The sequence below is a fragment of the Populus alba genome, chromosome 5 (genome assembly GCF_005239225.2).
Source record: "Populus alba chromosome 5, ASM523922v2, whole genome shotgun sequence".
In the NCBI taxonomy this organism is placed as follows: Eukaryota; Viridiplantae; Streptophyta; class Magnoliopsida; order Malpighiales; family Salicaceae; genus Populus; species Populus alba.
The window spans coordinates 19,902,929-19,963,876 of NC_133288.1; the positions used below are offsets into that span (position 1 = coordinate 19,902,929).

The 60,948-nt window shown below is 32.4% G+C and overlaps 5 protein-coding genes and 3 long non-coding RNA genes across 10 annotated transcripts; 4 read left to right on the plus strand and 4 right to left on the minus strand.

Annotated features, from left to right (window-relative positions):
- The first annotated feature begins 5,047 nt into the window (after positions 1-5,047).
- LOC118061685 (uncharacterized) lies at positions 5,048-6,069 on the plus strand. Its single transcript, XR_004689610.2, has 2 exons — positions 5,048-5,400; positions 5,619-6,069. It is a non-coding gene; the product is annotated as an uncharacterized lncRNA (long non-coding RNA).
- A 3,189-nt stretch (positions 6,070-9,258) lies between these two features.
- LOC118061684 (uncharacterized) lies at positions 9,259-10,016 on the minus strand. The gene is made up of 2 exons (XR_004689609.2): positions 9,638-10,016; positions 9,259-9,548 (listed from the first exon to the last, which is right to left on the minus strand). It is a non-coding gene; the product is annotated as an uncharacterized lncRNA (long non-coding RNA).
- A 2,565-nt stretch (positions 10,017-12,581) lies between these two features.
- LOC118061683 (uncharacterized) lies at positions 12,582-21,675 on the plus strand. 3 transcript variants are annotated; one of them, XM_035075209.2, is made up of 9 exons: positions 12,582-12,715; positions 12,868-15,678; positions 16,197-16,338; positions 16,460-16,542; positions 17,428-17,666; positions 18,498-18,584; positions 19,457-19,556; positions 19,722-19,938; positions 20,037-21,675. In XM_035075209.2, the coding sequence occupies exons 2-9, from the start codon at positions 13,030-13,032 to the stop codon at positions 21,269-21,271; spliced, it is 4,752 nt and encodes a 1,583-aa protein (XP_034931100.1). In that variant the 5' UTR covers positions 12,582-12,715; positions 12,868-13,029; the 3' UTR covers positions 21,272-21,675. The 3 variants fall into 3 exon arrangements, with proteins under 3 accessions (XP_034931100.1, XP_034931104.1, XP_034931101.1); XM_035075213.2 differs by having other exon boundaries at positions 16,200-16,338; XM_035075210.2 differs by having other exon boundaries at positions 12,608-12,715; positions 12,904-15,678.
- A 2,379-nt stretch (positions 21,676-24,054) lies between these two features.
- LOC118061682 (small ribosomal subunit protein uS13z/uS13y/uS13x) lies at positions 24,055-25,549 on the plus strand. The gene is made up of 4 exons (XM_035075208.2): positions 24,055-24,214; positions 24,342-24,502; positions 24,944-25,132; positions 25,247-25,549. The coding sequence occupies exons 1-4, from the start codon at positions 24,212-24,214 to the stop codon at positions 25,350-25,352; spliced, it is 459 nt and encodes a 152-aa protein (XP_034931099.1). The 5' UTR covers positions 24,055-24,211; the 3' UTR covers positions 25,353-25,549.
- A 2,444-nt stretch (positions 25,550-27,993) lies between these two features.
- Positions 27,994-29,635, minus strand: LOC140955561 (uncharacterized). Its single transcript, XR_012169793.1, has 2 exons — positions 29,348-29,635; positions 27,994-28,799 (listed from the first exon to the last, which is right to left on the minus strand). It is a non-coding gene; the product is annotated as an uncharacterized lncRNA (long non-coding RNA).
- Positions 29,636-29,639: 4 nt separating this feature from the next.
- Positions 29,640-30,377, minus strand: LOC118061681 (transcription repressor OFP16). The gene has a single exon (XM_035075207.2). The coding sequence runs from the start codon at positions 30,375-30,377 to the stop codon at positions 29,640-29,642; it is 738 nt and encodes a 245-aa protein (XP_034931098.1).
- Positions 30,378-40,294: 9,917 nt separating this feature from the next.
- Positions 40,295-43,087, plus strand: LOC118061680 (uncharacterized). Its single transcript, XM_035075206.2, has 3 exons — positions 40,295-40,577; positions 40,692-42,685; positions 42,768-43,087. The coding sequence occupies exon 2, from the start codon at positions 40,963-40,965 to the stop codon at positions 41,620-41,622; it is 660 nt and encodes a 219-aa protein (XP_034931097.1). The 5' UTR covers positions 40,295-40,577; positions 40,692-40,962; the 3' UTR covers positions 41,623-42,685; positions 42,768-43,087.
- Positions 43,088-46,995: 3,908 nt separating this feature from the next.
- On the minus strand, positions 46,996-49,393 carry LOC118061679 (FCS-Like Zinc finger 8). The gene is made up of 3 exons (XM_035075205.2): positions 48,517-49,393; positions 47,573-48,412; positions 46,996-47,408 (listed from the first exon to the last, which is right to left on the minus strand). Exons 2-3 carry the CDS (start codon positions 48,370-48,372, stop codon positions 47,339-47,341), a joined length of 870 nt encoding a protein of 289 aa, XP_034931096.1. The 5' UTR covers positions 48,373-48,412; positions 48,517-49,393; the 3' UTR covers positions 46,996-47,338.
- Between the last annotated feature and the right edge of the window lie 11,555 nt (positions 49,394-60,948).

Here is a 60,948-nt window from a genome sequence, read left to right on the forward strand (position 1 = left end):
CCACATGTTTACTTTGATTTATGGTAATTTTTCCAAGTTTTTTTTCCCTAGTTTTTACATGCTTTTGTTTTTGTGCAAGCAAGAAAAAATATAAATTAAAAAATCTAATAATAATAATAATAAATATGTTATAATGGGAGAAAATTAAAAGAATTGATGATAAAAGAGGTGTAATTGGTCAAAAATAACAAAATAAGAATCCATATACTAAATTAAAAGAGGGGGAGGAATGAGAGGGTCGTGAAAATGAGCAAACATGGACTAAATTGAAAGCAATTATTAGGAAAATGAGCAAGTATAGACTAAATTGAAAGCAATGATGAGAAGAATGTGTAATTAGTAAAAATAAATAAAAAATCAAGGACTAACTTAAAAAAGAAGCTTCCCCCATTTAAACTGAAATGACGTCCATTTTTATTTATTTTTACTAATTACACATTTTTCTCCAATAATTTTATCCATGGAAGAAAAGGAAAAAAAATAAAGAGAAATAAGAGAAAAGACGAAACATTAATAACAAGATAGAAGAATAAATAAGCTTATTGAAACGAGAAATTGAGTTTTCTATTAACTTTAAAAGCGTTTTTGAAAAAAAAATATTTTTTTATTAACTTTAAATTAATATGTTTTTAGTGTTTTCAAATTATTTTGATGTGCTGGTGTCAAAAATAAGTTTTTAAAAATAAAAAAACATCATTAACATGTATTTTAGCATGAAAAATTATTTTAAAAACAATCACAACCACACTATCAAATAAGCTCAAGCCTAGAAAAAAAAAAGGAAATTAGTAAAAGAAAAGATAAAATCACCCAGAACCCTTTCACCGCCATCACCACCACCGTCTCCGCCACCAACAACAATTACACCAGCCTTTCTAGCCTTATTTCTCTCTTTTTTTTTCTTTTTCTCATTCTTCTATGCAACTTGAAAGTTTATGATTGAAAATGTTAAAAAAATACATATTTTATTATTCATCAATGTCCTTTTATTTTATTTTTATCGACTTTGCATTCATGACAATTTCATTTTATAAAACATCGCTTTCACCTTTTTACATCCACAAATGCATGTCAATATTCATTTTCAAAAGCATGTTACTATTTAAAATGCAAAATACTATTCATTGCACTATTCATGCATGGTTACTGTTCATTTATTGTTATTTTTATAGACTTCACATTCACATTAGCTTCATCTTGTAAAAATAAAATAAAATTGGTTTCTCCTTTTTATGTATGTATATACGTGTAAAAAAATAGTTTCAAATAAAAAAGATTAAAACAACATTGACGAGTTTTTGTCAAGTTAGCGTCATGTCTTGGGTTTTAATGACTAGGTCAACATGTCTTTAAATTTTTAGGGACCCACGTAGGCTTGCGTGATTTGTTTTAACATCAAAACAAGTTTAAAATTGAGTCAATGAGTTTTTGTCAAGTTAGTGTCATGTTTTAATTGAACTTGGATTTCAAAAACACCATCCATTGCACTATTCATACATGGTTACTGTTCATTTATTTTTATTTTTATAGACTTCACATTCACACTAGCTTCATTTTGTAAAAAAAAAAAAGGTCTCTCCTTTTTATGTATGTATACACGAGTAAAAAAATATTTTCAAATAAAAAAAATTAAAACAACATTGACGAGTCTTTGTCAAGTTAGCTTCATGTCTTGGGTTTTAATAGCTAGGTCAACATGTTTTTAAATTTTTAGGGACCCACGTAAGCCTGCGTGATTTGTTTTAACCTCAAAACGAGTTTAAAATTAAGTTGATGAGTTTTTGTCAAATCAGTGTCATGTTTTAATTGAACTTGGATTTTAACAATTTGGTTAGCTTGTCTCATTGTAGTGACCAACATAGGCCCTGCTTGATATTTTTTAACTTTGAAATGAATTTAACAACGAGCCGATGAGTTTTTATTAAACCATAGACCAACATGGTTTTTACACGGTATTAATCTCATCTCGCTTTATGAGAATTTTATTGAGTTGCAAGACTCATGTTCTAAGGTCCGACACTAACTCCATGATCATCCATTAATAATAAATATCTTGCAAATAAGCTTACAAAATGATAGGTCAATTAATAACATGCATGAAATAATTTAAAAAACACATGACTAAGATAACCTTTTATTTAAAATGATGTGGAAATAATGATTTTTTTTCTTCTCTCAAGCATAACAACCTCTTACTCAAATTTATAAAACCAATGCATGCTTTATGATTATTAGTCTTCTTTAAAAATTAGGTGGAAACTCTGATTTTTTTTTCCTAAATTCTCTCGATAACCATTTTAGAGCCCCACTCGTGTTATGTATAACAACAAATATTATGAATGGCTACACAAAAAAAGTATTCGTTCACAATACATGTTGTAACCTCTTTAAAAACCAAGCAAGAATTGATAAATATTTTATTAAATAATATCTCAGATATATTTTTAATTAATTAAAAAAATTTTATTTAAAAAAATTCATTAAAATTAAGTTTAATTTACAAAACTAAACATCAATCTAATGAATGAACTTTTTTTTTCTTTCATCTTGATAAACCCCTACAAAACAAATCATTAAATCCTAATATTAATTTTAAACAAAAATAAAATTTTTAAATTTTTAAAATTACAGATTAAATTGCATTCTCAAACTATCATAGCGGATGGATTATTATGTGGATCTATATGGCCTAACAGGAAACCGATCTGATTGCACATCAAAAATCCAAAAGTACAAACCGCCCAATTTAGCAAGGGGTTCAACCTCTGCAAAGCTCTCTCTCTCTCTCTCTCTCTCTCTCTCTCTCTCTCTCTCTCTCTCTCTCTCTCTCTCTCTCTCTCTCTCTCATACACACACACACACACACACACACACACACACAAAATTAGATGAAACATATATTTCAAATAGAACCGTCTTTGAAGCATATTGTCATTAAGAAACTCAACCGCACAACACTCAACCATTTTCACATTTCACAATTCACAACTCATCTATCCAACCACCATGACATTTTACCTCACAGCTTAATATTGTGTTTAGCCATCTGCTGCAGAATCTGATGCCACGTCCCTCTCTCCCTTCATCCGATCGAATGCTTCCTGAGCCAAAGACTTTCTTGCCATGGACGGTCCATACCATTTAGCAGCATGGCTCCATATAATCACCTTTATATGTCTAAGTTTGTTTGACGGTATAATTGTAATTGTTTTTTCAAATAATTTTTGTGTCAGAATATATGATAATAATATTTTTTTATTTTTTAAAAATTATTTTTGATATTAACACATTAAAATGATTTGAAAACACTAAAAATATATTAATTTTAAATTAATAAAAAAAATTTAAATTTTTTTAAAAATATTTTTAAAACACAAAATCAAACATGTATTACCCATACAAAAGAAAGCTGGATAGCAGTAATCTTGCTTCCCGCGCTTTATTACACTTCAATGTTATTTGTTTTTATATTTTTAAAATATTAAATAAAAAATTTTTTTATATTTTAAATTAATATTCTTTGATATTTTTATATTTTTTAATGTTCTAAAATTAAAAATAAATCTTAAAAAATAATAAAAAAATTAATTTAATTTATTTTTAAATAAAAAAATATTTAAAAAAAATCAGGTAAAACATTACAATAAAGGCTGGTGGTGCCTTTTTCAAATTCAATCGGCTTTGCCCCAATATCCATCGATTTCATATTTTCACACTCAAATTGCGCATCTCCACTTTACATCTGATCTTTCATATCAATCATTTCAAGAAACCCAGTACGGCATTTTAATCAATTAATTAGGACTTGTCCCCCTAATTTTTTGAAACTTAATCACGATATCTTGAAGATTAAGGATCAAATTATCTTGGAAGTATTCTCGTACACTCCTCCCGCTTTCCAATGATTTCTCTGTAATTGACAGGAACTTCTAAAAGCTACAGGTCCGGTAAGGATCACTTTGCTACCATGTAGCATACATGCATTAAATTTCTTCGTCATTCAATTTGCTAAGCTCAATTGCTTGCACTCGAATTTTACTTTGTACTATTTTGCTTTCGATTAACAAAATTATTTAGCTTTTTTTTAGAAATAAAAATGTTTTTTTCATGGGAATCATTAGTTATTATAAAAATAAATAAAGTTAAATATTATTTTTTCATGTTTATTTTGCAATGTAATTATTTTATTATTATTAAAATATAAAAAACATTAAATTTTAACAAGAAACTTTTAATTTTAAAGCAGTTAAACTATTTTATTTATCTTAGATGCAAATTTTTGCCTTTATCTCGAGAGCTCTTTTGTTTTTTATATTTAATCATTTGATAGTTTGTTTGTATTATTAAAGGCAACAAGATAATTTGGCAAATAAGTAAATTAAATAGTTGGCAAAAATTCTTATGTTTTTATTACTCTTTTAAATTATTGATATCTCATGAATATTATTTTTTTTTATGTTGGTAAAAAATTAATTCGGCCCATAACATGAGTAGTCTTTCTAGTTACATTTAAACGTATGTGAAAGTGTGATAGTGATTTTTTAAAGTATTTTTCGCTCGGAAATGTATTAAAATAATATTTTTTAATTTTTTGAAAAATTACTTTTAATATTAACTCATCAAAATATCTGAAAATACAAAAAAAATTAATTTAAAAGAAAAAAAAAAATAATTAATATTTTTAAAAATAATTTTGAAATAAGCTACGAGAGTAAAGACTAGAATCTGCGAGGGACCGTCATGCTGAAGCTAATTAGCCATCTTGGCGTGCAGGACAACTTTCTTACCAAAAGGAGCAAAGAAATATGTAAAAATAACAAAACTTGTAAAGACCAACATTTTTGGGAAAGCCTGCAGCTAGTTCATTCGACACCCAAGAGGTGGACTTCAGAGGGGAAGGAAGATATCGCACAAGTGGTTTGGACGTTAAGTGATAAAATGGTAAATAAAAATATGAACTTTGGCTTGAGAAACAAGTTAAATAAGCTCTTGATCAGGACAAGATATTGGCATTAGGCACTAAACTTCTTCAGTATTTGTAATTTAGTTAGTGTGAAAACAGGATTATGTAAAAGCTAATTAGGATAATTCTGCACCTTTGGGGTTAAGCTCCTTCCACAAGAGATAAAAGGAGTGACAGAGACACAGCACCAAGGAGGACATGTTTTATTGCAGCCTTGTCATGAAAGGGAATTTTAATAAAAAAACCAAAACAACAGTGATATACAAACCCCCTCTGTCTAAGCAAACCCCTGCGTTTTTTAACCCCTCTCTATTTCTTTCCAACCTTTTACCTACCATTAACAAAACCCAACTTCTTCCTCCAAATGGGGTGGCTTCGGTCCTTCGTCTCCCCATTGAAGAAGTTCTGGGATCGTCTTCACTCCAGCCACAGAAAGCGTAATTCCCTGTGCCATATATACGATTATCTTTTCATTAATGTGTCGTTTACCATCTCCGCAGCTTGGTTCTGAGATTCCAAATCTTTCTCTCTTTGCTAGCTAACCTTTTGTTTCTGATTGCACAAACGTAGTCGCATTGAAGGCTTTTACGTCTTCTACTTTATATATCGGGGGACCAAATCGCTGACGGCAGATTATTGACCTTTTTATTTACAGGTACAGGGATATACATTCTGTACAAGGATGTGAAGTCTTGCCCGTGTGAAGACGTGCATGTCCTATGGTCAATACTGGTCGAATCACATCCAGCCGCTGCTTCTTTGCAATCAAAATAATTACGAAGACTTTTCTTTTCTGTAGAGTGTAGAAGGATGTTTGCTGCAATATGAATCCAACTAGCTCAGTCTGGCTAGATGCGATGCTCAGGAATGTGAATTAAGTACAAGAAGATGGACCTGCCGGCTGCCGCTTCTCACGGTGGATATACAGGCCGAGGCAGTATTTATAGCTGTTCTGCTACCAGCATACGAAGTCCTCTGGTTTGCCGATATATATGTTGTATATAGTTTGATCATAATGTGCTTTGTGTACATACTTATGCACTACATTATGCTCATATATTCTATGTTTTTCCTTCTTGTATAAAGCACACCAGTTTCGTTTTCCCGCTCTATATCCAGAATACAATCAAAGGAAACCACCTCTCTGGTTTTCCCAGAAATCATGGCTGGGTATCTCTGAATCATCTATCTTGTAAGAAAAGAAGGAAAAGGAATTGGGCATCTATGATATACTTTCTCTTTTTTAAACTAGTCTAATCCATGCTTCCTTTCGGATCAACCCCTTTAACCACCGGAGCTTTTTGCTTGCTGCTGTCAGCATCGCAGCGGAGCAGGCCACACGTTCTTTTATACAAGATTTAAAACAATCTGCTTTCATGTCCAGATCGTGTATTATATGTATAATTTAGTATTCTATGTAACTACCAGCTTAGAATTCAACTAACCTCCAATTATAAATAATTTAGAGTTGGCCATCAAAATTGAGCCTTCGACTAGTGGATTTTAAGATTTTCAATTATTTGAATGAGTGCGTGGATCAATGCTCATCCGGCGAAAGGAGGGTAAATATTATGTTTTAAAGTATTTTTTATTTAAAAATATATTAAAATATTTTATTTATTTTTTATATTTTATTTTTAATATTAAGACATTAAAATTTTAAACAAATACTGAAAAAACACTATTTAAAGAGAAGGTGCATAGAAGGCCTATGGGAGCCTATCCAGTACTTAATTCTTTATTTTTTATTTGTTTCATTTAGGGTGTGTTTGGTATTGCGGTTGCTGTTGTGGTTGTGGTTTTAAAAAAGTAGTTTTATAAAAAGTATTTTAGTTGAGGTTGGGTTGAAAAAATAGGTGTTTGGTTAAAACTGTGGTTTGAAATTGAGGTTGAACAAAAAGTAGTTTAATGTGTTTGGTTAAAAAAATGCTTTTCAAATTGAGTTATAAAATAATTAATATATATATATACTAATATTAATGATTTTAATTTAAATATTGTAGATTTAACTACTGTTATTATATCATGAAATAAATAATATTAATATCAAATATTTTTTATTATTTCATTAAACTATATGTAATGTCATTACATACGAAATTTATCAAATAAGGACTATATTTTTCATGGTTTCTTAAGCGCGCAACAACAAAAACTGATTTTTTAATTTATATAGTGTTATTAAATAATAAAAATTGTGATATATTTATTATTGGAATTGCGATCAAATTCCATAAATACTATGTCATCATGCGATATATTTCTAATTTATGTAGTGTTATTAAATAATATTAAATACTAGTTTTTCGAGTAAAACATATTTTTTTAAAAAAAATTACAATTTCATTACGTACAAAAGTTATGCGACAACTACAGTTTCCATGATTTTTTGAGCGTGCAATAAAATTAGGTAAAATATTATCATAAATAAAATTGAGATTATAGTACGAATAAATTTAATTCATTTTAAACTAATTTTTTTAAAAAAACAAAAAAAATATATTGTTTACGATTAACTGAACTGGTTTTTTGGAGGAAAAAATAAACTTTGCTCACTGATTTTTTAAAAATAAATAAATAAATAAATTTTTTATACTGATTTAAAAAAAAAAAAAATGGTGACAGTGGAGCCATGCTCCACTGTTAGAAGAAAACGTCTTCTAACAGGGAGCCATGCTCCACTGTTCAGAAGAAAATGGATGAACAGTATGCTCTACTGTTCATCCATTTTTCCATTTCAAGAAGCAGCCGAGAGCTGCTTCTTGAGACCTGTGGTTGCACCACAGTTAATGGTGGGGTCCACTATTAAAAAACTGTGGTGCAAAGGTTACCAAACAGAAAAAATTGTGGCTGCGGGTGAACCTCACCCGCAGCCACAATACCAAACACCCACTTAAATTCAAACTTGCGGTAGCAATTATCATGTGGCTAACTGATGCTTCTGTAGAATAGGTGCGGTAGCAATTATAGTTTATCTAATGAGTTTTATATTGTACAAAATTGAATTGTTTTTTCATAATTTTTTTTTGTTTGTTTTTGTATTTTGAAAGTGCTTTTAAAAAAAATTAATTTTTTTTACTTTAAATTAATTTTTTTTTATTTTTTTAAATTATTTTGATATAAGAATGTTAAATTAATTTTAAAAAATTAAAAAATATTATTTTAATATAAAAATATTTTAAAAAATCTCTAAATTCCAACGTAACTGTGGTGGCGAGCCTAGAACTACAAACCCTAACTTAGGGGGTTCATGTTTGATGGGCTTGAGAGTTATGGGACCCATGGTCATAAGCTTGATAACGAAAGTGATAAGAGACCATCACGGCTTGTAGCCAAGGGTCTTTTTATGACGAGCTCGAAAGGAGGCTACTTGTCCAAATTCAAGGGACTCGGCTCGCCTTCTTGGAATTTAACTAAGCCCGATAAGTTGGGCTTAGGATTTATATGCTCGGGTCCAGCACACCATATTTTTCTTTTTCTTCCCAAGTTGCTTGGTTCCAAGCAACTTAAATATTTTTCTGTCCTTCGTTTTTTTTTTCTTTTCAGTTTTGGATTTTTTACTAATTTAAATATATTTTTTACTAGCAACCTAGAGAATATATCTCCTGGCCAACCCTAGCAACCTTTCTTGCACTGGACATCCAACTCTAACACGCGTCGGACGAGAATGATCACCCTGGCAATATGAAGCCAATTCTATCAGAAACACCCTGACTAGCCACCGTATGGTTCTTCACGTGTCATAAGTATTCAATGGGTGTTAATTATCCATGCATCGGTTCGTGGTTTCCATGTTCTTGACAACTTCCTTTATCTTTTTTTTTTTTTTTTTTAATTTATTTAGCCTTTAAACTCAGAACGTTGTAGAAAAAACTAAAGATAGCTCTCGACCAAGTCATTACTTCTACATCATAAAAAAAAAAAAAAAAACCTATATTTTACTAATTTCACGCCCATATGCACCTCACTTCCTTCACCAGAAGTTGATTGAAATATATTAAAGCCTACAAGAATGACGACATACCTTTAAAGCATGGCCAGTACTCTTGCGTAAAATTTATTTACCAACACCAGAGTTCACATCTAACAGTACTATCTTTTTCCTGTTAGAAATCTTCTTGCAAATGGCACATTGAGACCTCGTGATATAATAATTTTTGAGACCAAGTCACTTTGATTGGGAAAGCTGGCCCTCCTTCAATATCCAAATTGAAGAACTCTTGTCTAACCCAAAAAAGAATAAGACTAGCAAAGCTAGAATTCCCTGAGAAACTAGAGGAAAAGCAGTAACAACAAGATGCAAATCTTACACTTCTTGTTTCTCCATTAGTAAAAATATTAGCCAACCAGTTTACAAGCTCTAGTTCCCGTTTTTAACATCCATTTTAATTTCAATTCTTTGTTTACATAGTAAAGAAAAAAAAAAGCATTGAAATTTAAATAGCGAATTAGCCCTCGATTTCCACTTTCAGAGCTTCAACTTTGATAAAAACTACTACTCTTTTTTAAAATATCACACGCAGAACTTCGAATCACTTCACTTTCCTTTCCTTCCTCTAGTGGTTTCTTGAGAACCAAACAAATTCTTTCAATTTCATGCAAGAAGATTAACAGATTGATAAACCTAAAAAGAAATTAAGCGAAGAAAAAAAACAAGAAGGGGTGATTAATTACCTCCAACGTCAAGAGGTCGACGTACCAATTAAGACCAACATCCAACCACCGCCGAAGCTTTCATAACAAACCCTTTGCCTCTTCATCACTGTTATCGCGCAGTTGTTATAATACTTCATCTCTTTTTTCTGTCTGCTTTGATGTCTTCAGTTTTTGCAAGGTTTAAAGCAGCTGGGGGTTTCTCTTTCCTTCTCTCTGCGAGCAAACCCCGTGCCAAGCCTTCTCTCGCGCCACCAGCCTGGCGGCTAATTGAGAAATGTTGCAGTACTCGCTGTATATAGCGAGTACTTTTCATTTTGCTAGAATAGTTAGCTAGCTGAAGAACAACAATAGTGTGCTTTTTAATCACTTCCATCAACTATTATAGCTAAGGACTTGGTTTAGCTTGAATGGTTGTGGATGCTCGAGCAACTGTATTATGTTAAGTCTTTTCATGAGTTAATATGAGGCCATAATTGTCTTTTAGCAGAACTTTAAACCTCCAGCAATACAAATGTGACCGTTGCTTGGTGGGCACAAATACGAGGGTTTATTTTATAATTACACTATTTTTTTTAATCTCGAGTCCTGACAAAATTTGTTTTCGTATTTTAAAATATTTTAAAAAAAAAATTAATCCTTTTATCCAATTTTTTATTTTTTTTAAAATATTAATATTAAAAATAAATTTAAAAAATATTATTTCAATTTATCTTGTATCGATTCCTTTGCACAATAGATTTTTATAGCTTCCAAAATTAAAAGATTAAAATATATTTTTTTTATACGAGGATGAGAATTATAAAGTCTTTATTAATAATTGGAGCAGGATTTTAATGCAATCAAAAATTAATTTACGTACGTCCACAAAATTCTTGACCACGATATTTATTTTTATATATGAACATACTGGTTTAAACTATAATTTACCTGTTTAAAATTTAATTTTAGTATTTTAAAGTCTGGACTAAAAATGTCCTGACTATTTATATTCAACAAAAGACTAAAAAATAATATTCTCAAATTATTTTTCGATTGTCACCTCGCGATTTGCAACTTGGATAAGAAGCTACTATTGACCTTTATTTTTTAATTTTACATGACACATTTCAATTTTATTAAGTATAGAATAGTATAGAATAAATTGCTATTTCCAAAACTAAGTGGCTGTGAAAATTAGATTAAACAACACATGCAACAAGCAATAATGGTGAAATAAAAATCTTAGGGGTAATTTAAATAATCAGATTTTAAATTTGATTTTTAATAATAACGAGTTCGATTCCTTTTAATTTCACTGAAGTTTTATATAGTTGTTAATTTTAGAGTTCGTAAAATTAATCAAGATATGCACAAACTAGTCTAAACACTCGTATTAATAAAAAAAAATAATGGTGAAATAATGTCTTTTATGCCACTTAAAAACATTAAATTAGACTTTAAGATCTTTCATGAACAGGGTTATTTTTAAAGGTCATGCAGATAAAAAAGAAGAAGTCCAAGGTTACCATAAAATCAGCCATATTTTATTCATGAAAGATTTCATTTCTCTATAACCATTAGATAATATAAATGTTCAACAAATCACAATACATAATTACCAGTCCCTTGTTTAATTAATGACAGATAGAACAGTAAATTCGATAATAAAATAAATAAGAAGGGTGCTCGTCAAATATAAAACCATATGTATTGGATATGATTTTATTAAATGAAAATAAAAAAAGGAACAAAAAGTAAGAAGAGAGATAAATATACATGGTTGATCTTCATTGATAGCACTGTTAGGATTTTTCTTTCTAGAAAGACGAAATTAGGAAAATATCAGCATTCATGTAGAAGAGTTAAATATCTATTAAATCTTGAAAACATGATAAGAGAGGTAAAAACACTCTCATCTGCTAGAAAATCATCATAGGATTGTTAGAATTCTTTCTTTTTTAGAAAAATAAATCTAGAAAAATCTCAAGATTCAAGTAAAATGGAGGAAAAAGTAAGAAGAGAGATAAAAACATTTTAATATCTGTTTGATTTTTTTTCTCTATAGAAAGACAAAGCTGAAAAGAGTTACAGGTGTTTGATATTGTGGTATAAAATATTTTTAAAATAATTTTTATTTTAATATATAATAAAATATTTTTTATATTAATACATTAAAAAAATTATTTTAATGATTTTTTTTAAATGAGGCACGCTGTTGCATTGTACTCAATAGTATAAATTTTAGATTAAGTTAATTTTTTTATGAGTGATAGATTTTATTTTTTCTCCACCACTTGTATTTATCTATTTTTTTTAGAGTAAATTTTAGACAATAACTAATATAATATCAATGCTTACTCCTATTTACTATAAAGTGTTTGTTTAGGTATGTGATTCAATATGTTTTTATGAAATTTTAATTCTTTTTAAAATAAATTTTTTATATATTTTTTTTTATTTTGATATGCTAATGTTAAAAATAAATTTTAAAATAAAAAAATTTTATTTTAATTTATTTTCAAACAAAATATAATTTTAAAAATAATCAATCATACATTCTTAAACACCGTAAAATTTTATATTTTCCATGCATACAAAAAAGTCCTAGATCATCATAAATTAACATAGAGATTGATCATCAAACTCTATCGATAAAAGATTTCATATCCTTATTAATTCTAGATAAATCCAGTCTAAATCTTCTAAATCTTAAGATATAAATGCTCGGGTGGATTTAAAAAAAAAAAAAATGCAAAGCAAGAGAGAAGTTGAGTAGACGAAGTTAATGTCGTCAAACCATTTATGAATGCGTCACCTTCAAAAATTGGTTGGAATTATTTCTTTTCAAGGGCGCATATGTTTGATGGAGGGAAAATGAAAACCATAGTCCATACAAAATGACTATCCTGCCCATGCCTTAATGTTTTATGGGACGGCGAAACCATGCTCGATGTTATGTTAATTAACGTAAAACCCCCCAAAACTCAAAAGGACCCGATAATAAAATGGCCGAGTGACCGATCCTTCTCTCTTAAAACCCCCTGGCTTTCTCTTTTCTCTATCTAAACCCAATCCCGGCACAACAACCTCCGACTCGCGAAGTCCTTGCCTGGTCAGGTCCGTGCTCTCACACGACTCCGTGGCATCCTATAATCTTGTCTCGTTTACCGCATTATTAAGTTTTTTTTTTTTGTTCTCTCCCTCACCACTCTCTTTTTTTTTTTGGCAGATTATTCGTACATATTTTAATTTATTTTCTTGAATGTCAGGTTTTGATCAAAGGTTTTTTTAAAAATCTTTCGTAGATCCAGCTCGCGGTTCTTTGAGCATCGAATTACTTTAATAGCTGAGTAAGATCAATGGAGGTTATTTACTTGTGAGTTTTATTGAGGAAAAAAGGTGAATTTTTAGGGATCTTTTTTTGACAGAGGATGAGAGAAGGGTTGAGATCTAGTGTCAATTTATTGGCGAAAATGGAGAAAAATGAGGTTTCTCCGAGCAAGGAAATGGTTACTGAGAAAGTTGGTGGTTTGAAACAAGGAGATTGTGAATTCACTGACGAGGAGAACCCGAAATTGAATCAAGAAGAGGCGTTAAAAGAAGAAATGGAAGTGGATCAGAGAGATAGGCTTAAAATCGAAGAATGTGAAGGAGGGAATGATTTGAGGGAGTGTAATGCTGCTGAGGGTTGTACGAATAGAAGGAAAAGAAGTATGGTTGATGGTGAGGGAGAGATTGAGGATGGTGGTGTTGAAAAGAAGAAGGTAAAGGAGGGTGAGGATGGTGAAAAGGTGGTTGTCGTCAGGGTTCTGCGGTCAAGGTCTGTGACAAAAACTAATAGTAGGAAGGAGGTTGATAGAGGGCAGCAGACCGGAGGGAGTGATGGCTCTGAGAAGAAAAGGGTTGAGGTAAAAATAGAAGAGAGGGATCATTCTGATGGCGAAGACAGTGGGAAATTAGATAATGAGGCCAGGGATAAATCAAAGCAAAATCATGGTAGCTCGCCCAAGGACCAGAAGAGTGACAGGACTGAGAAGAGATTGGCTGAGGTGAAAAAGAAAGATAGTGATCATTCTGATGGTGAAGACCCTGACCAGTCAGATAACGAGGCAGGGAGAATGTCAAAGCACAAGCGTGGGAGGCCCCCCAAGGCTCAGAAGAGTGATGGGCCTGAGAAGAAAAGGACTGAGGTGGTAAATGAAGAAAGTCATCAATCTGCTGGTACAGAGATTGAACAGGCAGATAATGAGGCAAGGGAAAAGTTAAAGCCCAGGTGCGGGTCACCCCCCAAGGTTCAGAAGAATGATCTATCTGAGAAGAAAAGGGTTGAGGTGAAAAGGGAAGAGAGTGATCAATCTGTTGGCGAAGAGAGTGATCGAGCACATAGTGGGGCAAGGAAAAGATTAAAGCATAAACATGGAATGTGCCACAAGGGGCAGAAGAGTGATGGATCCGAGAAGAAAAGAGTCAAGGTGGGTAAAGAAGGCAGCCATCAATCTGCTGGTGAAGTGAGTGAATTGTCAGGTAATGAGATGAGTGAAAAATTAAAGCCTAAGCGTGGGAGACCCCCCAAGGCTAAGGAGAGTGATGAGTCTGGGAAGAAAAGTATTGAGGTGGTTGATGGTGACCGTGCAGAATCTTCTGGTCAAGAGGGTGATGAATCATATGGTAAAGTGGGGAAGAAGCGGAAGCCTAAGCGTGGGAGACCCCCCAAGGCTAAGGAGAGCAATGAGTCTGGGAAGAAAAGTATTGAGGTGGTTGATGGTGACCCTGCAGAATCTTCTGGTCCAGAGAGTGATGAATCATATGGTAAAGTGGGGAAGAAGCGGAAGCCTAAGCGTGGGAGACCCAGCAAGTTGAACAAGGGTGTAAAGGTGGGTGGGCTGAGGAAAAGACAGGGGGGGGAAATGACAAGACATAATAAGAACCACAATGTGGGAGCTAGAATTGCATTATCTGGAAAGAAACTTGGGAAAAAATCTAATGCAACAAAGTTAACCACAGCTAGGCAGAACAAATGCAGCAATGATGAAAAGGAAGAGGGGAGAAGTAAACAGAAGGCAGTAGTGAGAGAAAAAATTATAGAACTTCTTTTGGGTGCAGGCTGGACAATTGAGCGTAGGCCTAGGAATGGTAGAGAGTACTGTGATGCTGTGTATGTTAATCCTGAAGGAAGGACTCATTGGTCTGTTACCTTGGCTTACCGGGTGCTTAAGCAGCATTATGAAGGTGATGGTGGTGATTCAAATACTTGTAAGCCTGGTTTCAAGTTTACTCCTCTACCAGATGAAGAACTCAGCATACTAGCAAAAGTAATCGGCAAGGAAAGGAGTGATAAAAATAAAAAGAAAAGGAAATGGAAGCAAGTGAAGGATGGGAAAACAGGTGAAGGAGTTGCAAAACAGAAAAATAAGAAAGGAAAACTGCACAAGAGAAAACAGGATGCTGTGGCAATTCCTGGACGTAAGAAGTTGAAGGACGGTACAAAACGGAAATCTTCTCTCTGCGAACAGGATGACTGTGCGGGTATGTCAGATGACGGAACAACAGTCAGGGATCATAAGCAACTCAAAACACATAATAGAAAGCGGTGTGCTCTAATGATTCGCAACTCCAAGGAGAGTGCAGGTTCAGATGGTGGTGGCTATGTGCTTTATAATGGGAAGCGAACTGTACTCACCTGGATGATTGACATGGGCACTGTTCCACTGGATGGAAAGGTGCAGTACTTGAAACGCAGGAAGACACGAACAGTCCTGAAGGGTAAAATCACAACAGATGGTATTCAGTGTGATTGTTGTGGTGAAACTTTTGCAATCTCGGACTTCGAGGCTCATGCAGGCAGCAAATCCTGCCAGCCACTCAAAAACATATGCTTAGAGAATGGACCTTCACTCTTGCACTGCCAGCTAGAGTCATGGCATAGACAAGATGAATCTGATCGTAAAGGGTTCCATTTTGTTGATATTGATGGTCAAGATCCAAATGATGATACATGTGGGATCTGTGGAGATGGTGGAAACCTTATTTGCTGTGATAGTTGCCCATCAACATTTCATCAAAGCTGCCTCGAGATAAAGGTACGCATTTACTTTTGCATTCCTATTATTGTCGCTGTATTTAGAAGTTCACATTCTGCCCATGCACGTGTCATTATGCTATTCTTGGGTCAGTCCTGAAATCTTGCCTTCAAGGTTCTCCAGATTACTTGTAGCAAAAAATTTCTCCGGGCTATGGAATACCTCAAGGAAATAAAATCTCAAAATAGAGTTTTGTTATTAGATATTAAGAAATGAATGGTGGAAAAATTTCTGGTGAAGCTGCCTTTCCATAGTAACTTATTTGTGTAAAGCTTAAGATCATCCTTTCTGCTGCTGCTTGTAGAATTGAGCTTCATTCACTGTAAATGCTATCATATTATAGATTGTTTTCTTGCAGCAGAATTTGCCTTCTGGAATCTGGTATTGCACATATTGCCCATAGCATCTTTTTTATGAAATAAGATCAGCTTTTCTGCTGTTTCTCATAGAATTGAGTTTGGTTTTCTTTAAATGCCATCATGTCATTAATATATTGTTGTTGTTTTTTCTTGCGGCAGAAGCTCCCTTCAGGGGTCTGGAATTGCACATATTGTTCATGCAAATTTTGTGGGATGGCTGGTGGGGATGCATGTCAGATGAATGAGAATGATGCTGCTGCCCGACCTGCATTACTGACATGTTGTTTGTGTGAGGAGAAATGTATTGACTCAATCTTCTCAGTGGTTTAATGTATTTTTGTTCTTTCCTTTTCCACCATGCTAAATTGTCTGCTATTTATTGTTATTTAATTGATGTACATTTAATAGATCTTGTGCTGCAGATCACCACTCCTGTATTCCTGCTGAGGACACTATAAATGATTATCACAGCAGTCTATCCTTCTGCGGGAAGAAATGCCAAGAGGTATTATTTTAGTTACCATTGTATTGTTATAAACTATCATCTTGGATGTTCTGTTTGACTTGCAAATCAAAATTGTGTCGTTATTGGCACTACTTTGCTTTATATCTTACTCCATATTTTCAAGTGACAAGAAACCTTGGCAGCTTGTAGCATATTGCTTGATTTTATAAAACAAATTCACTGATACTCAAAACCTTTTGTGTGAACTTCATGGAAACTTGATTGCCAATGTGTGTTCTATGTCACAACTGAGTTTGAAGTTGAAGAGTTGCCTACTTTTGGAAGTTATTAAGTTATACTACAATCTCATCTCAGTTAGATCTGAGCGTGGTTGTAATTTAGTCCTAATAAGACATGAAACCATTTTTGTTTTTGCCGCAAATTTTCAGGTGTTCTGTTGGCTTGTAAACCCTGGGTTTTAAAAACCCACTTTTGATTGATGATGCAAAACTAATTGCTACCTGCAAATTCAATGTGTGAGTGGTTAGACTTTAGAGAAACACGGACATCACTCTGGGGTAATGTTAAGACCTTGATTCATGGATCACTGCTATTTTGTGTCATCCATTCTACACAATTCTATCAGTCCCTAAAATCTGCTATGGGTCAAGTCCTATGTGAAGTGGGATTTGGCAACAGGAGCCTGGAATATAAATAATTGATTTTTTGACGTAGTTGTGACCCTTGATATTTTCTATACTAGGAGATTATTAATGTACTTTATAAATACTCTGATATCAGTAGCAGTGGTTTGTTTCTCCTGAGTCCTCAATAAAGTGGAGTGCTTCTATTTAATTGGTTTAATTTAAACAGGTTTTAAGACAACTTGAAAATGAACTCTATTATGTGCATCAGAATTCACTTAAATGGTTTTGTTTCTGTCAGTTACATGATAAACTACAGGCTCTTCTTGGGGTTAAACATGAAATGGAAGAGGGCTTTGCATGGACTCTTGTTCGCCGATTTGATGTTGGCTCTGATATTACTCTCAGTGGAATGCATCGGAAAGTTGAATGCAATTCCAAGGTAGCTGTTGCGTTGCACATAATGGATGAGTGCTTTTTGCCCATGCCTGACCATAGAAGTGGGGTTAACCTGATTCGTAATATTGTATATAATTTTGGGTAAGCTCAAGTATATTCATAAGTAAGTTTGAAATTGTCATCATTAAGCTGAAAAAAACAACATTGCTGATCTTTCTTTTATTTTTCATTATCTTTTTGGTGTGTGTGTGTTGGGGGGGGGGGGGGGTTAGTTCTTTGTGGATACATCACATTTGTTGGTGTGTTCCAACTTTGGGATAGGCGTTTTATTTTGATGTTGATATTTTTAGTGGTGGAATGACAACTCACAAGCCTAGGCAAGAGGTGCCCTTTCTGTTTTTCCCGATTGATTACCACCTTTAAAGTATATTATGGAACTGGTTGAGGAATAACAGATCATAAAATGATGGGAATTGTCACTGCATGCAACTTTCTTTAATTTCCCTAGGCAAGAGGTGCCCTTTCTGTTTTTCCCGATTGATTACCACCTTTAAAGTATATTATGGAACTGGTTGAGGAATAACAGATCATAAAATGATGGGAATTGTCACTGCATGCAACTTTCTTTAATTTCCCTACCATTCTACCATGTAGTATGCAATAATTCTAATGGTGGAGAGCCTGAAAAGTAGTATCCTGTTGTGTTGTACTATGTCTATTGTGGATGTATGTGGTATTTTCTTTCATATCTTTGGCCTCTTAATACTTAGTTTACAGTTAACTTGATAGTATTTTACTTGAAAGTGTGCTTTTGAATATGAAAAGGCTGTGTTACTCTCTTTTACTTATTGTCCTCACCTTTCTTGTTATATGCTGACAAGGATTATCTACTTCACTGTAATTGCTTTTATGTCGTTGTCAAAAAATTGTTAGCAATTTGTTTTCTTAATGAGTTGCAATATTCCTTTTCAGGTCAAACTTCAATCGACTGAACTACTGTGGTTTTCTGACTGCAATTCTAGAGCGAGGGGATGAAGTAATCTCTGCTGCATCCATTAGGTATATCTCAGCCTAAATTCACCCAGTGATTGCACTGCTTTGTGATTTTTTTATCAATGGTTAGTTCTGCCAGTATGCATAACAAAATAATTGGAAATTATAATTGGAAAAGAATGCGTATGGACACAGAATCATTTCTGTTATGAATGTTTTCTGGGATTATGTACTGGAAGTTTTCTACCTGACTATTCCTTTTCCTAAGCACTGCCAATACACATGATTGGATGTGTTGTAATTTAAGACATTAGTAACCATTGAATCATTTTTTACCTTTTTCTATCATTTTGTGATTGATCAACATCTTTGTTTTGGCAGTAACATCCACTTTGGAGTCTTTTATATTGTTTCTGAGAACAAAAAAATAAAATAAAATTGGATTCTATAGAAAACACAGCAAAACTAAATTCATGTGAACTTGCCTCGTTTCTTATTTTCTACTTCTGAAGTTCCACCAGCTGCAATCATTTATTTTTTTGTCGCTTTAGTACTTGCCACCATATAGCAAGTGGATCTGGTGCCAATACAGCTGAATAGGAATAGAGTTTGCGACTCATTTTTGAACTATTGGAGTACAAATGTAGTCAGATTGTTGCTCTTAATGACTTCAGCACTTGTGCTCGTGTACCTTTTTTCCATTTTCCACAGTACTTGCATTGGTATCTTCTTGAAATGTATGTATTCCTGTTGCATCTACATTCCCATTTGTTCTCTTCCACTTTAAATTGGAATAATGCCAGTTGTGCTGAATGTTGATGCTAAATTTCTGTCTTCCTTTACTTTCTTCTAATCAACATGTCCATGCATGTGCAAGTAGCAGTTTATGACAATGTAAAAAGTCACAATCACACATTAATCAATACTTGGTGAAATAGGATCCATGGGAACCAGTTAGCAGAGATGCCATTCATTGGGACCCGCCACATGTACAGGCGCCAAGGAATGTGCCGCCGGCTTCTAAGTGCAATTGAAATTGTATGTTTGGTATCAGTTACCTTTCCTCCTTTTCTGAATTCATGTCTTAATGTCTCTTACATTTATTTTCACTAGCTTTTTGGAATTTCATTTATATAACACAATCTGTAGTCTCCCTTTTTACTGATTTTACTTTTTGTTTGTCTTTTCTGAAACTGTCTTTAGGCTCTCTGCTCTCTAAATGTCGAGAAATTGGTCATACCTGCAATCTCTGAGCTAAGGGAAACCTGGACTTCTGTTTTTGGTTTTAAACAACTTGAAGGATTGAGCAAGCAAAAAATGAGGTACATGAAAATGGTGGCATTCCCTGGCGTTGATATGTTACAAAAACCTTTGTTGAAGGATCATCAGTTTGCTGAAGCAAATACAGTTCCCACTGAAGGTATCTGCCATTTTAAATCTTTAATTGATATTAACATATGCAACTTTTTGGGTTTCTCATCTTGCAGATAAATTTTTTTAAACCACATATACATGCAGGTTTGACATCCTTGGAACTCAAGGAACGATTTACCATAGATGAGATATCATGTAATTCTGATGAGAAATGTTCGTCAGTGAGATTTGATTTAAAAGGTTCTAGTGAAATTAGTATACCTCATACTGGCAACATAAATGATCAAGCTGCTGCTGTTGAATCTGGTTCCCTTCCTGATTGCCTGAATGATATTTCCGACGTTAAAAGTGAAAACACTAATCTACCTGTTTGTCCCAAGGACGAAACTGTTGATCAATTGAGTATGGTTTCTATTTCTTTGTGTGATGCTAATGAACAAACTAGAGAGGTGGTTGAACATCAGAGTGCTGTTTCTGGTTCCATTGCCACCTCTGATTGTGAGAGGAAGCTGAAAGGGGATACACATATGGGCCAGAATGATGTTTCCAAGATCGAAAGCAAGCTGTTTGGCGTATCTTTTATTGGGTCTGAAGCGGCTGACTCTCAAGGGAAGTGTCAGCGTGCTTCCAGGGAGGTTACTGAGACTGTTCCTTGTGAAGTGAAAGGCGAAGATAGCAGCGATAGACAGAACCTCGATTCGCATGATGATGATTCTATTCCCACTTCAAAAATCATAGCAAGTCAACTCCAGTTCTTTGCTTTTGGGCACGAACTTAAAGTTTCAGATATCAATGCTGTTCACTACGAGTCCACTACCTGCAATATTTCCAGTGATATAGTTCAATCAACAACCACAACAGTTCCCCAGAAAGTACAAGATGCTGTTTATGGTCATTGTGGGGCATTGCCTGTCGACCAAAATATTAGCTCTTCTTGTCAGGGCAAGGGGCCTAATGCGAAGGAAATGGTTGTCCTGGCTACTGCTGATTCCAATTCTGTAGATTCTGATGTCACTGCAAAAGCAGATCTGCAATCTTGCAGAAGTAATGGATCTTGTATTGCCACAGAGCTCAAAGTGAGCCCTTGTGGAGTTGATGCGGATGGCATCCATGACCTTGAAGAAGTGTCTGACACAGTTCAAAGTGATGTGCTTTCTCCTGATGGAGGTTTAATTTCTGATGGGCCTCGGATTAAAACCAAATCTTCAGAGCACCCCAATTCTATTTCTGAGGTCGAGCCTGCTAATTTGACACAGAGCGCCTCTGAACCTTTATGCAATTCAAGCTCTGCTCCTGGTGTTGGCCTGCACTGTGCCTCTGGTGATGGTAATTCATGCGGTGCACCGGAGGTGATAATGTTGTCAAATCAGGCTAGTTGATACCGATTGGCATACTCTTTTTGGCGATAGAAAGATGGCATTTTGTGGATGGCAGCCATGGATAAATGTGATGGAGTTTTCTTGCAGAACTTGGATGTTCTCTTCACAGACCGTGTTATGCGATTTTGTCATTGATTAGGATGCCGATATAGCATTCGGATGCCTCATTTTGATGGTGATGATTGATGACAGCTTTGGCAGGTGTTCACAGACAAGGGTTGTCGTCTTAATCATATGCCCATCTAACATTATAGAGGACATCTTTTTGTACAGTTAGAGCAGTCCAAGTCTTCAGTACTTTCCAAGTCACATGTTAGATTGTATATGCAATTGAGGGTTGTGCATCTTGACCTCTCCTATGCCTAACGTAAATGAAAAAAAATCCATTGCTGAAGCTTATGAAAGAGCCTTGCTTGCTGTGATTCATGCTTAACACCCCTCCCCCACTGCGCTCTGTTGTTTTCAGGTGTTGATAAAATGGCCATGCTTAATACGCAGTCACCTGCTTGCCTTTTTCCCTGTCGAGAATGGAATTGGTTTTTCGTGGTTAAAAATAAGAGAGAGAAGAGATTTCCCCAAATATGTAAAATTATTGAATTCTATGTGAAAAGTGTCATCAGAGAAGGCATTTTTCTTCTTTAACTAAGGCAAGTTGCATCTACACGTTAACATTATTTTATAAATTTATTACTATTCCCAATGTATTTTTCTTAGATAAATCACAGCTAAACTTTTGAGAAATTTGATTAGTAAGTTATTATTATCATCAAACTTTTTGAAATAACATAAATAAACTAAATATGTTTTTTATTATTTCAAAGATTGACTTGTTATTGTGAAAATAATAATTAACAAAACTCTACGAGTTGTGATGAAATCACTACTTCTATTCATTGCTACAATAAATATATATATATATATAGGGTGTCTTGATACAACAAATTTCGATTGCTTATCAGTAATAAAGAATTGTTAGGGGTATATGCATTTTAACTTATTAGAATAATAAAATGACTGTTTTTATCTTTTATTTTTTAAAACACAGTAAAAGGATATTTTTGCCATTCGAATCATAAACAAATATGGCATGAGTATAGGGGTTCTCTTGGTTATTTTCATATTAATGCAGGGCATTTTAGTTTTTTAACACTTGATTATTGATTTCTTGATTAAAAACGTTGCTAGAGCGTGGGAGGCGCCCGCATCTTTTTAACAGCAAGTGTAGTGCCTCCTCATGGCCATCCATGGCTTTTTTCATGTTGTTGGAAGTGTTGTTACATCTTTTTTCTTTTAATGCAATGTGTACTGACAAAGAATGAATGATTAGCTGTAAGTGGTCATTTTATTTTATTTTATTTTTCTCTCTCCTTCTAAAAAGTACATCTATGATATTGCAATTTTCATTGTTATTCTCTCCTCCCCTAAAAAATAAATAAATGTGTCCTCTTTGTTTTTTATATTTCAATTTTCATTTTTATTATTTTTATTTTTAATTTTTATTCTTAGTCTTTTTATTAAAAAAAATTCATTTATTTTCAATTTAGTTATTTGATTACAATTTGTCATGTATTATGTTTTTCATTTTGTTCCTTATTCTTTTGATTTTTAATGTTTTTTCTTGGTTTTTTTTTATTAAAGTCTCATTAATTTTCAATTTCATTCAATCAAAGTTTATGATATATTTTTTTTCAATTTTTTTATTCTTCCCCTTTTGCTAAAATTGTTTTTCTTTTTAATTTAACTCTCCAATAAAAAATTCTATATTACCCTCAAATTTAATTTTTATTTCGATTTCCACCCTCGTTCTTTTAATTATAAATTTTTGTTTTAGATTCTTTTGTGTTACTGGTTTTTTTTCCTAGTTTCATCCTTTAGCATTTGATTTGGTAAGGATTGGACTTTGATTTTTTCATTTGCAATGCTTCTAATCTATGACTCGATTCATAAATTTAAAAATTTAATATAGACTAACGTCATCTTGTTTTTGCTTATTTTATTTTTTGATTTTATCGTTTGATATTTTTTTAAAAAGATTGGCTTCTTGATTTTTTATAATTTTTTTTATTATGTTATCTTGGTCTTATGACTAGAGTTACAGGTTTTGTAAGTTAATCCAGGTTAGCTGACATCTAATTATCCAAGTTACATGTTTATCATGCTAACTCAAGTTAATTTAGACAGTTTTTTTTTTAATCTATTTTATACCATTTGCATGCTCCAATGTTTTTTTCTAACTTGTCATGATTTTTTTTGATAAATTTATTTTTTATTTATTATCATTGTTTTTTTTATTGTGTAATTAAAATAGAATCAATTTATTAAACCTGATCGAGCTTGTATTTTTTTTTCTTATTTCTTTTAAACATGATTGAATAAAAAGTTAATTTTAATAAATAAATTCAGTAAATATAATTGGATAAATATTTCATGATGCGAGATCAAATAACTTGATCTATATATTTATCTTTTGATTTTTCAGTTTTATTTTAAGTTATCATTAGTGATTTTATTTATTTATTTACACGGATAATTATCTATTTATTTAATTAAATATTTATATAAAACTTCTTAATTTACACTTAATTTTTTTCTATGTAAAAAAAGCATAAATAAAATCTGCATATCTAAATATTTTTTATATAAAAAATATATAACACACAGGGAATCGCAGGTGAAATGGCTAGTTTACAAGTAAATTATGTTTACATTTAATTGACAGTTAATTACAGAATGAATGGTTGATGAATAAACGAGGGGCAGATCAGTCCATACACATTTTTCGCACGGCAAAATTCCTCTCTCGAAGCTAACTATATATAACGGCACGCTGTCTCTGTATCTAGGGTTTTGGGACTTCTTCACTTGCCTTCTTCACACTCTTAAGAGCAGGCGCCGCTTAGCCAAAGACCAACCCTTGCTCCGAAACCCTAGCCCAAAGCCATGGTAAGCATCGAAACCTCTCTCTTTTCTTTTCTTTTCTTTCATTGCCTTCTTCTCCTTATGCATATGTGTGTTAGATCTATGTACTTAAATAGTTAGTTTGACATGATTGAATTATTTTGATCGATAGTCGCTGGTAGCAAATGAGGAATTCCAACATATTCTTCGTGTTTTGAACACCAACGTTGATGGCAAACAGAAGATTATGTTTGCTCTTACATCCATTAAAGGTATTGGTCGTCGTTTCGCTAACATTGTCTGCAAGAAGGCCGATGTAGACATGAACAAGAGGTGCTTACCTTTTACCTTTTCCCGTCTTTTTAATATATTAATCTGTTAGAAATTTCACTCTCGCCTTTTTTTTGGAATAGAAGTTTCTCCCTTTGATTATTCAATCACGGTTTTTGTATTATAGTGATAGTTTGTTACAAGCTCGGTGGCTTGCTTTCTTACTGTAAAACAAATGGAAAATTTATTTAGAGGATTTTTATAGATTCCCTTTTTACTAAGTTTGAGGATGGTTTATTAATTTATAATTGTCTTCAATTTTTTTTGAGCAACTGTTGGAGGGAGGTTAGAAATTTGATGAATGAGCGTTAGAGAAGAGCTGGCTGGTTTTACAACTTTTGCTTTCTTCTAGTCCTTGTAGCTGCATGATTTTTTGGGTTTATTCATAGCTGTCTGTGGATGGATGTTTGTCAATTTTTGACATTTGGGTGGCTGTGTTTGCAGAGCTGGTGAGCTGTCAGCTGAGGAGCTTGACAAGCTTATGACAATTGTTGCTAATCCTCGTCAGTTCAAGATTCCAGACTGGTTCCTTAACAGGCAGAAGGACTACAAAGATGGAAAGTACTCCCAGGTTGTTTCCAATGCATTGGACATGAAGCTGAGAGATGATCTTGAGCGTTTGAAGAAGATCAGGTTTGCTATGATTCTCTTTAGACATGATATTTTGGGGAGAAAACAAGATACTTTTTTCTTTTGTTCTGTTAGTTTTTCTGGTTTACTGTAGCTGGTGTGATTCTTTTGCTGCAGAAATCACCGTGGTCTCCGTCACTACTGGGGTCTCCGAGTGCGTGGGCAGCACACCAAGACCACTGGCCGTAGGGGAAAGACTGTTGGTGTCTCCAAGAAGCGATGATCTGGTTACACAGATTGTGTTCTCTTGCTACAATGCAGTATTTTTCGGGTTCTCAGTCATTTCTTTTTCAAGCAAAAAACTTTAGTATAACTTAGATTGTTTGCTTGAGCTCTGTTTTGTTTTTGCTGGTTGGATATTTCTCTATGCGTTGTCTCTGAGAAGATCATATTTTTGCTTAAATATTTTTCCTTGAGATATCTTTTTGTATGTGTACTTATATTCTGGTTTCTGATTTTGGATGGAGTTATAGGCAAGAACAAGCAACATAAGTGTTTCCTACTGGGTTACCAAACTAACATGTGTCTTCAATGAGATAGAAGCAGTTGCATGATTAGGGGAGAGTCTGTAATTGCCAAGAAAACGTATTTCTTAATCTTAATACCCGTTGGATGGTGCCAGTCTTGGGTGTTGTAGTTGGAAACATCTGCTATCCTACCTTCCCACACCGCTTTGATACAGTAACAATCACATATATAATAGTATGGCTGCAAGGGAATCAGATTTGTAAACCCTATATCTATACTAGGCTTGAAATAAATTTATCGGATGCAATGAACTTGGAGTGTATTTTTTATGAAGGAATTAAAATATAATTTAACTGTGATGTAAGAGATGTTATCAAGGGTTAGTAGGTTGTGGTGAGCATGATAGTGACATAGAAGTGGACTTCCACCTGAAATTGAATTTTTGTAGAATCAGTATGATTTCCACATCGTAGAAGCCTTCCCAATTACACAGCATGCCACTATTTTACAAACAACCAAATGCTATGTCATAGCTTTTCTAGGGAAACTTGTCTCTCAGGAATAGGTGCTTTAGGATGTCAAAATTTATGGATGATATCTTGCAAATGGTGAAGGTTGTTAGACCTGTAGTTGGGTTTACTATCGTCTTTATGTTGATACATTTTTCAATAATACATAGGCGAGACATTTCATGTCTTTTATAACTTTATTCCTTTCTATTTATAGAGAATATAGATCATAGATATTTGTAACCAATCATTAATCAATTTGGGGAGTAAGAATAGTATTTGATTGCTACAAATATGGATTATTGAAAAGAGTAAGACATTTATTTAGATATTTTCCTTACAATGTCATATATCACTTAGCTTAGATCTGTATGAATAGATTAGGTACTGTATGAGCAGGCTTGGCAAAAACCTTGTATAGCTTCTTCCATTTCTTGAATATGACCAATAGTGGTTTCAATTTATACAGAAAGAATTTACACACTCAAACACTTTACAATTAGACAGTGTTCATAAATCTCATGATAGGTACCTAAAGATGATCTAGTTGCCATTGAAGCCGGAAAGGGCTCTCAAAATTGATTCTTTTCCAGCCATAAGCTCTCATTGCATCATCATAGGAATTATAGGTCGGTCTATAGTCTGTAATGTAAATAATTTGTGCCACGTCACATATTTGTTAATTGAATGATTTAAATAATATATTAAGCACTGTATGCTACAACATATAATTGTTAACTAAGCAATTAAAATAATTTATTAACCCGTTTTACTGTTTATATGAACAGTAAACCCTTCTCCATTAGAAACAAATAAACGTAAAATAGCAAGCTGAAAAGATCCTAGTGGACTCGAGCAACTCATAACTCAAGTTTGAGGGTTAATTGTTATCATGTGTTTATGGTCATGATAGTTATAACACTTAGCCAGCCTTGCTGGCTAAGGCTAGGTTTTACCTTGAAACTAATTTTTTTTATTTAAATAATATCATTTCAAGTTTTTTTTTTATTAAAAAAATCATATCTTAGGTTAATGTGCCTACTCACAGATCAGCTTGTCCAAGACCTTGAGTGAGTTGATCCTTGAGTTGGGTCTTGTGACTACGATTTTGGGAGAAATTGTTCCGTGAACCCACGCTGCCACGGTGGTGAGTCGGCTCATGGTGTACTGGACTCTCGTTAAAATTTCTTCTTGTGTTGGACTTGGCCTGGAGCTGAATTTGAGCTGACAGAAAATATTGTGCAGCTGTTTTCAACGAGCTTGTTTGGGCTTGATCCACCCATTTTGATGTAGTATGAACCCACCAAAAAATACTCTCGGCTATTTTAATAAATACTGGAGAATGAAGTGTCTTCTTATGGGCTAGAGTCCCCATGTAGTAAAACAGATATTATGCAGGCCTCTAGGATCACATCATGCCCCAGCCATGAAAAAATAAATAAATAAACATAATCTAAGCGTTTATAATTATTATTTCTAACAAATTGCTCGAGAAAAACTATCACTGTCAAGACGAGAAGCAGTTAGTTATGGACCACTACGACATCAGAGTTTAAATTCGTTCTTTCTGTGGTGCTCAGGCTATGCTTCCTTTGCCTCATGCTATGTTTGCAAGCCTAGGCTCTGTTTATTTTTGTGTTCCTAATTGTCCTCGTCCTCGTGTATGTTTTTAACTATGTTTTGAAAAAAAAAATATTTGTTTTTTTAGTGTTTTTCAATAATTTTAATGTGTTTATATTAAAAAATTTTAAAAAATCTAAATAAAAATTATTCTAATATATTTTTAAATAAAAAATACCTTTTAAAATATATCATACAACTAATGCGCATTATTTTTCCTAGGATCTCAATCTGTGAACGCATTAATTTAGATTTGGTACGCGAAAATTAGCTGAAAGGTTACTCTTGCTGTTCAAAACTAAGAGGAAATATACAAGTAATCCTCAAAACAATCACACTGGCTAGCCCAAGCCAGCTGTCTTGCCCATCCATAATCTCTGTTTTCTGGGTTCTCCATGATGCCTCCACTGCTAAAATTACTCTGCTCTATAGTTTTGGTGCAGCTATTTATTACGGGATTGAAAACCCTGAAGCTGAACTAACCACACCTAGAATACTTAAAGAAGATAGATAAATATTAGGCTCGAGATCTGGTTTCATTGATGAGCGGGTGCTAGGTAAGAGACCTCGTGAGGGACAAAACCACATGTACAGTATGCAGATACCTGTTTGCCATCGCTGTATTCCCAGGAATTACAAGTTGAACCATAGTATAATCATATTTATGGAGAAACAAGCCATCACCGGTGGCATCTGTAACTTTCACTGAATCTTCTGTGGCCCATCCTCGTCCTTGAAAACATCATATTAATTGCGAGGGAAACGGAGGACAAAAATCAAGATTCCCTTGTGCTGTCTGTGTAAAACAGTTTTTACTTTTTTAATCGACACAAATTTGGCCACTTGTTAATCCACTAGTTGTCTTGATGCGAAGATTCTTCCAGATTAAAGAAATATGAGAAACAGGAGTCCTGTGCTTGCTTACAAGACGGATCTGCCTTCGTCTTACTCCTCCTGTAAAAGACAACGGTTTTCTTGTTCTTCACCGGCCGATAAATTAGTTTATATTTTAACATTTGACAGGATTTGACCCGTTCCCAACCTAACAGTCGCCTTGTCTTGATTCATTACCTCTACAAAACAATGAGTGGACATAATATTAATTGTCTGTGCAAGAACGTGGTTTATTAGAGTTAAGTTGGAAGATTCAAGCAAGTTCTAGCTGAAAAAGAAAGTGGGATAAGCATGCACGAAAGGTTTAACAAAACTAATTTCAATCTTGCACATGAAGTCTTCAAAATTAATCCAAAGGTTACAGCTTTTCTTCCAAATTGCAGCTAACTTTTTTGTTTCAGTAGAGAAGAAAGTACGGAAAAGGAAATGAAGAAAAGGGGTCTAATGAAATTCTTAGAATTTATGTAACAGGTGATGGATTTGTTTCAATTCGCCATCCAACAAGAACAAAGCTTCACTATAGAGTGAAAAACGTAATCTCATTAAATTTACATTTGATAGAACAAGCCCTCCAAGTCCCTCAGCTTAATTGAAAGCTTCTATCCCCAACCAACTATCAAAGAGTGAATTATAGACATCTAGTTCACGAGCACTTGCAAATACTATTAAAAAAAAAAATGAAAGAGAGAGAGAGAGATGGAGTAAAAAGAAAAGGTAGGACAAGTACCTCGCCTTTACTTGTAATCATGCACTGCCTGCATTCCAAAAAAAACCCAATTTCGGGGGCAAAAAAAAAACAAATTTTCTAATCTAGAACCCGAAAACAATACTAACAAATCGAAAAAAAAAAGTTTCCAGCTTAATAAATACAAGAACCAAAAGCAAGATGGTGGTGAGGGGATAAGGTGTTATAATAGAAGACAAAGGGAGGCTCAATTTTGTTCCCTCCCACGCATATATATTGCTAAATTAAAGGTAACAAGATTAGACAATCATTTTCCGACACACCACACACTACATTACATGCACTGCCGCGAAATCCCACAGCTACTGGAGGAAAAATCCTCTCCCCGGCGGCCAGCATCTTCTGGCATTTGCGATGACAAAAGACTAACAAGAAGATCAGCAAAAGCTCCAACAATGAACTTGTGGCTACTCTTAGGATTAAGATCAAGATAACACGATAGTAGCTCGTGCAAATACTCCCAATTAGCGTTGACGTCCACCAAGTCACGTGCCTCCACCATCTCTTGCATGGATCGCCGGAAGTCCATGTACGGGTCCGGTGAGTAGGTGGGGACAGCAACACTGTCTTTAACGGTAGGGGATTTTAACAACTGGGGATGGCTACTATCATTACAACTATCAACCAACAAAGACTTGTCATTGGAGGGATTCGTTGTCAGACCATTGCTGTCAGATTGCGGGGCTACTAGATTGTCTGATGAGTCTGAGGAAGTGACGATGGACGGTGTGGATTCAATAATGGAGTTGGAGCGGCCAGGGTAGGAGAAGAAGAAGCGCTGAGAGGCGTAGACGGTAGCGAAGTCAGGTTCAGAGGAGGAGGAGCTGGAAGAAGTGGTGGTGGAGGCGGAATCAATGGTGGGGTCATAGAGGGAATTATAGTTTTTTATGAGAAATGTATGGCTGTGATCATCTGGGGTTAGTAGGGTAGTGGGGGATTGATCATGAGGTGGTAGTGGACGTCTGATCTTAGTGAAACAAAGATTGAGGTTTCTTCCTATTGTGCCTGCCATTATTTTGTTTCTGTGATTGTGCAGGAAAGAAAGAGAGGAGTGTGAAGGTGAATCAAAGGAAAAGAAACGATAACAAAATGGGGAGTTGTGCAGTCTTTTAATTGGTGATGGGGAGGAGGGTCCATCATGGTTAATGCCTTGATGGCGCATGTTGTAATTAGTCTTTCGTATTTTTAGTTCAACGGCGACCAGACAGAAGTAAAAGACCGTAAATGTGGACCTTTTATATAGCATGAGTTTTGGAGTCCTTAAAGCGTTGTTTTATTTCTTGAATTTAATGGCGCTCCTATTTTGTTCGCCCACAACAGCGTAAGAGTAGTTCATATTACCATTATTATTTTTAATATAAATATTAATATTAAACAAACAAAATTAAAATAAAAATAGTGTTTTTATTTTATATAATCTCACAAAATACTATTCATTGCAATAATATATTTTTATTCTTCTAATTTTATCTTTTAACATTTAATTTATTAAATATTGAATTTTATAATTTGTTGTGGTTTATTTTTTATATGGTTATTCTAATCTTATGTCGGTATTGGATTTAACTGATTACCCTGGTTGAATTTAGTTTTTCTTTTCTTTTTTAATTAATATATTTTTAAAAAAATTTCATCCTTTAATATTATGAAAATTAGAAATTAGATTTTTTCATGATCTGTTCAGTTTTCTTTCTACAAGATTACCTCAATATCATGACCCGAGTCACTAATTAACCCAATTAGACTTTGGTCACTTTATTTTGTCTCGTTTTAAGATTTTTTTTTTTAATTTCATCCTTCAATAATGAGTTTATTGATAATTAGATTTTATAATTTTATTTTTATTTTTTTATTGGGTTATCTAGCCTCATGACTCAAGTTATGAGTTTGGTATGTTAATCTCAGTTAACTCGGGTTGTTTTTTTTTTTTTTTTTTATGAGGTTATCTCGATCTTATATCATAAGTCATGGGTTTTGTAAAAAGAACTCTGGTTGACTTGGGTAATTTTTTTGTGCTCTACTATTGATTGCAATAATATTTTTTTTCTTTGTTTTTTTTTAAAAAAATTATATTTTATTTCTTTAGTTTCATCCTTCAATATTTGTTTTATTCAAGACTGGGCTTCATGATTTGTTGTAGTTTGCTTTTTATGTGGTTATTATAGTTTCATGGCTCATGTTGTAGGTTTAATAGATTAATCCAATGGACTCGAGTTTTTTTTTTCAATTTTATCCTTCAATATTAAGTTGATTAGGAATTAAATTTTAAGATCTGTTTCAGTTAATTTGATGTCCACGAAGTCATCTTAGTATCATGACTCGGGTTATAGGTTTTGCAGGTTAATCTGGTATACTCGATTTGTTTTATTGTGTCATGTTTTTAGATTAACAGTTTTTCAATTTTATTCTTCAATAATAAATTTATTAGAAATAAAAAATTAAACAATTGTGTGAGCTGAACCAAGTTATATAATTATACTCGTAAGAGTAGACTTGTAATAGCAAGCTTGCATTTTCTATTCTAAACAACAAACAACAATTATTCTACAGTTCAATCAAATTCATAGAATTTTTAAAATATATTTATCAAGTATTCATATAATTGTAAGATGATAACAGTAGACTTGTAACAGTAAATTTGTAATTCAATATGCTTGTAATTTTCATTTTAATCAATAGGTTTGTAGTTTTCATTAAAAAAAAATAAAAATAAACATGTTCTCTTATATTAAGAACATCTCCATGATTAAATCAAAGTCATTGTAATTGAGATAGATAAAAAAAAAAAAAACCAAAATATACACTTATTATTATTTATAAATAATAAACTAGCTGTTCCTATACTCGGTTCTAAGTCTTGAACAAGCATATGATGTAAAGAGTAATTCGGATAATCAATTAACTGCCGAGCTCGCAAAGTTACTTGGAAGGAATTATGCGTCGATGATCACATTCTAACTAAAAAACAATATCAGAAGATGATAGTAAAATTACTATTTATGTGAAAGAAAAAAGGAGAGAAGATAGACTTACGTGTGATCATATATCATGCTAAAAATTTGAATACGTCTCAAACGCGTAGTCATTATGTAACAAACCCCAAAAGTTCTTAAAGCATAGGGTTACATGCAAATAAGTTTTATATATAATGGATTTTTGAGAAAATTATGCAGACATAGTGGCATATTTGCCTTACAAATGATGTTGGTGAAGAATCATGTCCTTGTAATTAACAACTTGTCATTTTTGTCACCATTAAAAGGAGGGGAGGTTACTTGGGTGGCCAAGCAATCGCCATCCAGCTGCCTCAATAAATGCAGGATGTGATGTTGATTTCTCCGATGACATGGGGGCGTGAGAGTTAAGGATTTCTTGTGGAAGTGAGCGATTTTGCAGGTCTTGGTGTGTTGCAAGGAAGCTGCACATGCAAGCACACCGGCATAGGTGGAGTTCAAAGTCTTCCTTTTGTTTTATTTCTTGGTTCTCTGCACCGTAAATAAACAGATTAATTCAACTCTGGGAGCTGGACGATTGATTTTTACCATTTTTATTATCATGAAGTGACGAATGGTCACAATCAGTCCACTGATTATCACATAAGAAAACGATGTACGGCTATGATCACTTCATAAGATTACACAATCAGGCCCCGTCCCGGAGGCTGTGCTCTTGGGTCCCATGATTACCCTGCTTGTTTCAGTGTCTATCATGTCGTAATAATTTGACTTTTGGAGTCAAATCCGATCACTGGATTCCCATTCACAAGTAAATTTCCTCTCAATGTAACTTCACTGGACAAGCTAATTAGCTACTCTCAGTTTCATCAGCGAGGAGGATTAGGTATTGCAGTTGAAAGAGTGTTCCTCTCATCCTCGACCTTGAGTTTAAAGCATGGTTTTAAGATCCGGTTTAGATTTTAACTGGATTACCGGTTTCGATCAAATTATTGGGTTGACCGGGTTAAATTTTTTTTTTTAAAATCAAAACAACATTATTTTAATAAAAAAATAAAAATCAACGAGTTTGCAGCTGGATCTTGTCGAGTCAATAAGGTCACACCGGGTTTTTTCTTTCTCCGTCTTTTTTCAACCCGCCCCGTTTCTAACCACTGGTCGGCTAGGTCCTAGATCAACCCACGGGCCAGGCCAAGTTTCAAAACTATGGTTTAAAGAACCCCTTATACATTGACAGAGATATATGTGTGAAGCCGTGTAGATATCTCCAATCGTTCGAGGCATTAGATTATGATAATTTTAATAGGTATAGTTCAACTTATCAAACTTTAAATTTGCTTTTCAGATATTACTGGTTTGAGTACTAGAAATCTCAGGGTTATTAGAGGTTTATATGATCGTTAATTTCAGGATATTAAAGGACTAGTTGAAATACATATAAACTAACTCCAACATCCATTATTAAAATTTAAAAAAAAAGGGGAAAAAAAAAAGCACTAGATAGTCATTTATGCATTATGTCAATCCTACCAATTACCTTTAGCCGACTAGTCTATTTTGTGATCCCCACGTTTAGTACCAAAAGGTAGTTTCCAAGCTATCACATCTGGAAAAATTTCAATCTAGCACAGTCACGAATGTATTGCATGCATAACCTATTGATACACGCATATACCCGTGTATCACATGGTGGCCTATAGATACATGCATATACTACATTCGTAATTGCCTGAATTGAAAAATAAATTTATGAAAAATATTTTTTAATTAAAGAAAAACACAAGGCTCTAAGAGGGGGGAGTGTTTTTCTCTTTTAAACTCGGGAAAACACTTTCTATTTTGCACGTTATAATTAAATGTTATCATTATTATTTATGTTTATATATTTGCTATTTTAGTATATTATTTTGGAATTTACTGTACATCATCAATCTTTGTATAGTAAAAATGCTCTGTGAAGGCTTGCTAACGGTGAGTCCCCGCACTATGACCCCGTGTTTGCCGATGTAGAGGTACCGAGCAACGACTTTGAGCAAATCCCTGACTTTGCTTCCTAGTCCTCGACTTATGAAGCGGTGACACAATGCACCATAAAGCCGTGTTGTTGTTTCTTTTTATGTTTTAAATTTTTTTAAAATTTTTTTATTTTTTTAATTTTAAATTAATATAATTTTGGTATTTTTTAAATTATTTTGATGTGATGGTATCAAAAATAATTTTTTAAAAATTAAAAAATATATTATTTTAATATATTTTTAAATAAAAAATATTTTAAAAAAATAACATATATCCATATTTTCATAATTGAAATGTTGTTCAGTGCCAGCTAATGATTGAATTCACTTTTCAATAAACAAATAAAGTCTAAAAGAAGCCATGTTTTAAAGCCAAAACAATACTAAACAGGTATTAAATTGTGCTAAAAAGACTAACATTTAAATTAATTATTAATTTTAAAACCAGATATAAATTAAAGCGGCTGAGATTGATTTTAGTTTTTTTTTTTTCATATATTTTTTTATGATAAAAGTATTCAACTAGCTTGTAAGTGAACTGAAACTAAGTTTTTCTTAAGAAGTCAGGGCTTGTTTAGGATTGTGGTTGCGATTGTAATTTAAAGTATTTTTCACTTAGAATATTAAAATAGTATTTTTTAATTTTTAAAAAATTATTTTTAAGATTAATAAATCAAAACAATCTGAAAATATTTTAAAAAATAATTTTTAATAAAAACAAATTTTATAACAAACGTGTTCCTAAATAGTTTCTTAAAATAGCATTCCCTTACGTCAACTTATTGCATTTAAATCAATTTACCTCAAAGTTTGAACATGAAAAGTTAAGGAAACTTTCTTTAACTACTGGGCTAATCATTTTAAGTTCTTTTAGTCAAATATAAGCTATCGAATTAAAAACCAATGCATGGTGAGATTTGAAATATAACCGATCAAAAGAAAATCTATATATCTTATTGAACACGCCAAACTTGACATTTAATAAATTATAAGAAGATAAATAGCTCAGCATTAATTAATTAGTCCACTTTTTTGAGAAATTAGACTTATTTTCACCTGCTTCATCCAATTCTTGAATTAGAAGTTTGGGATTCTCTTCATTTTGGGCAACAAATCTTGCAGCTTCATCAAAAAGAGGGGATTGGCCATTACTTTCTTTCTAGATTCCCTTATGAGGATAAACTTTTACACCAAGTCAGGATCTTGAGAGAGAAACATCCATTGCTAGGTTAAACTAAATTCCACAGTCAGGTAAGCTAAAAGGATGGTCCAGCTGACTCTACAACGACAGCTACACCAAGCACATGCGTGGTTTCAGAGCGTTATATGCACGGGCGACCTGTCCAAGTCCAACTTACACTTTTCTTGGCTACGTTCCATGCCTCCTCTGCCCGGCCCCCATTCGAGTAAACTTGTGCATCAATCGTATCACAGATCGATGAGGGTAAACGTAGTATTCCCTCTAAATCCTTGAAGCAACCACCACACTCGAAACGTTTTACAGTGATGTTTTTGCTGTCTCGAATGATTCTCTTTTAGCAGCATCGATCTTTGACGTTGATAAAAAACACTTCCCATTCAAACTCTTTACTTCTTGCACTGTCTTCTTCAGATTTTTAATTTCACGATCTGTTTCTGGTGTAAAATCAGACAATTTAATGGGACTAGATAGATTCCTACCAGATAAGTAAAACATTAATTAGCTTGTGTACAACGGTTGCGTATATATGCACGAGCGGACTTGCTTGCTGCCCTTCTTCATTTTTTTTCTAGAATTTTCATAGTAGCCCTCGTTGGTTTTAGTAGTTTAACTTTTTCCTACTTTCAGGACATTTGCCTCCTATATTTCTGGAAACTTGTTCATCTATATGTTCTTGGCATATATCTAAATATTTTTGGCAGATTACGCCATGCAAATGCGGTATTTTTGTTACAAATAACTCGTTTTTTCGACCTGCTAATTAACACAAGAGTAGTTGTATGTATCATGTGTGAGAACTGAGACGTGCCGGGCGAAGATTCCAGCAGGAAAACTCACTTTCTTGGAGCAGCAAAGGGAGAGCTGGTAACCACAAACATTTTATAATCAGAAGTTGCTCCCTTGAAAGAATGGTTGCTTTATATCCACGAGAAGGACCGGCAAGCCAATATTTAACCACTGCCAGAAAACAGAAGTCTTTTGTGAAAAATCAACATCGTCTCTCTGATCAATAGCTGTAAGAAATCCGATAATTTTTTGTCGTCGAATAACAGCCTGTACACAAGACTTTATTCGTGCTTTCCTTTTCTAAAATTTTCTTCATTTACCCAAAACCAGCTTCAAAATCGGTGGTCCCCCTATGAATAGACATTTCCTGCTATCTTTTGCATGGAGGATACTTCAGTTTATTACAAAACTCCCAGCCAAGACGGAAAAGATGGACGTATGATATATATATTCTTACATGATTTGCTAAGATGAATAAAAAAATATTTTCTCCATTAATTTGCATCGTGCAAGCTGATACTTGAGTTCACCCAGTATCAAGCTGATACTTGAATATAAATATAAAATTATTTTAAAATAGTTTTAAATAAACAAAACTTTAAAAAACAACTTTTACTGAAATTTATAAAAAAAATAAGAGATTACTGACAGATTAAGTTGGGTAGCAGCATAATGCATGTGGTGGCAAAAAAATAGGTACACCCAGAACAGATAATGGCATTACTATTATATTAATATGGTGATTAAGTAGCTAGTGTTGTTGATTTGATCAGAGATTAAGAGGATTAATCAAAACTCGTGCCTGCAGGGGTTTCTGTTCGTCTGATCTAATTTCTTAATACAGTTGCTAGAACCACTGTACAGTAGAGAGGACACTATCATTGACCTCTTGTTTAATTATAAAGAAAGTTAGTTCGCATGATCACAGCTCTCAAACGTGTCTGTGTTGTGTAAAAGAAAGAGACAAGAAGATCGTATGACACGCTGCCACTTCAGAGCATCTTCAGCCGCAGATCTTACAAGTGAGCTGTATGCACAGGAATTGTATCTTTGGATGGATACTCTGCCCGTATAAGCCACCCGTAGCTCTACAGTACTCCAAGTTACCGAAACTTCCTCCGACCTCTGCTGTACAGCCAATCAAGCACCAATGATTTCCTTTGATAGAGATCCTTCCACTGTCAAAATCCCATAAAAATACAGAATTTTTTTTTTTTTGCAGGATTACACGAGCAAATTTGTGTGAGCCCAAAGTCTACAATCATTATCTCGCAACAAAATAATTATTCTGGCTTTTCCAGATTTATTAAACATTAATTTGACTCTTTCAAGTTGCTGCAAAGACATCTGTTGAAATCGGTTTTAATTTATCTTATACATGATGTTAATATATCTAAGAAAGTAATTAATTATATATCCAGTGTAGGAAATAGTTGCAATTAATTGCCTTCCTTACAATGTGTTTGTAAGTGCTTCTGCAAATAGTTTTTGGTTCTCTTGTTTATTGTTTATCTGTTTTTATGTATTAAAAATTATTTTTTTTCTTCAAATTAATATTTTTTTAGTATTTTAATATTATTTTGATGCATTGATTTCAAAAATAATTTTTTAAAAATAAAAATATATTATTTTAATATATTTATAAATAAAATATTTAAAAAATAACCACAACTACACTTCAAAACAAACGATATTTGAAAAATCTTATTAATAACTTGCTATTAATTGTTTTTTTATTACATAAAATATATCACATATCTCATTCCACTATTTTTATCAAATTATATTAAAAAAATATCAAATTAAAATAAATGATTGTATATCTTATAATTTGTATCGATGGACATGAATTCAAAAACTAAATATAAAGTCGATGAGTCATGTTTATATCAATCAAAGAGTACATTAATAATACGGAAAGTGAACAAGTTAGTTTTTAACAATATGCAAATTGCAATTCCCAACTGGGCTGGGCCCAGATATTGGATCCATGTGGATGGGTATTCCACACCAAAGCCCAATGCTCAGACCCAACCGGAAGACATAGTCAATCTCTGTGTCTCCTTCGCGTAGAGAAGGTTCATCCACCCTGCTATCGCTTCCTCCTCGATCCAAACGTCACGAATTTCCATAAAGGTAAACCGAAATTATTTTTTCAGAAAGTTTGTTGAGATGAAATTTTGTTAAGGCCTTGGGGTCAGCAAGCCTCAACTCTTAGGCCCAAACGTGATTCATGACCTAGGCCTGATGGTATACTTCAGGCCTTGAAGGATGGCGGTCTTTGGTAATTTGAGTGGTCAGTTAAAATGAAATGAAATTATCTTACAAGTCTGCTCTTTGTTGCTGCGGGTTCTATTAAGAAGTTTTTAAACATGACAAAAAATACCATGGGCTATAAAAATATATATTTTTATTAAACTCAACTTGGATGGTAAATGTTAAAATCTTATAATTTGATTCCGTTTAAAATTAAATTATATAAAAGTTAATTAATATGATTCAATCAACTTGACAAATTTAAATATATCACAGTTTACTCATAAATAAAATCTAAAAAAAATAATAAAATTAATATAATCAGTTTTTACTTGTTGAGTAAGACTAGATGTTTATTTATATTATAGAAATATATTTATAAAACATTTATATGTTTTTTTAATGCAGTGTGATATGTACATGTTTTTAATATTGGCATGAAACACACACAACCATGTATTATAGTTCAATAACTCAATAAACACACTCTTCAAATTTATATACTACTTAATTCGTTTCTTATTTAATAATAAATAGTTTTTAGATAATAACTATTAACATGGATAATAATCCATCCCTCAATATTAGAAAGATAATTTAATTTGAACTTCATGTATATTAACTGTAACATCCCCAATATTGGGCACTATTTTTCCATGTAATAAATCAAAAATCAAATTAATTTTTTATTGTGATTTGAAATTTAAAAGCTTACCGAAATTTTAGCAAAGATTTTTATATACCAAAAAATCACAAGTTAGCAACTAGAAACCTGTTACACTTTAATATTCAGTCAATTCATATTATATTCACTGTCTAATTATCTTATACTCATTATATCACAACTCGACACAATCATCACATGTCAAATATTTGAAATATATATTATATAATTTAAATTAAGAATCACTTAACTACTACATTTAGAATTTAATACAGGCATCTTCATAGCAGAATCTATCGTTAGATAAATGGATTTAATAAATATTTAAGTCTAACATAAAATCCTAAAATAATAATCACGATAAAATATTTAACATATATGTTATTGTCCCAAAAACTACACAAAATATATATATCATTTATATTCTTACAAGACACAAAATACAAGAGATCCGTAATCTGCTCATCTACACGAAGCGCAAATATATTATTGGAATTACTCAACATCGATTGATATTATCCAGGCTAAAATGATAAAAAAACATCCTTTATTCAGGAGTGGGTTTATTTACTTTACTTTGAATAACAAGAGGGATTTTGCAAATTCTCGGCATTTTAACGAAGCAACGCGTTTGTTTTTCCGCCAAAAATATTGTTTTTAAATTTTTTTGAGTTTTTTTATTTAAAATTATTTTAATGTATTAATATTAAAAAAAAAAAATTTTAATATATTTTTAAATAAAAATTATTTTAAAAAATAACTCTTATATACTAAACACTTTGCTAATAATCTAATACTTGAATTTATGAATAAGAATATATTTGGTATTATATTTTAAAAATATATTTGAAAAAATTTTGAATATTTTTTATTTTTAATTAATATACTTTTTATTTTTTTAAATTATTTTAATATGCTGATTTTTAAAAATAATTTTTTTAAAAAAATAATATTATTAACATATGTTTTTATTTAAAAAAATAACCACAAGAACATTTTCAAATACACAATAAAATAATCCAAAATATCATTCTCGTAAATAAGATGAAAAACCAGGCCTTCTTAGTTACAGTTGTGCCTACTCTCTGTTCTCTCTCTCATAGAGGAAGAAAGTGAGTAGGTGTGTAAATAACTGCAGAGAGTCATTTCGGATCTCCATAGAATCTGCCTCCTTCCTTCCTCCTTTTGACCCTACGTGATCTCTCTCTTACACTCACACAAACTCTCATGGTATTTTAACTATACAGAAAACTGAACCCTAATTTACCACGCTAATAATCAATCTCATCCTTTATCTCAGAGCTTTATCACCGATTCAGTCTCTTTAACTGCTGAGGTAATTTACTGTCTGTCTTCTTTCACTTTATTGTGGAAATGGATATTATGGTGGAGTTGTCTTTTTCGAGTTTCGATTTTTTTTCCTGATTCGATTTATACTGTGCTTTTACAGTTGGTGAAGGGTTTTTTTTTGCGATCCTTGCTTCTAACTGGGAGAGGATTCTGATCTGATCAGGTTTTGAATCTCTAGAGTCTTGTTTTTATTGTAAGCGGGCTTTGGATCTGTTGATGCTTGATTTGGATTTATCATGGAGGAGATCTAGAACTTTCACTCTGATATTGCTTCAGCTTTAACCCTAAAAGTTTTCGTTTTAGTTTTATTTTGTTAGAATCGGGTTTTGGTTGGAAGGGTACGGTAGTTGAATCGGTGATTTTTGCACGGTATGGAGACTCTTGTTATTGTGGATCAACACAGGAGTCAGTACTATAGCGGAGTTAAACCACACGGGCCTGCTAAATTCGGGACTTCTCCTTCTAAGCACTTTAGGGATATCAATTGCAGGACTTTTCAATCCGGGGCGGGATTACTTCCAGCCCCATTTCAGATTTCCACTACTCCTGTAACCAAAAGCACCACCCTTGCTCCTGCTTCTCACTATCCAAAAACACCATCACCAGCTGTCAAGTCTCATTCCAATTCTCATTCTGTTGACAATGGTCGTTTGAAGACTGCTTCAAAAAGCTCTCCTATAACTTTTAATGTTAAGATTCCTAGAAATGAAACATCTTTTAATGAGGCGATAGGTTTTGTGAATGGGAATTTACCGTTCTCGGAGCTTTGGGCTGGTCCTGCTTATTCGAACTCTCCACCACCGAGTTCTTTGCCGATTCCTAAGTTTTCAATGATACCACCAAAGCGAACCATGTCACTTGATTTACCTGTGTCTGATGATGCTGATTTTGATGTGCAACCAACTGCCAAGTCTGCACCAGCTTCCCCCTCAAGGGATCATAGCCCTTCTACAAGAGATTTGCTTCTTAGTGCTGACTCTGCGACAAAGACTTTGCGTCGCATTCTCAACCTTGATGTGGCAGGCGAGTGAAGTTTAAGGGGCGTTTTGCTCCTGTAAATAGCGAATTAAGTGGTAGATGTATATAGATGAAGAAATTAGCCAGGAGTGTCAGCTGGGTTGAGTTTCTTTAGCTTCTTGTGGTGGTGGTGGTACAAGAAGCAGTCATGGCTTGGTAGGTCAATAATCTTCAGATGTTACACTGAGAAACTTACAAGTGACCTGGAGTAGTATTTTGGTAGCAAGGCAGGCAGGCCAGATACATGGCTTTATAGCTAAGATGGGGCAAGACTATGTGAAACGGATGGAAGCCGACTCCAATACATTCAGGAAGCAGAGGGGAAGTTATAATGAAGTCGTGGTGAAGGTCATTTTGTCAGGAGCATGTGACTACTTGCAAGTTTCAATTCTATGATCTATCATACCCTTGCGAAGCTCTCTGCATAATCTCCTTGTGGGATTGTTTATTCGCTCTACTTAAGTTCTTGAGAAGAATTTAGGCTTATAACATCAGATGCCATGTATATACTGCATTATGACTTGGTTAGTCTTACAATTCCATAGGTTTCTGTCTTATTGGCGTATCCTGACTTTCTTTTCTTGGTTTCAATTCTGGCGCCCTCTTCTAGCTTCACTTTCTGATTGCTAACATTAATTAGCCTAGTAGTTTCCTAGTTTAGTGCTGCCTCAAGTGGCACCCTAGATGATCCGTTCTCCTGTAATAGTTTACTTGCCTCATCACCTCCAATAATCAATGCCAGCTCTTATATATATTCACCATTTTTTTTCTTTCTTCTTTAGGAAGCACTAACTCCATGCACAACCTTTCATCTTTAGGTAGCTCTAACTCCTTGCACGCCCTGCACGGGTGTTGTTTTTCCTTGGCCATCTTTTCTGTTTTTTAAGAGGGAAAAGTGGGAAGGGGAAGTGAAAGCATTTGTTAGTGTTTTCTGCTCCTTTAGTCTGTCAAGGTCAATCCTATCCATGTTGCTCTGTCATGTTGGAAGCCTATCAGTTTCTTGATAGGGCCTCCTCTTTGTCTTTCATGAAGTGTATATTCCTCGGAGATAGTTGACCATGCCAAGCTATTTGCAAGGTAATAGTTTACCAGTCTTCACCTTGATTGTTTATTAAATATTAATTGATTGTTACTGATGTTTACTCAACATGTGTTCCAGGGAGCTGCTTGTCCAGGAACATTTCAGGGAGCTGCTGTTATAGTAGGATACGCTCTTGATATATGTAGTCCTAAAAGTACGTCTTATCACGATTCATCCATATGTGGTTTCTATTTCTTGTCACTCTCGTCACTGAAGATTATAGTGTAATATCTGTCTTGCTGTTTGTCTTTTGTACTAGGAGTCCTCTTGAGTAGTCGAGTTATGTGTATTGGAGAACCGATGTAAATTTACAACTACATTTTATGTCTGGTCTTAGATGTTTTCAGAGTTCTGTCTTTTCACTTTTTAAAAAAGTTTATTTGCATCTTTCTTTTTAACTTTTGGATGGATGAAGCTGTTTATCGTTATCAGTATTACATTATAGATATTGGGTGGTACAATGTGATTAGTTGGATGCTGTTGCATTAGATTTCCCCTACGTGAACTAGAATCAAGTGCGGTCAGCATGGTTTGATTGGATTTGTATATTGATTCTACAGTCCGAACAAACCAGGAGCTTGGCATCTTCGTTTTTTGCAATGTGAATCTATAATCTCCTTTCTGGTTTTTTGGGACATTTTCTATCGGTGGTGTATTTATCTGCCCCTGTAAAATAATATTTCTCATTGAGTTCATCCAGAGAGGATATTCCGATACCTCAAGGTTTCGCTATAGGAACATCAGTTAGCTTAATTTGCGATGTCGAAAACGAACAGAGAGGTTTTCATGATAATGCGCATGCCATTCATGGCCATGCATCACACTTGCAACATCAGCCTGGGAAGTTTCCAGCCTATGGTTTTCTCTAGTCACAGGCTTTTCCTTTTTTACCTTTTGAAATCTTTCTGTTTACCATTTTTTTCATGAGATGAGGTATTATCAGTGACATCGATGGTTATGTTCATGTTGAGATCTTAAATGTTGTGAGACTGCAGCGAATCTGTTGGGTGCTGCTCTCCTCTCCCATCAAGGCCAAAATAATTATCAAGGTTGATGTGAGCTACAGCTGCCATTGATTGTGGGAAGCCTGCTCATAGTCCATTGAATATCAGGAGAAATTTTATGTATTCGACAAAGTGACATCACGTTAGTTAATTTCTATATTTATTTATTTATTGAAATAAATACAACTAAAAAAAAGAAAAATCTGATGTAGAGATATTATTATTATATTTTGTGGGTCATGGATTTTATCTTCTTTTTTTTGTGCGTCTGTTTTCAGTTCTGGGCTTTCCTCCATGTTTCTTTTACTGCACTAAGAGAGATTTAATCGATCTCTTTTATCTGGAGGGGTGTGGATTTTTTTATTTATTTCAATCCCCTCAGGGTTGAAACCTTTTAGTTCGGAGGCGTTGGGAGCTCGGGCCCATTTCACAACCGGGCAAGCAAGGCGCACAGGTTCGGTCCACAACCGGACAATTTAAAGGCTTACCACAATTAGTTGTTAGGAGCTTTTGCTCTTTGTTTTTACTGGGCTTGCTCAAATGAAACCGTATTATGGTCTCATAATATCATTTACCGTTTCAACGAATTTCTTTCACATCCGTGGTCATGTTTGCTCCATATTTTATACAGAAAACCAGATAATTGACTCGCATTATGTTATGGGACGGTCAAGTTTTCTTTTAATATAAATAAAATATTCAAATATTATTTATGTTTTTTAAGTAAAAAAAACTATATGATGATTGATTTGATATGATCCGGTTGATTTTGTGGCTCTAAAGGCAAACCGGACGACCTGTGAAAACATATTTTGACTCAAAACATTTCAAGATAATCTATATTTTTTTAATACTAAGATAACAATATATTAAACTGACTTGGATCGGCTTAGATAAAAATATCAAATTCGTAACCTGAGTTATGAGATTATGATAATCCTATAAAAAACAAATCAAAACAAAATATAAAACTTAATTTTCAATCAATGCGCTGTTGAATGATGAAATTGAAAAAAAATCAATTAAAAAACGGATTTAAAAAAATAAACTTAGTTAACCTGTCAAACTTACGACTCGAGTTAAAAGACCGAGATAATCTTATTAAAAAAAAATCAAAATAAATTATGAAGTTCAATTCTTAATCAGTCCAATGTTGAGAGATAATATTAAAAAAAAAAAAAAAAAAAACAACCAAAGTTAGTTCAGCTAAACTCATAAATCGAGCTATAAGACCAATATAACCTCGTAGAGAAAAAAAATTGACTTGATTTCACCTTAATTAACTTTTCAAATCCGCAACTTTGATCATGAGACTGAGGTAACCCCGTAGAAAACAGATTAGAACAAATTATAAAACTCAATTTCTAATCGTTTCTGTTGGACCCAATGTTGAACGATGACATTTGTAAAAACATTAATTAAAAAAATGACACAAAAAACAAGTTAAGTCAATATGAGTTAATCCATTAAGCATTACTCTTGGGTCATAAGGTTGAGAAATCTCATAAAAATAAAACTAAAATAAATCATTAAGTATAATTCTCAAACAAACACAATATTAAATGATGAAATTGAAAAAAAAAATCAATTAAAAAAAATCGAGCCAACTAAATTAACCTGCCAGACCCGCAACTTGGTTCATGAGACGGAGTCAATCCAATAAAAAATAAATCCATTGTTGAAAGACATGAGATCGAGATAACTTTTTAGAAAAAAAAATAAATGATCTTACCAGAGCTAAAATATAAAAAATTATGATCTTAATCATGAAACAAGATATTCCCGTAAAAAAATTCAAAATGAATTATGAAGTTTAATTCCCAATCGAATTAATATTAAATAATAAATTTTAAAAAAATAATTAAAAAAATAAAAAAAAATAACCAAGTCGACTCAGGTTACCTATCAAGCATTATTTTTGGATCATGGGACTGGAATAACCTAATAAAAATAAAATATAATAAATCATGAAGTTTAATTTTAATTAATTTAATATCAAAAGGATAAAAAAAAAAAAAAAAAAAATATACATAAGAAAAAAAATCATCCAATAAATTAACACGCCAAACCAAGTATCATACAAGTAAGACCACCTAATAAAAATTTTTTAAAAAAACGATGAAAAAAAAAAAATCAAGTGCGACAATAGAACTTGTGTGGATTTACTCATATATCTTATTGTATTGTTAATTAATTGGAAATGCGCGCATGTTCTTAGTTTATCCCCTCTCCTCCGTGGCGGAAAGAATCAGAAATCAGAAGCAGAAAGAGGGAGCTCGCTGTTTTAACTTGACTTGCTAATAAAGCCGAAAATTGAAAAGGAGTTGCATAAAACTTGTAGGATTTTTACTTTTATGACCTAGTTCGCTACGTCATCTTTGCTAAGCTATCGTAAAGCATCATTTAAAAAAAAAAAAAAAAAGTCAATGGAATGAGTGTCGAGTTTTGACCGAGTTTTATTTTTGAGTTACGGATAAACTAAGATTAGACTAACTCACTCCCATGTATTTTCCCTTAACCAGGACCAATTTAGAGTCGGTTAATCAGGTCCCAAAATCGACCCGCAAGTCACATCCAACTTTTATAACCAGAAGTGAAAGTGTAAAACAAAGAAAATAATTAAGAAATTGCATATACTTTAACTCTTGACCGTCATTTATTGCATGTCAGTCCATTATTTTTATCTTGAGAAGAATATAATTAGCCTTGATCTGTTACGTAATCATCAATACAGAATTGTGACCAGTGTTCCATCGTTTTCTAGCTCATAGACTCTTCCTAAGCAGGTGTTGTTCATTGTTGGAGTTTGGATAATAAACTGCAAAATGTGTGACCAAAATAAACAAAAAGCTGCAAAATTCTCTCCTAAACTTCACCAGTTACAGGCGCACACAGTTTTATTTCTGGATCACTTGACAAGATGGCTAATTATCATTCTTGGCAAGGATCTGAAGCTTTGGGCTCTACCAGTCATGTAAGAACGTATCCAAGTTCTTAACCACTACACATTTATTATTTCAGTTGTTTGATTAATGGGGTATTGGTTGGGAAAAAGGCCTGACTTTGTGTCTTCCAGCTTGAAATAGTAAGTTTTGGATTAGATTAAACCTTCAACAGTAATAATAATGATTGCTCAGCCATGACAGACAAAAATTGGGACGAGCTGAAAGGATAAGGAACACGGAGGTTGAGCGTCTTCCACCGTGAAATAGCTGGTCACCTCAGGAACTTCATTAGATGCACGTTAGAGAGTAAGAAAATAGAATACAAATAGTTGCAGACAGTTTTTCAATCACCATACAGGGCCAAAAGAGAAGACTAAGCCTTCAAATTAATTAGTAATCACCTTGATAAACAACAAAATTCACTCTACAATATTACCTCACCCTCTCTTTATCTCTATGTGCAGACGAGAGGGTTGAGAGGGAAATGAAGAAAAGAAAAGGAAAAAGGAAAAGAAATAGCATCCAATCCTTGGTCCTACAATCAATCATTCTCAATTGAGGGTAATCAAGAATGGCAAAACTGACATGGTTTGCTAAGTCTTTTTTTTTTTTTTTTTTGAAAAAAAAGTTTTGAGAGTGCTGGCCTGCTGGGGCAGGACAAAATGGCAAGAACATTATTTTTGCAGAGTCTTCTAACTTCTTAACTCTCTACTTCATCCAACAACATTTCTTGGTAACGGCATTCCTGACTGCAAAAAGCTTTTTCACCTCTGCATTGCAAGGATAACAGACAATTAGGCCCATAGTGGTTTTGGGTCGCAGATATTAAATGAGAAGAACAGTAAAAGCAGTTGTTTTTGGAGACTTGGGTCTTTCAAACTGAAAAGGGGGAGACATGTTGCATCTTTTAAAAAAGAAGGAAAATGGTCCAAACCTGTAGATGTAAATGTCATTTTTCTGTTCAAGATTCTTCTTGCAAGTGTAACAGAAGCTAAGGAAACTCCTGGGCACAGATTTGGACGTATCCGATAAGGAGCAATAATTCTCAACGATGCAGTTATCAAAGATATGAGTGGTCTTTGGATTAGGTCCGTGAGTTATGACACATGTATAGTCTTCAGAGAGCTCCATTTCACTCATTGACATGCAACCTTTGAACACCTGAGGAGAATCCTTTGCTTGGATGCCAGAATTGACTGAACCAGATGCTGATAATTGCGAGTTCATGGAGGTTTTAATTCCAAAGTCCCCTGGAGATTTAGGTGACTGAACTGGAGATAGTATAGAGTTTGGCAGTGGTGGGATTTGGACTCTGAGCTTGGTGCCAAACAAGACCGTTCTGTTACTGGGTTTGGAAAAATGGTTATCATTCTCTTTGACGGGTTTGACGCAGCTAGGTGTATCATCAATAAGTGCAACACCAATGCCCTTTGAGTCTGTTTTGTCCCATGAGTGTTTGTTCTCTGAGAAAACTTTCGGGGATTTAGGTTGGTTTATGTCATAAGAAAAGGGGGTTTTGAAAGGGAAGAGTGGTTTGGTAGTGTCAAGAATGGAAGTTGGACTCATCATAGGTTCAGCTTCCGGGAGAGCCTTGAAGGTGAAAGCTTTGAACCTTGGAGAACTGAGAAACGATGTTGTCAGCTTTGCGTAATTCTGATTGGAGGGTGATTGAGTGCTGTGTTCAGTCATTAAAGTTTGCTTGCTGGTCACTGCTCTGGATCTATTCCTTAGCATAACTTCCTCATATTAGATGTTTCTCAGCACCCCAGGTTCACTGCAAAAAAGGAAAAGAAATTAAGATCAAGGAAGCAGTTTCCAATTTACCAACATGAAAATAATTGAGTTGCTAGATATATAGAGAATAAGAACACTTCTCACCTAAAAATTATTAGAGAGTTGAAAACAATCCAAGAGATCACCAGAAATTGCTGCAAGTGATGATGGTCACAAGAACCACCTTCCGAGGCTCCAAAGAAGAATAAAAAGTTCAGTCCTCTTTTTTCGTCCAAAAAACTAATGCAAAAGCTTGCTATCTAACTATCCACAGTCCACACACAGAAACCAGAAAGAAGAAGAAAAAGAAAAAAAAAAACTGACACCGCACGCTCTATTGGGACTTGAAACTCCTAAATCTCTGTAGCCTCCATGACTGGTACACGCTAAAAAGACAAGTAAAAGAAGAACCGATGTTTTCCCTCCAACTCTTGTCTTTTGTCTTACCTTTTTTTTATTTTATCTCAACTAGAACAAGAATCAATTCCCCATCATAATGAGTCGCATGCAAGCCACATGATCAGCAGCGGAAATGAAGAACAGCCCCAGTCATTTACAGAAAAGGCAGTGGTACTACTACTGTACTGTTCACTCAAAACCAGGTTGTTTCAGGCAAGATGGTTAAAATCCGTTTTCCAAATCCCATATAAAGAAAAACAAGCAATCATCGCTATAAAGCAAAAATAAAGTGAGAAAAGCCACGACGTCCCCTCCACTTTCAACTATTCCGTTAGTGGGTTTTCATTCTTGGCATCAGTTTCGCTTTGTCACTTCCTCTTTACTCGCTCTCAGCCCTGCTAGATCGCCACAACCACAAATTTGCAAACTTGCGAAGGCAAAGAGAGCTGTAAAAAAAAGTTAATTCACTTGGAAGACAACACAGCCTTATTGGATTCCCCTTTTAAAGAGAAATAAGAAAGCTGAGAGAGAGATGATGAGAGGCGTGTTCAAGAGAATCAATGACTTGTTAGCCTCCTCACCTTACTAGCTAGCTAGGGACCCAATCTACAGTATTTTGCTATTCTGCAATTACTATTTCATTATTTTATAAGCCCTTCTCTCTCTCTCTCTCTCTCTCTCTCTCTTGTAATTACACACACACGTAGGCATATATATATATATATATATATGTATGTATATATATATATATATATATATATATATGATTCTTGTCCTTTTGTTTTAAAATTCTTTCCTTTCACTCTCATGAGTTTATGGCATTTTTGTACGGGCTCAAGTCTCTTGCTTCATCTACAGTAAGTACTGCACGGTCATGAATGTAGAAATAAACGCCCTCGCTCGAAGAAGGAGCCGATGACATCATGTTTCATAGTTTGTACACAGTTCACTGGGCCATCTCCATGGCTTGTACTAACTTATTTTCTAATCTGAATTGGCAATTATTAGTGACATCATTGTTGAGGAAAAAAAAAAAAAAACTGAATTGGTAATCAAGTTCTTCTAGTAATATTGACCTTGTACTCAGAATCATGCACTCGTCAGCTTCATTTTTCCTTACAATGTTGATTCATGGGTTCTTGCCCTTTTCTGATATTTCAACAAGTTCCTCTTGTTCATATAGCGAACACATCACCAAATAGAAACTCTTGCCATTCAGATTAATCAAGGGCTTTTTTTTTTTGGTATCATTGGTGTTTCTGTTTTTTTATTTATTTTAAAAAACCAAATATGGGCTGAGGTGATTTTTCAAAAACTAGATGGGGTGATTTTTAAAAATTCTTATTGAAGTTGTTGGTTTTGGTTTTTTAATTAAAAATAGTAAAACAATCGAGTTTTTATTTTATTTTAAAAAAATTTAAATGAAAACAAAAAAAAAATGGAAACATCAATTATCCTAATTAAGTGATGAGTGAAAATATTGAAGTTGCGCAAACCAAACAAGAGCATCCCTCAAAATTTAAATTTTCAATGCATTGGGGATAAATTCTATATCCAAGGCACCACTAAAATGGAATTTCCAAGCTTTCACACTCCTGAGAGTTGATAGCTATGTCTGGTGTGGAACATCATCTATGAGAAATTAATTAACAAGTATTAAAAAAAAATCAAGTTTGTTTTTCTAGCCTCTTATTATTATTTATTTTAATTCTATCATTTAATATGGTAAGGTTTCTATTAAGTCATATTGACTATTTATTTGAATAAAAACCCATGAAGGAAAAAAAACAAATGGGCCAAGTAAAAATAACCCACCCGCAACGAGTTGGGTTTATTCAAAACAACCAGGCACGTGGGTTCGAGGGAGACTCCGAGGCTGGACGATGAATCTTATTTTTACAAGGATCCATCCCTTATACAAAGAAAAAAGATACATGGTCAAGCATGCGGGCCTCCCTCGGGCCCACGTGTCGGCTATTTTCGATGGGCTTGGCCCAATGGAGCTAGGCCTTTTTGTATTCGCTTTTTGTTTTTTTTTTTCAATTTTTTTCAATGCCTTCATTTAGTGTAAGTTTTTTATGGAATTTTATATTTTAGTATTAGATCGATAATAAATCAATTTTTGTATTTTTTTATCATATAGTAAGATAAAAAAAAAAAAAATTTAACTCAATGAAGTTTATAACCTGGATCACAGGTTTGGAAAACTGAGTAAATATTAACCACAAAGTCAATTTTGGATTTTTTAAGCTGAGACACTTACCAAGTTATATTTTTGTATCTTTTTTATTTTTTGCAATCCCATCATTTAGAGCATAGGTTTTTATTGAATATTATCTTTTAATAGTGAGTTGATAGTAAATTATTTTTTGTATTTTTTATCATATAATAATATAAAAAATTAATTTTTTCCCAGTAGACTCCATAGTCTGGATCATGAATTTGACATGTTAATTAAATATTAAAGAAAGAATCTAGTCGAGATTTTTCAAATATAATAGTTTTTTTGGCAGTGTGGTTGCAGTTGCTTTTTAAATATTTTTTTGTCCTAAAATGCATGCCAATGATTTTTTTTATTTTTTTAAAAATTATTTTTGACATTATCACATCAAAATGATTTGAAAACACAAAAAAAATAATATTAATTTGAAGTAAATAAAAAAATAAAAAATTTTCAAATTTTTTCAAAAGCACTTTTGAAATGAAGAAACAAACATGCCCGAAAGGTTAATAGCAATAGTTGGTGTAGAGACATGAAAACATTATTTTTAAGGTGTTTATTTGTCTCACACAGATATAACAACTTTAGGATAAAACTAAAGCTCTCTAAACCTTCAAAAGAATAATAATAAAAAAAAGAAAAAAAATACATTTGTTTTTGTATATGTTTTATCTGTGTAGTAACAAGTTTATTAAACTTGAAATAATTATAATTTAAATTAAATTGAATAATTCTTACGGTGTTTTATCGCAACAATTATAAAAGTTAAAATTAATTTTAAAAAAAAATTCAATTAATCTATTGATATTATATTTCAAGTTTCAAGTATAATTTTATGATATTATAAATGTTTTTGCAGGCGGACGTTCCGAGGCGAAAGAACAAGTACAAGTTAACACAGTAGTGTTGCTTTTTAAATAGCTTTCGTGTCGAAATATATATCAATGATTTTTTTTATTTTTTAAAAATTATTTTTGACATCAGCATATCAAAATGATTAAAAAGTACAAACCAAATTTAATTTTAATAAAAAACAAATTTAAATTTAAACAAAACACAGTACTTTTGCGATCGAGGACAAGTAATAACCAGGAGGAAAAGATCTTTAGAAAAGCATTTACGTGCGACTGTGCGAGAACGAGTCAAAAACCCAAGGGAAAAAAGGGTCGAAGTTTTCAGATCATTTACTTCAATTTGTTTGGAGGATAGTTCGAGGACATCATGCATGGGGGACCCCAGAGAACCTGCTATGTTCAGCCCTATTTGGACACCGCGTGCACATGTCCATGAAGCATTCATTTATGATGGGTCCTCCGAGAGGTAAGGGAAAGAGCTCCATCTTTACTGCACTGGTCGATCATCATGATTTTTAAATATTTCTTTGTTGAAAGAGAAGCCTCGGCTTTAAGCTCTGTTAAAGGATCGAATAGTTATCCCGTCGGAGATACAGTTTCGTGCTCCCTTATCCCTTTAAGGTCTAATTAATGGAGGCAGTTGCAATTCAATTGCTAATTAAGAAGCGTAAAAACCATCCCGTAAATGATCTAATAATAAAAATTTGGGATTAAAAGATTTGTTTTTTTGTAGTTTTATATTTAAGTTCATCTAGTCGCTAATATAATAGCTATTAAAACTTACAAAATCGTTAATTTTAAAGTTTGTAGAACTAGTTGACGAATATTCACAAAGTTAAGCCTGGAGATCTATATTAATAAAAAAAAATACATAAGTAGTCGGAAACGTTATGAAATATCTCTTGACACATGATCTATTATATATAAGAATTATTAATCTTAAAATTACAAATAATCATATTGTTTTATATTAATTTTATGTTAAGATTGGAAGTTTAGATGAAGGGAATGATTATAAGTTATATTAAATAGCTATAATTATATTATACGCATTGAATTGTTTTGAATTGCTGCCATTGCTAGAGCTCCGTCCTCTCACATAGTTGGAAGAATGCGATATAATTTTAAGTTTAAGTCATGTAATTTTTAATATAATAATTATTAAAAATTTATATATTTATTAACTTTAAAACTCATAAAATTAATTAAATTACATATAAATTAATCCAAACATCTATATTAATTAAAAATAAATGCAACACGGTTTGATTAGTTGCCTGACTTCTGTCCACGAATCACATGATCTAAAAAAAGGACACAAGGATAACTTACTATGATAGAACTCTTCCGCATATAATTTTCCAAGTATTGAAGGAATTCTCACTTGATCTGTCGGCATTTATTTTTGAGATATGAAAAATTATTTAAATTTAAAGATCATGATTATTTTTATACCGAAATTATAATACTTTTCAGATACAACAGCTATATCTCTCTGACACATAGTATACAAGGGGTATAATATCACGGGACCACGCTCTGAGATCTTTTTACAATTTAACTTTAATCTGGGATATATTTTTTCACGTATCATTATCCTTGCAAAATTTACAATCTGTATTTTTCGCACAGGAGAAAACGAAAAGGTCTTGTGGTACATATTTTTTTAAAAAATGTTTTTTTGAAAAATTTACTATTTTTTAATTTTAAATTAATATTTTTTGATATTTTTAGAAATTATTTTGATGGACTAATATAAATAATATTTAAAAAAAATAAAAAATATTATTTTAATATATTTTTAAATAAAAATATACTTTAAAAAATAATTTTATCCATTTCCAAACAACTTAACTTACGGTATCATTTTTTTTGTTCCATCCGTAGTCGCAGTAGCATGCGTAGGTGGCCCCACTGAAAGTAACGGTTGGAGATATTTGTGGACTGTCCCTTTGAGACGTACACTTCCCCTGCACAAACCCAATCAGATCAATCTATAATTTGAGTTTATTAAAGACAAATCAACCAAAAAAAAAAAACCCGTTTTCTTGGTTAAAATGATGTTTCCATGTTATTTCTTAAAAAATTATATAGATTTCAATCTTAAACCAAATCAACTAAGGTCGAGTTAAATTAAAATGATTTTTTTATAAATGATTTTTAAAAAATTAAAATAATATTATTTCAAATCAGATCAATTTATTAAATTCTCGTCTTAAATCTTGGACCGAGTCAACCCATGTCCGAGTAAAGTTGTAACCGACTATAACGAAAAAAAAAAGTGTTAAAGCCCACTCGACTCCACTGAGATACAAACTCAGTCCCAGTACAGAATGGTGGGCTCCACTCGGGGTAGTGTCCTTTCACTTTATTATGGTGTGTTACTGATTACTGTGAAAGGACTGACTGACCCAAAACTTTGGGCCCATTATTTCGGCGACCCCTTGTTTTTACAAGTTGATCGCGGTACAGGAATGTTCTACATATAATATTTTATAAAAATTCAATTCTTGAATATATATATATATATATATATATATATTTTTTGATATCAAAAATAAATTTTAAAAATATATAATTTTAATATTTTTTTTAAAAAAATAAACTTTGAAAACCGCTACTAATGTTCCAAAACCCCTTAACATGAACTGATTACTTTCGGGACCTTGCCAAACAAAGTAAATTTCCTGACATAATGACAATATTGTTAAGTGTTATTTACTGTGTTTAATAATTAGATGCATGAATGTTATTTTTGTAAAATTATTTTTTTAATTTAAAATATATTAAAATAAAATACTTCTATATTTTTAAAAAAATTAATATTCTTACTCAAAGGACAGTTTAAAAAACAAAGGAAAAAGAAAAGGGTAAAATATCAACAACAATCTGTGCCGAGTTTTATTGTTTATTTGTGTTTTTAGATTAATTTAGGTGTTTGGATTGGTTTTATACTTGATTAATTTTACAGGTTTTAAAATTAATAATTTTGTAAGCTTTCTGGTGGCTCTAAAATTTACAAAAACTAGAATAGGTGACCTTTAAAAAAATAAATTTAGAACTTGTATAGTTAAATTACATCATTTATAATTTTTATTGTTCTAAAGATTTTTACTTGTATGAGAGTGTAGTTGCTTTTAAAAGTGCTTTTTACTTATAAATATATTAAAATAATATTTTTTTTATTTTTAAAAAATTATTTTTGATATTAGCGCGTCAAAATGATTTAAAAATAAAAACATTAAAAAATTATTAATTTAAAATAAATAAATAATTTTAATTTTTTTAAAAAATACAAAAACAAATAATACCATACGTAGTTTTTAAGTGCGAGGGTGGGTCCCTGAAATGGTTAAGAAATGATGATTGTGAAAGGACCCGCTGTCGAGTTACGTCACTGGAACGTGGGCTCTCTAGCTAAAGGTTCTGCATCTGTGAGAGATGGACAAGAGACGTGAGCCCTCTAGTTAGCTCTCCCCAAAAATTTATTAGCTCTGTTTGCTAGCCGTTGGATCAACCCTGATGAAGAGTTTGGATAACATAAGATAATGTTGAGTACTCCAGTTGCCAAGTTCTGTATGCCTAATTCGCATACCATCCCTAATTTGGATATTTGTTTGTGTCAGTTCAACAAACAAGTCCCGTGCAAGAAATTTTATCAAATTTATACTGTTTTCTCTTCGGTTGATCCCAAAATTGTAAGCAAATTGTGATAATTAATACGGCAACGTTTGATAATGCAGAGTGCACGGTGATTTTATGAAGATATTACCGTCTAAACAAATATCAAATTAATGTATTTTAATATTTTTTTTTATAGTCTTAACATTTTCATATCACAACCATCTAAAATATTTTTATAGAGAATCACGGGTGAATAACATCGTAAGAACATGTCTTTGAAGGGGATAAACAACCGGAAACAGCTACCAATACCTTAAAAATTACTTTAAAAAACAAATACTTTGTTTTATAACTGGAATTATCTAAAAAACAATTAAAAAAAACCGCGCAGTGAAAAGTTAAATAGCGTGCCGGTTATTATTGATTTATCGTCATGTCCTTTTAAAACATTTATTTGCAGTAAAAGCACAGACCGTGAACTCATTTCTTAATTTTCCACAAAAGATGCCTGTTTTTAGTTGACAACAGCCACAATCAGCCTCCTATGGAGATAGGCCAAACCTAAGAGGAGTCTCCCTCACGACTTTATTTACGAAGCTAATTTCTTCAGTACCGTCGGCCTCCTCTGGCAGCATTTCTCTATCGGGCAGCTTCTTCTCGGCACGCACAGGCACGTCCCTTTCTTCTAGCCAATCACCTTAAGCTAGGGAGGAGGTTCGGGGTTTAGATACACGTGGCAGTACCATTTTGGGAGCTGAATTATTGAAGGGTCCTCCTTTTCGTCTCCTTGCTTAGATTTAAAGGCTAAGCGACCCCACTACCAAGTGGAGGTGTCTTTCATGGTGTTAAGTGTCAAAACGTGTATGATGCAATCATATACTATTTTGTCAGAACAATAAATATATTTCTGTTTCGGCAAAATTGTGTGTCTAAAAATAATTGGAAGCTTGACCGAGGCATCGTGGGCATCTCCTCTCTCTCTTCCTCTCTCTCTAAGCATTAGCTTTCAATCATATACAGGAGTAGACTAGGTACTTCTTGTGATACGCGGCGTATGAGAACATAATTCACTTTTTAATTTATTTTCACTCAAAACATCTACATCATTTAAAAACTTTATAATTAACTTCAAAAACACTTAAAAAATAACTAAATTAAAAAATCAAAATAAATCTTTATATACTTTTTCAGCCTTGTCCTATCATCACCAAACTCTTTTTAAATAAAACTCATTATTAAATAAAACTCATTAATACAAAAAATAATGAGTTTTATTGTTAAAAAATTGATAAACTGAACATACACTCTCTCCCTTTTTTTTAACTTAAAAATAAAAATACTAAGAAAATAAATTTTAAAAACATGATTAAAATAAAAAATCTATTAGGGTGAATGAAGAAAAATGAAAGTACAAGGTTGAAAAAGAAGCTTTTTTCTAGATCTTAGATTGACTATGATTTTTATTTTGTTTTACACTTTGATTTGTTTTTCCCTATTGTTGAAATTTTTTCTTTCCCTAAAATTTTTTGACAAATTGGCCATGAAATTAGATGTAAGAGATTGAAAAAAAATGAAGGATAAAAATGTAAAGAAATCTAACTACTATGAATTACTACAGTATTTTAGCCAATCATTTTAGTATATTTTGTAATAATTGTTGTTGATCAGGCCAAATGTTTTTAAAATATAAAAAACAAATTTTCAAGTGTTATTAGTATGTTTTTCAACAAAAGAAATTAATTAATATTTTAAATTTAATGTATACATTTAATAAAAATAGTTTGAGAATTATACTCATTAAAAAATGTTAAAAAGAGATCTCACTGCTAAGTAAATATTAGGTTGTGAAGTTGAGAAACGAGCACAAAAAAAACATATATATATATATATATACCCTTTGATTTTTTTAACTTAATTAAAGACATTAATATTTTTTATAAGAAGAATAATAATTCTATTAAAATAAAACAATTTTTTTTTAGTAAAGTTCTTTCTATTTTTATTAATATCTTTGATTTAGCATTTTTTTTTCTATTTTATTTATTTAATGTAAACCAAAAGCATTCCTAAGATATACCTAAAAATAAGGCTAATTTTAAATAAATATATATATAAAAAATTTCTAACTAAAACCTTTTCGTCTCGTCAATGTGTTTTTTTATTAAAAAAAAATCACTAGAATATTTGTTTCTTACAGAATTTTGTATCATTTTCCCAAGTTTCAATTCTTAAAAACTAATACCCTCGTAATTTTAGCACAATTATATTAAAAAATATAATGGTTAATTTTTCATTTACTTTATTATTGTAAAAATTACATTTTATATCCTAAGTGAACCTAAATTTTTAAGTTAAAAAAAAATCCTTGTATATATAGTATATCAAAACCAATACAAACAACATATGAAGTTTAATAAAATTTCTTTCTCTTCTTTATACATATCCTTTCTATAAATACAAAATCAACCAAATCAAAACCTTTATTTCGATGGATTATTTATTGAGAAAGGCTTCAACATGTACTAGTAAAATCAATCTTTGCATTGGCGATTGTATCTTCATAACTGGGTTTTGAACTCTCTTAAACAACCACTAGAAAGAGGAATTGTTGCGACCATCGTCAACAACCACTCCGCCACTTCTTTTCTATAAATACAATCCTTGATCATGGTGTAAAAAGTTCATCATTTTCACATCATTTGTACTTTTTTTATTACATCAAGATAGAGAGGGTAAGATCTTGCATTGGTGTGAGATTGATAAGAGTATGACGAGATGAATTTTTTTATTTGAGATCAACCAATCTCTTTTGGATGAAAAAAGATGGGTGGAAAGGGGAATAAAGAAGGGAGGGCTAGGTTTTTTTTTTTTTTTTTTAAAGAAAATTGATGGAACAATTGTAGTATTTAATATAAAGGTTTTTTTAAGTTACTAATTAAAATGTAATGACACTTATGTGATATTCTGTTGATTTTTTTTTTATATTATATGTAAAATGTTATTAACTTGTATTAAGGGTGTAATTTTATAAAATAACAAAAAAAAAAGATGGATAAATTATAAAAGACTCGATGTAAGTAATTCAAAATAAAATAATAATATAATACCCGAGTGATGTCTCAAGAAATTCTTTTAAAATTCTATTAAACGTAGCTTATATGGTTATCTTTTTAAATTTCTTGACTTGAATTATTTCAAATACTAGGTTTTAAATTCAAACATATAGGAGTTTTCTTCGATATAGTCTATTTAATTTGATAGGTTTATAAACACATAAAATATTGATAAAAATATGGTTTGATTTAATTCTTTTTCAAATATTAAATTATTTAATTTCTCGAAAATTAAATATAAACTACTAGAAAAAAAGAAGAAGAAGGCAACATGCTTGCGTGGAAGTGACCCATTTCAAAATAAGCCAAGTAAGCCGAGACACATGGGCCTACTAGCTTAGTCACATCATTCACCCTTTTATTTTCAAAACAAACATATATCATTGCATGCCTAGAATTCAGGCGGGCATAAAGGTAGCTGGAAAATAATGCAAATGTATTTTTGGAATAAAAATTTATTTTTTAATTTATTTTCATCTAAAAATACACAAAAAACATTTTTATAACCTAAGATAAATCAAATTCTCAACTCAAAAAGCTCCCAAATTGGTTAAAAAAATACGATCAAATCGAAAAGAACTCTTTCTCAATCCTGATTTATATTTTCAGCGACATGAAAACCTAAAAACATTTTATTAACACAAGAGAAATATTTTGACACCAGATTTAACTATTTTTATTAATAGAATTAGACTAACTAATATCTTCACTGTTTTCAGCGATTTCCTCTCATTTCTAAGACCGAATAAAGTATGCTTAAAATGAAATGAACTAAATCTTATAAAAGTTAAAAGATATAAATCGCACAAATTGAAAGTCTAAATTAAAAAAAAACATTAAAACAAATTCTTTTTAAAAGGGATGTTATTTTTACTCAATGTTATTTTTTTCTTTTTATTTTTAATTTTTCATAAAAATCAAAACCACCAACAACCAATCTAATGTTGGGAAGTTTTTTTTAAAGATTATGATAAGCAATCGATGAACAAATCACCAAATTGAATCACCTAACAATTAATGACTATATAAAAAAAATATATTTTTTTCAAATAAAGGTCTGTCATTTCACCTTGCAATTTTAGACCCCACTTTTAATTTTTTGTAAAAAAAATAAATTTTTTTTTTTTCAAAAGTAAGAACTGATTAAATGTCAAAGATTTTTTTTAAGATGATAAAACATAAAAGAAAACAACATGAAAGAATCTATGAAGCCTAATCAGCAAAATATGAAACCAATGAATTAAAAAAATTAACAACCCGAGTAAAAAAAAAATTAAATGATAAAAAATAAAAACAATAAGTAAATCCAGCAATGTTTTCATTCAAGAGCCGCAATAAAACATTAAGGCCTTTTACGTTCTTTTGTAAATGAGAATGGCTTTGCACCAGGTAGGATGGAGTGAAAAAATGTACTAGTTTCTCTGTTTTTAACAAATAAATTAGAAATTAATCCTTCTAGTTTTTAATAATAAACTAAGTAGTTCATCTTGTTTTAAAAACAAATTAATTAGTTAAATGACCAGTGTTTATTATTTTTAATTTAATATTACTTTATTGAAAAATGAGATCAATTTTCTCTTATTTTTAGTTTTTCCTTTTCTTTTCTATTCTTGAAATAAAATACAACACTAAATTAAATTTAAGTCTTTTTCAAATTGACTTTAAAACAACGATTAATTACCATTGTTATAAAACAAACTCGTATTTTATCTTCACTACCTGTTTTTTAATAATGAAAGACAATTTAAAAAAAGAGAGTTGGTCGCTCGAACTATAAGTCTTAAAACTAGAAAAAAATAAGCTTACTCTTTAATTGAATCAAAATTTTAATCCGAACTCGATTCTAGAATCGTCAATGATTGATGAACCTGCAGATCCATTTACAACTCCTATTGAAATATTGCCCGAATGGTATTTCTTTCCCGTATTTCAAATACTTTGTACAATACCCAATAAGTTATTGGGTGTTCTTTTAATGATTTCAGTACCTGCGAGATTATTAACAGTATTCTTTTTAGAGAATATTAATAAATTTCAAAATCTATTTTGTTGTATGGTCGTGACAACTGTTTTTTTGATTGGTATTGTAGTGACCCTTGTGTTTGGTATTGGAGCAACATTACCTATTAATATATTATGTAAAAACAAAAAGATTAATATATATTTTTTACCTGTTTCAAGCCTAAACAAGTTTGTGAGAGTAATAGTTATTTTTTAAAATATTTTTTATTTAAAAATATACTTAAATAATATATATTTTTAAAATTTATTTTTAATATTAAAATATTAAAATAATCTGAAAAAATAAAAAAAATTAATTTTTTAA

Coding starts and splice junctions, on each gene's coding strand:
- LOC118061682 (XM_035075208.2), top strand. Junction 24,503..24,943: donor GATGTAGACATGAACAAGAG/GTGCTTACCTTT, acceptor CTGTGTTTGCAG/AGCTGGTGAGCTGTCAGCTG. Junction 25,133..25,246: donor GAGCGTTTGAAGAAGATCAG/GTTTGCTATGAT, acceptor CTTTTGCTGCAG/AAATCACCGTGGTCTCCGTC.
- LOC118061679 (XM_035075205.2), bottom strand. CDS start 48,372: ATGCTAAGGAATAGATCCAGAGCAGTGACCAGCAAGCAAACTTTAATG. Junction 47,409..47,572: donor AATGACATTTACATCTACAG/GTTTGGACCATT, acceptor CTTGCAATGCAG/AGGTGAAAAAGCTTTTTGCA.
- LOC118061681 (XM_035075207.2), bottom strand. CDS start 30,377: ATGGCAGGCACAATAGGAAGAAACCTCAATCTTTGTTTCACTAAGATC.
- LOC118061680 (XM_035075206.2), top strand. CDS start 40,963: ATGGAGACTCTTGTTATTGTGGATCAACACAGGAGTCAGTACTATAGC.
- LOC118061683 (XM_035075209.2), top strand. CDS start 13,030: ATGAGAGAAGGGTTGAGATCTAGTGTCAATTTATTGGCGAAAATGGAG. Junction 15,679..16,196: donor AAAGCTGCCTCGAGATAAAG/GTACGCATTTAC, acceptor TTCTTGCGGCAG/AAGCTCCCTTCAGGGGTCTG. Junction 16,339..16,459: donor TTGTTTGTGTGAGGAGAAAT/GTATTGACTCAA, acceptor CTTGTGCTGCAG/ATCACCACTCCTGTATTCCT.